At 43.1% G+C, this 60948-nt stretch overlaps 1 long non-coding RNA gene across 2 annotated transcripts; it reads left to right on the top strand.

The window, feature by feature from the left end:
- Positions 1-9772: 9772 nt before the first annotated feature.
- Positions 9773-27250, top strand: LOC115892220. 2 transcript variants are annotated; one of them, XR_004052107.1, is made up of 3 exons: positions 9773-10000; positions 23452-23586; positions 25729-25857. It is a non-coding gene; the product is annotated as an uncharacterized LOC115892220 (long non-coding RNA). The 2 variants fall into 2 exon arrangements; XR_004052108.1 differs by lacking the exon at positions 9773-10000 and adding an exon at positions 25929-27250 and having other exon boundaries at positions 23563-23586; positions 25729-25805.
- The last annotated feature ends 33698 nt before the right edge of the window (positions 27251-60948 follow it).

The following is a 60948-nucleotide window of genomic DNA, read 5'->3' as shown; positions in this document are numbered from 1 at the left end:
CAGATGGTGAGTAGAATAGGGTCTTGAAACAATAATGAATGAGCAAAGGGAGGTGTAAAATATGGATATGCAAGTCACTTTAAAAGTCAGACTCAGTTTTCCTATGATTTTAAAAGATACAATGGATCAAAACCTTCTTAGGGTGGAACAATAATAGATTGAAGTTTCAGTGTTTGTGGGAAATAAGACAAACTTTTTGACGTAGAAATAAGAGTCTGATTAATGCATCTTGGGGGAAGTTGTGATTTAGGGATTATCTTGATTTTGCAGATGAAGAAAATAAAGACTGGAAGATTGAATGAGTAGGATACATAGTGATCAAATCAAGGATCAAACTTTGCTCTCTAAGCTCTACTTTAGGTCTTCTCTATTCAGAAAAAAAAAACAACCTAGTTTCTGAATAACTGGATATAAATTCAGATTTCAAAGAGCCAATGTTTACTAAGAATTAGCCTATTTTAGGGGTTAAGAATGTTTGTGCTTTTTGAGTAATTCAGCTCCCGAGAATGTATGTTGAAGAAATTGTTCTAAATTAGGAAAAGGCTTTGTACACAAAGGTGGCTAAAATGACGTGATTTATAGCAACTGGAAACTTCTAAACAATCTAAATATTTAAGCACAGGATAAATATAAAGCACTGTAGTCAAGTACATGGACTCTGGAACCAAATTGCTTAGATTTTCATCTTAGCTCTTTTACTGACTAGCTCTTTGGGCAAGTTCCTCTGTGCCTCACTTTGTATTGTAAAATGGGAATAGCAATCTTACCTATCTCACAGAGATTTTGTGGAGATTACGTTTTATGTAAAGCACTTAGAATAGTGCTGGGCACTGTGTATTTGCAGTTATTGTTATTGATGGATTCTATATAGCAATTTAAAGTTATAGGTGTGAATAATCCAACAATATTGAAAAACACGTATAATGTAGAATTTGTTGATGGATTGGCTATGGTATCAAGAGATGTGTTTTAAGGATGACTTCAAACATTTTGGTCCAAACAACCACAAAAGTGGAATTGCTTTTTCCTAAGATAGAGAAAATGCTGGGAGCAGCAGATTTGGGAGTGGGTGGGAATCAGGAATTCCATTTTACATGTGTGACATTGAATGTCACAGAGACACAACCAGGTGGACATGTCAAGAAGGCCGCCAGATAAATATGAAGCTCAGGGAAGAAGTCCACACAGGAGATATCAATCACCAGTATATGGATGCTGTTTAAGGTCATGAGGTTAGACAAAATCGCTTGAACAGTGAGTGTTGATAGAGATTACAACAGGTCTGAGGGTTTCCAGTGTTTGAAGTCAGAGAAATGAGGAGTCGGTAAGGAGACTGAGAAGGAGAAGCCAGTGGTATAGGAAGAGAGCTAGAAGTCAGTGGAGACCCAGGAGAGAACAACCATGTCAGATATTGCAAATCAAGGCTTGAGAAACAACTGTCCATTTGGCCTTGGAGGTTATTGGTGACCTTGACAAAACTGTTACAGTGGAGTGAAAGGGGTGAAAGTCTAACTGGAAGGAGTTCAAGGGAGAATGAAAGGAGAGGATTGGAGACAGTGAGGACAGGCTACTTTTGAGGTTTTTGTTTGTTTTTCCCTGACAAGGGAGCAGAGATATGGGGCAATAGCTAAAGGGGCATATGAGGTCAAGGGAGGGGTTTAAGGTGGGAATTATTATAGCTTATTAGCTCTTGGTGGGAATGACCCAGTGTAGGACGTATACAGGTGGAATAAGTGATAACTCAGGTGAGCGGTGACAATTGATGGAAGGAGTGGGCTTTAGGATATAGGTGGAGGAGTCTGGTATTTGACCTGAACAGGGACATTCCATCCATAGTAAGAAGAGGAAGACAGGGTATGAATGCAGGGAGTTAGAAGATAGGGTGAGAGCGTTCACTTTTTTTTTCTCCTGTCTTATCAGTGAGTGCCCCAGATCATTAGCAGAGGGTAATGGTAAAGGAGGAGGTTTGAGGAGGGGAGAAGGTAAGAAGTCATGCTCCTGAGGAATAGGGCAGTGAGTGGACCAGGAGACTTAGTAGGGCTGCTAGACCAAGGCCCCCTCAGTGAGGCTGGGGGGCACAGATTTAAGGTGCTACCATTCAGAAAGGCCATATGTCCTTTGTAGCCCATCTAGCTGCCTGGCTGTAGTTATGCTGTAGACAGAGTTGAATTATTTTGTCAGGCAATGTCTGGGCTCCACTAATTAAATCAAAATCTCTGGGGCTTGGACCCAGCCATAGATACACCCAAAGTGATTGTCACATGCAGCCAGGGTTGAGAACCATGGATTAAAGCAAGAGGGTGAAGGGGAGGTACAGTGAAGAGCCTGAGCTCCAGGAAATACAGCTGTGAAAAATTCAGTGTATGTTTAATTACATAAGTGTGAGCTATAAATTTAATTACTATTGTAATTCAGAGAACAGGAGTCAAGGAGGAGGAACCAACATTGATTGAGTACCTACAATGGGTTAGGAATTGTGTTAAACACTGTATATGCTTAGTCTTGAAACAACTGTTGGAAATAAGAATTTTAACCTCTACTTTAGAGTAAATATGCTGAGACTGATAATGAGGATGTGAGTTGCCCATAGGTCCACAACTAATAAGGAGTAGAGCCAGGATTTGAATCCAGAAGCAATTTACTCTAAGATTATTGCTTAAGATTTTGTGGAAGAGGTGTGACTTCAGTTGTGTGTTAAAGGAGCAGTAGAATTTTTATTTTGGAGATGTAAGAGGGTTTCCTAGCTAGAGGTTAAAAAAAAAAAAAAAAAGTCTGGAGGCAAAAAAGAACATGAGGAATTCAGGGAATATTCAGGGAGAAGGATGCCTCCCAGGGCCAAATGGGTTGAAATAAATGAAAGAATGAATGATCTAACCAACCAACCAAGGAATAAATGAATTAGGAGAGTGTCTGTCCTCAATGGCCAGTTGGCTGGGCAGCTGACAGTGTACTCAGGGCCCAAGGAAGTTGCATTGCAGAATAGCTAAGTGAATGTTCCCTGCATTGTTTATACAATTCATTATTTTTTAAAAAATGATAGCTCTTGGACTCCATTGAGATCAAAGATGGCCCCTGAGTATGAGCTCATTATCATCTGTCACCATGGCTTGGGAGCTTTATGTGTCCACAGAATCTCAGAATCCTATTTCCCCAGCTTTAATCTCAGGGTCGATATCCCAACACAGCACTGCTCATAATAAATAGCTAGTATTAAATGATAAAGTAGGCTACTGTGTTTTATTTTATTTGGCTTTCAGGCCAATCAGTTTTACAGCTGTCTGTCTGAATGCTGAAAAAAAATTCTAGAGACAGCTAAGAATCATAAGAAAAACTACAATATACTGACAAAATGAACCTTTATCTTCCCCACTTCTCCCACAGAAAGAGGCCCTAGGTAGACTGTTGATGATACATCTAATAAGCTGGATGCTTATGGAAATGGTCCTTTTGATTGGTTTGCAGAGTAACTCTATTTTATGCCGCTTTGGCCTGTGGATACAGCTTCTCCTCTGCACCTGTGTGATGTGCTCAGTGACAACATTGGTTTGCTTGCCTTCTCACAGAGATATTTTTTTGCTTTGATAACATGGAAAATCATAATTCCTGAATTAGAGCATGAGAAATAAAATCTGTGCGGTCGCAGTTGATATAAAATCATGGCAAAAAAAAAATGATGTATGAAAAATAAACTAGCATCTGTCCTCATCAGTGCTGCTGATTAGAAAGCTGCATTTCTCCTTTCTTTGCCTAGGTATTCCTTTGGGAAATATATGTGGTTCAAATAAGGTGGCATGTATCTTGCCTGTCCTTGGCCAGAAAACATTCACTTTTGAGTTTTTTTGTTTTCGTTGTTGTTGTTATAGAAAGAAAAGGACTACGAATGACCCAACCAGAAACTATGCAATAAATTTAACATAAAAGGCAACTTCTAAGAATAATTGTTATGCTTGTTTGAGTTTCAGTTTCTGTCCCAAGAAAGTCTTTTTAGTTTAAGTCACTCATTGATGCAGCTTGCACTATTCAGCCATTCACAGAGCAAACTTGTATGAAGTATCTATCATGGGCTAAACAGTGTGCTGGGAACCAAGAAAGATAGTGAGAGAAATAAAATGGACCCTGAGCTCAAAAAGCACTTACATTAATGACTAAGGCTCTTCCAGTAAATACTGTGAAGCAGCAGGCCGGACGCGGTGGTTCACACCTGTAATCCCAGCATTTTGGGAGGCCGAGGTGGGCAGATTGCCTGAGCTCAGGAGTCCGCGACCAGCCTGGGCAACGCGGTGAAACCCCGTCTCTACTAAAATACAAAAAATTAGCCGGGCTTAGCGGCATGTGCCTGTAGTCCCAGCTACTCAGGAGGCCGAGGCAGGAGAATAGCTTGAACCCAGCAGGCAGAGGTTGCAGTGAGCCAAGATTTTGCCATTGCGCTCCAGCCTGGGCGACAGAGTGAGACTCTGTCTCAAAAAAAAAAAAAAAAAAAAAATACTGTGAAGCAAGAAAGGAGCGACATACTCACCGATTGCCTATGCTGCCTCTCACTAGATTTATGACTATCAAAAAGGGCCATTTGGATTGCCTTTATACATGTTGCAGCATATGGTATAAAACTCATTATTGCTATGGAACCAACTAGAATTTTCCAAAGAACCAATGACTCCAAGGACATTTGTGTATGAGATACACATGTTCTGTAGATTATATAAATGAATCACAGACATACTTTAAAAATTATTATTGCTACCCTGAAGCATATTCCATGATTTTTGTTTCCATTATTATTTTTTAATTATTAAAATCCATTTGGTTCCCTTACAGAAGAATGCAGAAAGGCAAAATACATTTAGCTAGAGAGGAAGTGTGAAGGGTAACTGGGAGTGCTAGGACTGGTGTCACCTGAACTGGTAAGGGGTTGACTCCATTGTCATCCCACGGAGGAAATTCCCACAGAGTTAAATGCAGACTCTTGCACCATAGAGGACACAGCGCATTGGCTTCCAGGACACCATATTCTCTTGGTTGCCCCTTCCAAGTCTTTTTTACTGGTTTTTACTCTTCTGCCTGGCTTGTAAATGCTGGAGGGCACTGCCACTTATCCAGTTCTTTTTTCTATCTACCCTCACTCTTTTCATGATCTGATCCAATCATATGGCTCTAAATAACATAATAACATCTATCTGTGGACAACTCCCAAATTTCTATCTATGGCCAAGACCTCTCCCTCTCAAACTCCAAACTCATGTAGAAAAATTCACTTAAACAGCTCACATACATTCCCTCCTGCCCCCAAACAACTCTACCCACAGTCCTTCCCATCTCAGTTGATGGTAACATGTTTCTTTAGATTGCTCTGGTCAAAAATCTTAGACTCCTCTTTCACTTCTCTTTTTCTCACTCTTCATCCAATATGTCAACAAACTGCCTTGTTTCTTTTTAATGTAAAACCAGAATCTGACCACTTCTCGCCACCCCCTGTGCTGTTTCTTGACCTGTGCTACCTTGATCTCTTGCCTGGATTCCTGCATACCCTCTCATTGGTCTTCCAGCCCCTACCCTTCTTCTCCTACATCCATTCTCCACACTGCAGCCAGAGTGATCCTTTTACAATTCATGTCAAATCATGTCACTTCCCTGTTCTGAACTTTGCAATGGCTTCCCATCTTATTAAAGTGATGTCAGCGACCTTCATGATTTACCCCTGTCACCTCTTTACCTCTCCTCCTTCTACTCTTCCCCTCACTCACACCATTCCCATTATATCATCCTCTTGCTTGTCCTTGAACATGCCAGGGATGCTACTGCCTCAGGGCCCTTGTGCTGTTGGTTCCTCTCCCATGTATCTGCACATGGCTTACTTCCTCAGCTCCTTCAAGTCTGTACCCAAATGTCTCCTACATGAGACTTTCCCCAACCATCCTATCTAAATTGTAACCCACCCCACTCCTGGTTGTGACCTTCCCCCTTCCTCTGCTCCATTTTTTCATAGTACTTATCATCTTCTAAAATGCTCCCCCCGCTAGAACCTAAGCTCCATGAGGCAGGGATTGTTGCCTCTTATGTTCAGTGATCTATCCCAAGCACTTGGGACAGCCTGGCAGATAGTAGGTGTTCTGTAAATATTTGGATATAAATAATAATGAATGAATGTATAATATACAGGAGGGAACCTCCGTTTAAGGAATATTTCCATCTGCTGAGTTTGTTTTTTAAGCTTTACTAAGGTATAATTGACATAAAAAATTGCACGTTTAATGCATACATTTGATGAGTTTGGACATATGCATACACTTGTAATACCATCATCACAATCAAATTACTAAACATATCCATAACCTCCAAAGATTTCCTAGTGTTCTTTGTCTGTCTCTGTGTGTGCATGTGTGTGTGTGGTAAGAACACTTAACATGAGATCTATCCTCTTAACATATTTTCAAGTGTGCAATACTGTATTGTTTCTTTCCATTGAATTTGTGTTCATATAGTCCCTAAGAGAGCATGGGAACACTCTTCTGAACAACTACTCTAGGCACACATGTTCAAGTCCAAGTATTCTTTGGTTTTTGGTTTGTTTTGTTTTTTGTTTTTTGAGATGGAGTCTCGCTGTCAGCCAGGCTGGAGTGTACTGGTGCCATGTCGGCTCACTGCAACCTCTGCCTCCCAGGTTCAAGCGATTCTCCTGCCTCGCCCTCCTGAGTAGCTGGATTACAGGCACCTGCCACCTCGCCCGGCTAGGTTTTTTTTTTTTTTTTTTTTTTTTTTTTTTTTTAGTTGAGACGGGGTTTCACCTGTTGGCCAGGTTGGTCTTGCACTCTTGAACTCAGGTGATCCACCTCCCTCAGCCTCCCAGCGTGAGCCACCACGGCTGGCCAAATTCAAGTATTCCAATCACTAACACTTATTGTATGCTTATACGTTGAGCACTGTGGGAAGCAGTCTGCATGCACCATTTAAATTCTCACAACCCAATGAAGTAACTTGGAGTGATGTTACTTCCACTGTATAGACGGGAGTACACCAGTAAACCAGATCAGAAAGGTTAAGTGATTTCCCCAAACCACACAACATACATATGTATATATAAATTTCCTTCTCTCTGTTCCTTCCTTCCTTCCTTCCTTCCTTCCTTCCTTCCTTCCTTCCTTCCTTCCTTCCTTTCCTTCCTTCCTTCCTTCCTTCCTTCCTTCCTTCCTTCCTTCCTTCCTTCCTTCCTTCCTTCCTTCCTTCCTTCCTTCCTTTCTTTCTTTCTTTCTTTCTCTTCTCTCTCTCTCTCTCTCTCTCTCTCTCTCTCTCTCTCTCTCTCTCTCTCCCCCCCCCACTCCCCCGCCTCCCTCCCTCCTGTTCCCTCCCTCTTCCTTTCCTATCCTGTCCTGTCCTGTCCTTTCCTTTCTTTCCAGGGTCTCACTGTATCACCCAGGTTGCAGTGCAGTGGCATGATCATAGCTCATTCGAACTCTTGGGCTCCAGCCATCTTCCTGCCTTAGCCTCCTGAGAAGGTAGGACTACAGATGCGGGCCACCATGCCTGACTAACCTTTTTTTTTTTTTTTTAGAAATGGGAGTCTTGCTATTTCCTTCCTTCCTTCCTTCTTTCCTCCCTGCCTCCCTCCCTCCCTTTCTTTCTGTCTCACTGTGTCACCCAGGCTGGAGTGCAGTGGCGTGATCATAGCTCACTGCAGCCTTGAACTCTTGGGCTTAAGCCATCCTCCTGCCTTAGCCTCCTGAGGAGGTAAGATTACAGGCGTTGGCCACCATGGCTAATCTTTTTTTTTTTTTTTTTTTTTTTAAGAAATGGGGGTCTTGCTGTGTTATTCAGGCTGGTCCCAAACTTCTAGTCTTAAGGCAACCTCTTGTCTTGGCCTCTCGAAGTACTGTGATTGCGTTTCTTTATCACTCTACAATTCTGCCTCCTTTAAGCAAAGACCTATTGTCAGGATTGGTTCTTTGGTATTCCTTTTCCAACAGTTGCCCAAAGCCCTAAAAGAATTCTTACCCAGCTGTTTGAAACAGTGGAAAGACCTCAGAAGTGTGACCAACAAGTCAGGCAAAGCCATAAGAGAGCTGCCAGAATTCAACTGGATGTCATTTTAATAACCCTAAGAATTAATTATCCTAACAGATTGAAAGAATGCAGGATTCTATCAATCAAGTTCAAATGTCTTTGGAGAGAACCAGAAAAAAATATACATATATATACACACACACACATATATGTATACGTATATACACAAATATACATCTATCTATGTATCTATGTATCTATCTATCTATCTATGTATCTATCTATCTATCTATCTATCTATCTATCTATCTATCTATCTATCTACAAAACCTAATTGGGTGAAGTATGCAGTCCAGGGGAGTGGGGTGGGGGTGCTGCAGGCTTCTGTGAAGAGATGAAGAAACTCGGTAAAGTAGAATGTGAACTTGGGGACATGGACTGTGAGACACATCATCTGAAGGGCATTGATAGCGCCACTATAAATAGAACTAAGCATGTTCCAGCAGCATTGCTGGCAGGAAGGCAGTCAGCTTCCCAGACACCACCTCTGGGCGTTACCATGACTCATGGGAATGACAGTTAGCTCTTTTGTGGGTGCAGTGGGTTGAATGGTGGCCCCTAAAAAATTTACCTCCAAATCCCTGGAACTTGTGCATGTTACTTTATTTGGAAAATTGATCTTTGCAGATGTAATGAAGTTAAGAATCTTAATATAAGATTATCCTGGAATACCTGACTGGGCCCTAAATCCAATGACAACTGTCCTTATAAGAAAAGCGGAGACTCGTGAAGGCAAAGGTGCTGTGAACATGAAGCTGGAGATAGCAGTGATGTGGCCACAAGCCAAGGAAGCCCGGGAATGCCAACAGCCACCAAAAGCTGGAAGAGGCAGGGAGGGATTCCCCTCTAGAGACTCCTGAGGGTCATGGCCCTGCTGACAACTTGATTTCGGACTCCCAGCCTCCAAAATGGTGAGCGAATAAATTTCTGTTGTTTGAAGCCACCAGGTTTATGATGATTTGTTACAGCAGCCCAGAGAAACTAATACAGTACAGTGGGTAAGTATCACTCAACCCTAGGCTGATTTCAGTTCAAGTATGGATGTGTAATTTCCTTAAAATTAACCTGTTGTATATTAATACTTTATGTGAGATAGAAGAACATATTTGGTATCTCACATGCATATAATGTTTAAGACATTTGGCCTAATATTAAAATGAACCAATTTTAGATTCCAATTTATAATGTGTGAATAATTGATTTAGATTTAAAGTTATAATTTTACTAAGTTTATATAGATCATTGAAATATTTAAAGGAACTTAAAGTTAACCCTATTCATGAGTTTGATGGATTCTGTGTTAAGTACTCAGAAAGATTATGTTAGTTTAATCAGAAAATTGAAGTAATTTTAAAATAAATGGAATATATTGATTTATAAATTCAGTTTAAAATGCTTGAGGATGTTAAATTAGCTAAGCTTATAAATAGGATCACCTATTATTCAAAGGCCCTTAACACAGTTCTTGAAAATGTGACAGACCATATACAATATACAAGAAACAATAAGATTTTATGCAGAACATAAAAGCTTTGGGAAAAATAGGGCTTCTTAATCTGTAACTTTAACAAATTTAAAAAGCAACATGAACCTCTGAATAGTATTTTCTGCCCTCAAAACCACTCAAGGGCACCAAAAAAGCTCATATTGAATAGAAGCAACATAAAAGAAACTTTCTAATTATTCCATCCTTCAGGAACAGGGCCAAGGGAGGTGGTCAGGAGAAATGAAGCACTGTCCGGACGGTGTGAAGGTGATCTATGCTGTGGTCAGAACAGCAGAAGGCCATGAACTTTGTGGCGAGTGCCTTTGTTCTGAGTCAAAGTGTTCCTTGGCACATGAAGGAACATCAGGTCCAAAGGCTTGTAGTGACTGAACAGATAACGTGAATTCCATCAAAGCTTGACTTCTGCTCATCCCTACCTCTCCTCCCGAAGATAGTACGGTGAGTGTGGCATCCAGGCAAACATCTGATTTTCTGTTTCTTCTGTTCAATTGAGGAACCAACTCTGCTCCTACAGAGATAACCACGGAATGATTATTTTGAAATGGTAACCGTTTCTGGCTTTAGTACTTTAGTTCCCATTTATTGCTGTCTGTATCCTTGGTTTCCTTCTGTGTGGTTGCTGGTCCTAAAATCTCCATTTGCTCCCAAGTTGGTCGATTGGTCAGGCCCTTTCTCCCTTGAATGTGGCCTGTCTGTGTGACTTTAATTTCAACTAACACAATATGCCAAACGTGATAGGATGTCCGTTCTGGGTTGTATTACCCAAGACAGAAGCTTACAGAACTTAAATATTCACCTTGCTGGGAGACCCTGTGCCATATTGTGAGCACAGAGAGGAAAGGTGGCAAGGAATTGAGAGCAGCCAACAGCTGACAGCCAGGAAGAATCTGAGGCCACAAGGTGCTGAATGCTGTCAACAACCACATGAGCTTGGAAGCATATTCTTCCCCAGGCAAGCTGAGGAATGAGAACCCAGCCATGACTGGCACTTGATTGCAGCTTGCTGGTGAGACCCTGACACACAGGACCCAGCTAAACATACCTGGACTCCTAACCCACTGAAACTGTGAGGAAATAAATGCATGTTCTTTTAAGCTGCTGATTAAGTTGTTATGCAGCAATAGATAATTAATACTTAATTATCTAATTAATACATATTAATATTTTGGCAACATACACTATGTTCCTAAGGTACCTTGGAAAATCCTCAGAACTATGTGTTGCAAATGGCAATGCTGTGGTACAATGGAGTCTCCTAAACACTGATAATGGGTGATGCCATCACTTTGCAAAACAATTTGACAAGAGCTAGTACAGGTGAGACTGCTCGTCTCCTGTGACTCCTAGAAATATGCCCTAGGAAAACTCTTGCACATGGTACCAGGTAACAAATTGGAGGCAGCATTGTATTAACAACAAACTGAACACAACCCAAGTGTTCACCAACTGGAGAATGGACAAATCAATTGTGATTCTTCATGAAACAGCTATAGCACTGCAAATGAAGCTCTCTTCATTAGGAGAGGCTTTCCTCTTGAAGCCACTGACCATGTCTTATTCATCTCTGAGTTTTCTCATCTGCAAAATAGGATAATAATTGTGCCTACTGCTTAGGGCTACAAATTAGACACTTTAAGTCATGAGCTTAACACTGTGCCTGACATTTAGTAAGTAAGTGCTCATTAAATGCTACCTTTAAATCTCCAGGACTTCACACAGTACCTGGCACATACTTTATAAATATTAATTGGATAAATGATTAAATGCAAGGATTGATGCAGAAGGCCAGTACATCAACACCTCATGTCAAAAGAAAAAGTGTCCGAAGTTATCATCCCTCAAACATGTAGAAAACAGACCTCCCAGGATGACAGAGCAAACCCAGGCAGAAGCTGGCCTCTTTAAGGGTGTGTCTGCTAGAGGCTGCTTCTTGGTTCTGCCCACTCTGGGCACCAGGTACTGACTGGAATAGATAATAGATATTCCGATTTCGGCCAAATGCAGTGGCTCACACCTGTAATCCCAGCACTTTGGGAGGCCGAGATGGGCAGATCACTTGAGGTCAGGAGTTGGCAACCAGCCTGCCAACATGGTGAAACCCTGTCTCTACTCAAAATACAAAAATTAGCTGGGCGTGATGGTGCATGCCTGTAATCCCAGCTACTAAGGAGGCTCACTTGAACCTTGGAGGGCAGAGGTTGCAGTGAGATGAGATCACCCCATTGCACTCCAGCCTGGGCAACAGAGCAAGACTCCATCTCAAAAGAGAAAGAAAAGAAAAGAAAAGAAAAAGTTATGTGGATTTCACCCAGGGTTCTTTAAATCTGGGGCTTTATGAACCCATACCTTGTGTTAAGAACAATAAACAATGTACATACCTATAGACAATGAAAAATATACAATAATTGGCAGATCCTGATAGGACTTTTTGGTTCCATCGTTTGAAGGATCAGATAATGATAATAACATTCAATGCTGCATTTGCTCTTTCTCTCATTCACTGTGGCTTCATGCATTCTTCCCACAAAGATTTACTGGGGACAATTCTATGCCAGTCACTGGGTTAAGACCTGGAATACCACAGGCTCAACAGGCCTGTTCACTCTCCTCGGGCTTGCTTAAAGACAGATCTGGTCTGAACCTCTTCTGCATGTGCTGACCAGACCATAGCCTCCCTGCTAGCTGTTTGTGCTCTGCTGGAATGTCTTGCTGTTGTTGCTGGGTCCTTATATCCTCTGCAAAGTCTTTATCCTTTGCTTGTGTACTTGCTTCAAGAAGATTCTTTAGGTCTTGAGCCTTGACATCAAGTAAATTTTGAGAAAGGCTTTTCTCCCTCCAGGGAGCTCCTTCCCATGGGGCTGGCAAGTGATTTTGCAACTAATTGCCTCTTTCACCTGGGTGTTCATGTTTTCTTTTCTGATGTTTTCTCTGAGGGATGTGAGCTGGGCAGGTAGGAGGGACTTTCGTGGTTAAAAGGTCTCTTATGGCTTGGAACACGAGCTTAAACTAGATCCCACAATGAATAACACCCCACACTTGCAGACACCGTGAAAGGTAGATAGTGGGTATCTGACCGAGCGTATTTCATCAGCAGCTCCCGAGTATTAGAGTGGGGTGAGTTGATGGCCAACACAGCACAGAGAGAGAGAAGAAAGCCCAGCTACAAACCATTTGACATATCCCCACATGGCCAGGGATGATCAGCTACTGACACTCCAGTCTAATCTACAGCTACTGCTTATTTTTTTCAGCAAAAGCTTTGGATCCACCAAGTGGAATTATAAACTATGAGATTTGCTTTAATGTTTTCTTTTTAAATAAAATAATACAATGAGCAGCCATGAACCTACCACCCAACATAAGAAATAGAATATTATAAATATCACTGAAGCTCTCTCTGAGTTGGGTTGCCAAATTTAGCCAAAAACAAACAACAGTGAGAAAAGATGCCCAACTAACTTTGAGTTTCAGATAAACAATGCATGATTGTTTAGTATAAGTATGTTCCATGCAATATCTGGGACATACTTATACTAAAAAATGTATTCATTGTTTAAATTCAAAGTTACCTGGGCCTCCTGTATGTTATCAGGCAACATTACCTGTGAGACCCTCATGAGTCACAGCCCAGTGGCTCCTTCCTGACAGACAACCATTACCCTAAAGTTGGCTTTATCATTCCTTTGCTGTTGTTGATAGTCTTACACATTTATATGTGTCAATAAAAAAAATATTGTATTCCTTGCTTGTTTTGCAAGCTTATTAAAATATCATATTTCATGAATTTTCCTCTCAACATTTTATATCTGACATTCCATTTCACTGCTCATTCATTTATTTTCACTGCTATAGCTGTTTTATGAAGAATCACATTGATTTGTCCATTCTCTAGTTGGTGAACACTTGGGTTGTGTTCAGTTTATTGTTAATACGGTGCTGCCTCCAACTTGTTACCTGGTGCTCATGTGCAAGAGTTTTCCTAGGGCATATGCCTAGGAGTCATAGGAGACACGCAGTCTCAGCTATACTAGCCCATGTCAAATTGTTTTGCAAAGTGATTGCATCACCCATTATCACGTTTAGGAGCCCTTGTTGTACCACAAACTTGTCAACACTTAAAACTGTCAGGTTTTACATTTGTACCAATCTGGTGGGCATAAAACTATCTCTCACTGTGGTTTCATTTTTCTTTTTCTTGGTTACTTATGAAATTAAGATACATTTTGTATATTGATTTACCATTTATGTTTTCTTTGCTGTGAAAAATCTTTTCATTCCTATTGGCCATTTTCTATTGGGTTGTTTGTATTTTTTTCTTACTAATTTTTAGGAATTCTTTATGGATTCTCAATACTAATCTTTCATTAATTACATGCATGAAAAATATGCCCTCTAGATTTTTGACTGGTCTTTTACTTTCTTTATGGTGTCTTTAGATAAAAATTAGAAATCTTTTATTTGAATTTCTTTAATTTATCAATATTTTCTTTTATGCTTTGTATTTTCTGAGTGTTGTTTAGAAAATACTCTCTCAGCCAAAGTCACAAAAATATTCTTCTATATTGACATTTAAACATGTTAAAGTTTTTCCTTTTACATTTAAGTCTTCATTTTACCTGGACTTCATTTTATAAATGGTATAAGGGAGAAATCCAGTATCATTTTTTTCCAATATGGATAAACTCTTTTTCCCTTACTATGTATTGAACACTTCATTCTCTACCATGCTTTCTACCCCAGTCCCACACCTCAGCCACTATGCAATGCCTCTAGATAAGTCTTCATATATTCATGGATTCATTTTGGGGGTCACTATTCTTTCCTCTGGTCTATTTGTTTATCCCTCTTCCAATACCACATTATCTTATTTACATATATTTATCATGACTCACATGAATTACATAGATTTGCCACAAATTGCAGATCAACCCCTACCTCTACCCCATCTCTCTCTCTCTCTCTCTCACACACACACACACATGCACACACACATACCTTGTTGTTATTCCTCAAAAGCATCTTGACTATTTGTAGGCTTTTACTCTTCCATGTAAATTTCAGAATCAGATAATAAGGTTCACGATAAACAACTGAGATATTGAATGGAATTGCATTGTATTTAGGGAGAATTGGCATATTTATGAAATTGGATCTCTCTACCTAGGAACAGTACATCTCTCCATTACTTTAGGTCTTCTTTAATGTTTTTCAATAACATTCTTCTCCATAAAGGTCTTGCTTTTATTTTATTATAGTGTTATTTCTATTGTAATGGTATCTTTTAAAAATTATATTACTACAATTTTTATGGCTGCTTTATGGAAGTGCAATTGGTTTTTGTATACCCAGCAACCTTGCAACACTTAAACTCTCTTTTTAACTCTAATAATTTAACTATAGATTTTAAAAAATATACTCCATAGGCAATCGTATTATCTGCTAATAATGATTATTTTATTTTTTCTTTCCAATTTGTATACCTTTTTATTTTCCTTTTTAAAATTTTACTGATGAGAATCAGTAGAATAATGTTAAATAGAATGATAATATTGAGCATCCTCAACTTGTTCCTGATTTTAAAGGAAATAGTTGTAGGTGTTATTATTAAGAATGACTGTCTGCCATAAATTTTTGGTTTTGACCTTTATCCTGTTAAAGGAGTTACCTTCTTAATTATAATTTTCAGTGTTTGTATCACAAATTAGGTTGCTTTTTCTCAAATGCTTTTTGCCATATATTAAAATGGTAAAATTGTCAGCCGGGTGTGGTGGTTCACACCTGTAATCCCAGCATTTTGGGAGGCTGAGGCTGGCAGATCACCTGAGGTCAGGAATCTGAGACAAGCCTGGTCAACATGGTGAAATCCTGTCTCTACTAAAAATACAAAAATTAGCTTGATGTGATGGTGCACCTCTGTAATCCCAGCTACTCAGGAGGCTGACGCAGGAGAATCACTTGAGCCCAGGACGCAGAGGTTGCAGTGAGCAGAGATCATGTCACTGCACTCCAGCCTGGGTAACAGAGACAGACTGTCTTAAAAAAAAAAAAAAAAAAAAAAAAGAAATGATAAAATTGTCTTCCTTCTCTAATCTGTTAATATAAGGAATTGCATTAATTAATTTTATAATGTTAACCCAGCTTTGCATTCCTGGGATAAACCCAACTTAGTGTGATGGATTTTTTTTTCATACCCTGCTGTATTTGGTTGATAATGGTTTGCTTAGAATTTTGGCAACTTTGCCTATGAATAAGACTGGCCAACAATTTTCCTTTCTAGTACTATTTAATTTGATTTTAGGATAATGTTATACTGATCTCAGGATGAAAAGGAAGAATTTAAGAATGATGTAAAAGGATGTTAAATCAAGTTTCAATCGAAGTACCAAGATTCAAAAAATATAAACTTCCAAAGTGAAATGTTAGACCAAGATTGCCTTTCCAAAGGAAATATCCAGGAATCATTCCTTCACACTAACAACTTCTTGCCCTCTCAAGCAAATAAATGTCTATAAAGTTGAGTTTAATGGAGATTTGAAGAAGATTTCTTTGGAAAGCATTGCTAGTATTAACTGAGCCAACTGAGAACTGATTCAATTTTTCTCCGCGGAAAGCTCCACATGTGTCCTCTCCACCTAGGCAGGTCAGTGGACTTGTGTCTGGCTCCCATCTAGAACACAGAAGGCAAGAAAAGGATGGGCTAGTTGGTTTGGTGATGGATTGAAAGAAAGATGCTGCTGGGCTTGAATCAGCTTGTAATCTCCAAATTTGCCTGGACAAAGCAGTACGATGGTTTCCTTGGCTCGTATGTGGCTAGATATGCACAAAAAGCCGGGAATTGGGTCATCATAGATGAACTCAGAGTCAGGTCAGTTGGAGAGGTGAACGGGTTTCATTACAGCATGAGCTAGAGCTGGATACTGCTTTCCTTGGCAGTAAGGGGTAGTAAGTAAGCAACTTCCAAAACACAATGCATTCATTCAGATCAAAGAAAATCAGCAGTGGTAGGGTAAGAAAATAGGTTATCCAAAGTACACATGAAAGCATTCCATGAGAGAAAGAATCAGCTTCAAATACCTTGCTGATTCAGAGAGAGCAAGGCACTCTTAAACCAGTATCAGTTAAGTGAGGACTTTCTGCTCTCTTCCTTCCCCATCTCCCAAACCTGAAGAGGATCAGAAACAGCAGTAAATGGATGGGGATGTATGAGTTATTAATTGTCTTTCAGCTCACTCCACCCTTTTATTCCCTGCTTTTTGGTGCTCGGGGAGGAACCCTGGAAATCATTTTTCTGCTTTGCCAGCTATTCTCTGTTGGTGTCTGCCAACTGGGGTGCTAGAGGGAAACTCAAAGGCTAGAGGAGCAGAAGGAATGTGCTCCTCCTGGTTGCTTCCTGTGGACTTCCTTTCTGCTCATAGTTCTTGTGAGTGTCACTCCAGCACTGCACCTTCACTGCATTGGTGGTAGTTCCTTCCATAGCAGCAGCTGATCCAGTTTGCCATTTCTACCAAACTTGCAGGATCAGACTTGTCACATTCACCCCTTTAACCTGAGACATGACTATGTGCTGGCCAGTGCCTCCTCTTCAGAGTCCAGGCCCCAGCCTCCCCAGGCTGCTCTTCTGAGTTGAGACAGTCAGTCATCACCCGTTCCTCAGGGTCAGGGTTTCAGCTCACCAGGATCCTTTGTCTCAGCTTTTAGATTTCAAGAATTCCAATCTCTTCCTTTTATTTCTTCAGCCCTGGGAATGATAGTCATTTCCTCAAATGATTGCTTATGACACCTTAGCATTCTCTTCTTCTCTCTTGTATTACCTGTTTAGTAGCTTTACATCTAGTTAATAATTCTTTATATTAAATTTTTTCCCAAATAACTGGTGTGTTTTCTGTCCCTTGACTAGGGGAGGGTGATTGACAAGGTGAGAGAGAAAAAAGGAAGACGTGTATTTTATGTCTTTTCCCCAAACAGGTGGCCTCCCTGCCACAGCCTTTAGCTGGGGAAAAGAAGGTAGAGTGAAGAGAAGTCTTAACTTTTAAATTGAAAGCCTGGCTTTTCGGGAGTTGAACAATGAGAACACATGGACACAGGAAGGGGAATATCACACACTGGTGCCTCCTGGGGGGTGGAGGGCTAGGGGAGGAATTGCCTTAGGAGAAATACCTAATGTAGATGACAGGTTGATGGGTGCAGCAAACCACTATGGCACATGTATACCTATGTAACAAACCTGCACGTTCTGCACATGTATCCCAGAACTTAAAGTATAATTTACAAAAAAAAAAAGGAAGAAAGCCTGTCTTTTTATGTCAAGTTACTAATTTAAGTCTGGGTTTGTGTCTGAAAGTGAATAAAGGCATTTCCATTACTCAATAACAACTATAAAAGTGAATATTTTATAGTTATTTTATATAGGGCTTGCCTGAGTTTTCATCCAATGACGGGGGAAGGATTGCCTTCAATGAGAAGATTTCAAGGGGCCATAGGAGACAAAACTAATAACTTTCTGGATTATATCCCATGAATCCTGCTTCTTTAACATACTGGTATAATCTTCAGCTGTAATTGAAATGCCTTGTAAAACTCACAAATAAAACTCTCTAAGCTTAGGATTTATCTTGTGGGAAGATTTTTACCGCTGATTATGCAGGCTTTCTATTTCTTTTTTGGTCAGTTTCGGCAAATTATATTTTTCTAGGAATTTGTCCATTTAATGAACATTTTCAAACTTATTGGATAAGGTTTTTCATTTTATATTTCTATTATCTTTTTGATCATTTGTATTCTACTTTCCCTGCTAATATTATTTGTGCCTTATCTCTTTACATATATTTTTAGTTTCCTTATACAGTCTTTCCAGAAGTTAGTCTCTTCAAAGTGTTAATTTTTGGCTTTGTTGATTGTCCTTATTGTATCTGTTATCTAATTTAAGGTTATTTCCTTCTTTTTATTTTCTTTGGGAATTTTCTATTTTCTTTCTACTTTCTTATGTTTGATGCTTAGCTTATTAATTTTAAGTTTAAAGTAGCATTTTTTTCCCAAATAAACATTCAAACCTATACATTTGTATTTATACATACTTAGGAGAACCCATTGCTGTCCTCTACCACAGCTGATTTCTCACCTGCATCACTTGGTCTGAATAAATGCACTGTAAACTGCACATTTTTAGTGTAGTTGTCATACAGTTCTTAGTTTTTTATATTTTGCTGTACAACTTCTTTTTGACCCGTGAGTTAAGTAATACGTTTTCTTTTAATTTTAAAACTCTCTATTTGAAGCATAATATAGAAAATGTAAATATACACATTTAATACAGAAAAGTGTATGTGTTATAAGTGAATAGTTTGAAAAACTTTTATAAACTATACACACCTGTGCATCCACACATTAGAATTTAAACACAGAAGTCGGGCACGGTGGCTCATGCCTGTAATCCCAGCACTTTGGGAGACCGAGGTGGGTGGATCACGAAGTCAGAAGTTGGAGACCAGCCTGGCTAACATGGTGAACCGCGTCCCTACTAAAAATACAAAAGTTAGCCAGACATGGTGGTGCACACTTGTAATCCCAGCTACTCGGGAGGCTGAGGCAGGAGAATCGCTTGAACCCAGGAGGCAGAGGTTGCAGTGAGCTGAGACCATGCTACTGCACTCCAGCCTGGGTGACAGAGAGAGACTCCATCAAAAAAAAAAAAAAAAAAAAAAAAGAGTTTAAACACAGAGACATGAGCACTTTTGTTTTTGTTGAGGTGAAATTTACATTTAAGCCTTCATTTTACCTGGACTTTATTTTATAAATGGTATAAGGGAGAAATCCAGTATCATAGTACATAGCATAAAGCCAACCGTATTAAAATATACAGTTCACACTTTAGTGGCATTTAGTACATTCACAATGTTATGTAACTACCACCTCTATCCAGTTCTAACACATTTTCATCACGCCAAAAGAAAACCCTCTACTCATTAAGCAGTAATTCCCCTCTCCTCCCAGCCCCTTGTAACCACCAGTCTGCTTTCTGTCTCTATGGATTTTTAAGTGATGTGTTTTAAATTTCTAAATGTACGAAGATTTTTAATTATAATTTTAACTTGTTTCTAACTTAATTGTGTTGTGGTCTTATGATACTTATTCTGTGAATTGGTTAAGATTTTATATTTGCTTTATGCCCTAATTCACAATTAGTTTTTGTAAAGGTAACGTGATTTTTCAAAAGAATGTTTATTCCTCAGTGGTTGAGTGCAGTGCTCTACATAAGTCTTTTATATCAAACTTGTTAATCACCTTGTTCAAATCTTTATAACTTTACTGAATGTTTTGGCTGTTCGATCTATCAATTACTAAGAAAGACAAGTTAAAGCTCCCACTCTGATCACAAATTTGTCAATTACTACTTGAAGTACTGTCAGTTTTTGCTTAGTGATAGACTTTTCAGATAACACGGAGGGGTGCTAATCAAAGCAGAAACTTCAGGTGTGCTAAACACTGCAAAAAGACCATCAGCTGTGTCAGTTTCTTTCTGCCATATTAGCCTAGTTTGGTCAAAGTCTTCCCAGAATAAGGAAGCCCCAGTTCTTGCACTCTCTCCCCTTCTCTTTTCCTGCTTCCCATTCCAGAAACGCATATGAGTGAAATCAAAAGAATGGTCTCAGAAGATGCTGAATAAAAATACTCTAGATCCTTGGAATTTCCTTATTTTATTTCAGCAGTGGAGCTGAAAATATCTTTAAATTATTGTTTCACTAATTACCATAGAACTTCATAATTTCCCATTTTCCACAAGGGTCACTGTGCACCAAGGGTGGTGCTGAACTGAGCATAGGCTGAATACTGTTGGCATCTCATGTTTGCTATGCTGCCTCTTCATCAGGCAGTGAATGATAAATTGAGACTCAGTCCACTGGCGGGGAAAGGCTCCTATCATCCCACAGCTGAATTCACTCTGTTTACTGCTACTTTAGCTAGAACAAGAAAGAGAAGCATATGTGGTGAGTTACTGAACTTAGTTCAGCATCTTTATTCCTCATTACTTTCTACATCTAATTCAGTTGCTAATTGAAATAATTATTGTCTTTACCTGGTAGCAAAATTCTATTTTGCTCGTGACAAGCTGACTGATGTGCTTTGAAAAAGCAGCAAAACATCTTTCACCATGCTTGGATTCATTTCCCTTAGCAGATGATTTCAGTAACTTCACATCATTTTTCATCTGGCAAGTCAACAGAAGCTAAGTTTTGAGATAAATAAAGCTTGTTCCTTGGAGTGGAACAATGCCATGGAAGGTGAAACAACTTCATTTTCCATGCAGACAGCAGGCCCGTCTCGTACTTGCAGAGAGGTGCCTGGATTTGCTCAAATCAACTTGTGGTGCTCATACTAATTGGTTGTTTGAAATGGGCTGTCCAGCTGGCAGCTTTCAGGGCCACTGGAATGGCCCTGGGGTTGCTGATTCATTTTTCTCCCCAAGACTGAATGGCCTATTATTTGACCGTGAGGAAGAAGCCAATGTAGTCTGCCCCAACTTGTTGCAAGTGATACCCAAGAAGGGGGCCGGCTCTCCAGGGCCTCTCCTGACCTTTGGAAGAGTCATATGCACCTTAGCATAATAAATGCCTGGGGAACCGGTGCTGCATCTGGAACCATGGAGCCTGGAGGTCAGAGAAGTTCACGAGGTTTCCTGGGCCAGTGTATAGTGGGAAGCAGAGATCCAGTGATTAGCTGGGGTGTGTGAACCAGTCAGACAGTGTAGTCTACAGTCCTTTGGGCTCATTACCCACCTCATGAACCTATGTCTTGCCCATTTTCCTGATGTGGTGGCAAAGACAAGGATTGTGGGGCAGATTATCACTTGCTGAGTATTGTGATGATTAACACTTTAATACTTATAGAGCCCTTCTAACATTGAGTTAATCTAGATCTATTTATTGAATATCTATGACATACTAGAAATAGTGCTGGATTCTTTGAAGGATATAAACATACAAATCTAACAAGATCCCTGTCTTCAAAGTCCTAACAGTCTAATTAGGCGGCCAAGATATAAACGCAAAACATGAAAGAATAATACCAAAGTAATTAACATTAAAAACTGCCAAATTCATTTCTCACACTAGATAAATTTCTCTCTATCCTCAGAGGTATAAATAACCTGAATCTTTGGCAGAACTATCCTGTTAATCATAATGAACATAGACAATATTATTGAGAACTTACTATATAGGTAGGGCACTTTTAAGCACTTTACTCATTATTTTATTCAATCTTCAGAAAAATTAAAATGTAGCAGAAATCTCAAAGAGTGAGGCATGATCCAGGTTTAAAACCAGACTTTACAATAGACACCCCTCTTTTGAATGTCAGCCTTGGCCTACCTTGTGCCCAAGCCTGAAGTTGATTCTTTCCTGTGCTGTAACATGTTGCTTACTGCATTTCAGAAGTTGATCCAGGATGTCATATTATGATACTGGTCCATAAGTGTACAAATAGGACTGGGTACTGGGATGTGCAGAGGTGTGTTCATGATGGTAAGAGTGCACTGTAGCAGTTAAGGGCAGGAGGTGGGAATAAACTCCTGTTTGTAGGCAAGGTTTGTGGAGAAAGCTTTTCAATAGAGTTCAAAAGGTCTGTTTACAGATTAGGAACTAAGGTAGAGACTGAACATTTCACCCTGTAAACTTCCGACCAAGTATCTCAAGATTAGCTGTCTAGTTAGCCCATTTGTTGGCTGAAGGAGCACCATGGTTATAATATGGCTGGTATGAGACTGTGATCTTAGAGGGCAACTCTTCAGAGTTCTCAGGAGGCTTCCTTAGGGTAGTGGAATAATGAGCAAAGAAGATGTGAAGCTGACTATGTCACTCTTTTGCTTCAAACTCTTGTAGGGTAAGGTCTTATAAATTAAGAGCCTGGCACTCAAGGCTCTCCTCAGCTTCGGGCTTCAGACCCTCTTCAGTGCCATCAACCCCCACAGGCACTGGTAGCACTGACTGCTGGCTACCTGCTCCATCCATCAGCTCAGTATGTGTGCTGACCACCTACTGTGCACCAAGCACTGTGCTCCCTTGGAGGCTCGTGCCACGGTGTCCCATGCCCACCACTCTCCAGTCCTGGGGAACCTGCCACATGTCTGCCAAGGCCAACCTCAGGCTTCCTTCCTTTCCAGGAGGCCTAGGCTGAGTTCCAGCCCCCTCTGTACTTCCATTTGTTGGAATAATGCCTCTGGGTATGACTTACTCCCTAGTCTGCTCCTTAAGAGTGGAAACATGTCTTTTTCATTTTGGATCCCCAGCACCTGGCATAGGGCTTGGCACATAGTAGGTGTTCAATAGATATTTGTTGAACTGAGCTGAAGAGGAAAGTTTGGTTGGGGTCATAGGAGAGGGTCATGTATGCAAGGTCCCCTGGGAGACGTGGGGGTGGGGTAAGATGGGGCAGGATAAGTGTTAAGTGACTTAAGTGTTTGTTCCCTGGGGAGGAGGGAGAGACACAGATTACCTGGCTTCCCTTTTCCGGTCAGAAGAAACTTGGCTTCCTGTGGGCTCATGTCCATGCGCACCAGAGACATGTCCTACTGGAGAGGGTGTGTGTGGACTCAGGCCCAGCCCCTCCCTCCCACATCGAGGGGAGAGTAAAAGTGAGACCTGCGTCTACCAAAGATAAGGATGTGGACATAGGACAGAGGGAGGTTTGAGTCACAACCCAAGATGCTATGGCTGGTCGTGTGACGAATTGGTTAGTGATCGTTGTCAGGAAGCCCCGTGTGAAAACTGGAGGGGTAAACACCCCCCAAAACCGGGTGGCCCACTATCTGCCAGTAGCTAGCACTAACAATCACAATGAGAATGATAGAACACTGCCTCCTCTTCTAAGTGCTTTATGTATACATTTAACAGGAATTGCAAGGGAAGAATTGGTCCACGTCTATGAAAGGAGGCCTCTGAAACATGCTGACTTCACAGAGGAGAAGGAATGAGCTCAATTTCAGGCACCTTCTCGGGGGCGGTCAAGAGCAGAATGAAGGAGAACAGGTATGGCCCTAGGTTGGCCTTAAAGAATTAGAGAAGTCGCTGGTGCCTCGCCCCCAACCTGGCCCGACAGCAGAGCCTCCGCTAGGGGGAGCCGTGGAGATCTGATTTCCTCTATGCGGCCTTTGCTCCTGTATACTCCAGGGAGCTCCCGGCAGGCACCTGTGGAATGGCCCCGCCGAGCCGTCGCCCCTGGAATCTGCCATTCAGGATTATGCTCCCTGCTGGGAGAAATATAAATACGGATGGAGCATGGCATCTTTAAACATGACACAAGAGTACAGGAACAACCAAGTCCAAATGATAATATTTTGAAACGCCACAGGGAGCCTCTGCTGCTGTTCAGTTAGAATTGCTTCTCTTTCATGTGATTAAGGAAGCCCTTGTGGGTTTTTTCTTTTCCTTAGAGACATACCATGGTTTCTCCCCTCCCACTACAGCACTGAAAGATTTTTAAGGTTTCTAAGTGCACTCCATTTACATTTCCTACTCATTCTCTAAATGAAAGGCAAGCTAAAACACATTAATGAGCTTCCTGATCACTGCAACCCTTGAGAAATTAATTAATGACAATGCAGCCACACTTAACATTCCTCCTCCTTTCTGAGTTTGGAGAGCGGGAGGAGCTGCGCTTTAATCCACGCCCAACCAAGAGCCACTATGTGTCTTTAGCCAAGGAGTTGATTTGCCAGGACACATTTCAGATTGCCTTGCCTAGAGAAAAGCCATTCCCTGAATAATTAAGTGGCAGCATGTTTTTCATCGTCTGGAATTTTTTTACCCTAAATTAGGTGGTTTAAGCTGGCAGATGTTGGCTATGTCTTGTTTCTTTTCTCTTTTTAAAGGAAGCAAGTGTCAAGCACCAGCATTTACCTGGCCCTTCCCTAATAATAATAATAGTCAACACTTGAATGTTGCTTGTCAGGGACTGTTCCACCTGCTCTGTGTGTCCTTTTTCCCTCTCTCTGTGTGTCCATATTATTAAATCTCACAATAACCCTGGGGAAGGTGGTATTATTATCCCCTGTTTACAAAGAGTGAAGAAGAGGAACAAGACATATCCGAGGATCTACCAGCTAAAACTACCTAATTTGGGACTTTAAAAAATTCCTAAGCCATGAAAAAAGATGCTGTCACTAAAGATCATACAGTGAGAAAGTGGCAGAGCCACGATCTGAACTCAAAAGGATTGGCTCAGAATCCATGCCTTAGCCAGTGATTTACATCTACAGCCACCCATATGTACATTTGTATCTTGAGTTGTTTTTCTTTTTTAATCTGTGTTGATTTTATTATTTATTTTCTATTGTATATATTTAAGGTATACAACATGATATTTTGATATACATAGTGAAACGATTATTACAGGTAAGCAAATTAACATGTTCATCACCTTCCCTACCTTCTCTAGTTACCCCGTTTTTAGTAAGAGCACCTAAAATCTAGTCTCTTCACAACTTTTCAATATACAACACGGTATTATTAATTATAGTCCTCCTGCTGTATGTTGGATTTTTACATTTATCCTTCCCACATAGCTTTGTACCTTTTGACAAACTCCCCATTTCTTTCCCCTCCCCATCCTTGGTAACCACTGTTCTCCTCTGTTTCTGTGTATTAGATTTTTTGTTAGATTCCACATACAAGTGAGATCATGCAGTTATTTTCTTTCTGTATCTGGCTTACTTTTTAGCGTAAAGTACTCCAGGTTCATTCATGTTGTAGCAAATAGCAGAATGTCCTTTTTAAAGGCTGAATAGTATTCCATTGTAGGTATATTGTAATACATACATATGTACATATATATATATATCACAGTTTATTTATCCATTCATTCATCAATGGGCACTTAGGTTGTTTCCACATCTTGGCTATCGTGAATAGTGCTGTGTTTACTGAGATGTTTCCCACTCATCTTCATTCCAGGTGCCTTCAGTGCTACTTCTGCCTGCAGAGATGCCCTCCAATCACTGTACTTTGCCTCCAGTAGGCTGGCTGAGGACAGAGAATAGTCAACATACACAACCACTGTTAGAGCATGGGTAAATCCCAGAGTGATTTTACAGCATGCGGACATTTCACATCCAGCAGATAGGCACTGGGCTTTGCACCTTGCATTTCATCTTGTTTCCTCCTCTCTTCTAGGGAGAGATGAAGGAGATCCTTTGCAAGAAGCATATTCTCATGGGAGGTGTCATCGCAGCTGAAAACAGTGGACGGAGGTTAGCGAGACTGCTCCTATTGTTACAATGAGGACCCTGAGGCTTGGAGGACTGCTGGCTTATTTGCTCAGGATTGTGCAGTTTGGTTACTTTGTCTTCTTGTTTTTTTTTTTTTTTTACCAGACTCTGCAAATGTGTAAACTGACTGATTCCAAACTGCTGCTCTTTCTTCTGCACCACACTGTGCCCATGTGGTTCTGGGGATGAAGCATGCACCGAGGTGGCTACCCTTGGAGAGTCCTTTCTGGTCTCAGAGCTGACATAAGAATGAAGCAGCCTTACAAGTGTGAGTTCCCGGTGCCAGGGCCTTGAAAGAATTGCACAACTTTTTGGCAGCCCCAAGAAGCCCTGAAATAAAGCTGGGGACCCAAGCAGACTTCGTGGGCATCCTGGTGGCAACAGCATTCACCACATAAAACAATGAAGCCACAAAGACTCAGGAAGCCACCCAGAGGAGCAGCTTTGGCTGGACAATGTTTCCAAGCAAGAGAGAGAAAACAGTCACAAAAGAAAGTGGGTTTTCGTGATGAGCAAAGCTTCTTTCAGGCAAACTAGATCTTGAAAGTATCCTTTCCTCCACATGAAGTGCTGTGAGCCTGTGAGCACTCTCCCACTACAGCAGCGGGAAGCAGTAGGTCTTGGAGGAGGTTGGGAACAGGGGGTTTTGGACACAGACTAGATGCAGGCTCAAGTCTCAGCTCTGCCATTTCCTAACTCTGTGACAGGGGTGTCCAATCTTTTGGCTTCCCTGGGCCACCTTGGAAGAAGAAGAATTGTTTAGGGCCACACATAACATATACTAACGATAGCTGATGAGCTAAAAAAAACAAAATCGCAAAATAATCTCATAATGTCTTAAAGTTTACGAATTTGTGTTGGGCTGCATTCAAAGTCATCCTGGGCTGCTGGTTAGACAAACTTGCTCTGAGGCAGACTAGGTTATCTGTCAGCCTCTGTTTCATCATCTATAAAATGGAAACTGTTGGATTTATGTCACAGGACTGTTATAACAGTTAAATGAGGCCATGTTTGTATGCAGCATAAGAGGCGTGCAAAGTGCTTGATACATAGTAAGCACTTAATAGATAGCAGCTGCTTTTTAGACCTCATGGTGCTCCCTGCCGGATTCTTCCTTCTGCTAAACACTGGACGAGCGGCTCCCTCTGAGATGCTCTGCCCCAGGTAGCCCCAAGGCTTGCACCCTCTGAAGTCAGGACTCTCTGGTCAAAGGTTGGCTCTCCAGAGACTGCCCCTGACCGCCTGACCCAGAGCAGCTCCCATCCTTCTACCCCACTCTGCATGTTGGTGTCTCTCACTATGGGAAGCTGTGCTGTAGATTACTGTGTTTATTTGTTTATTGTCTATCTCCTTCCCCTAGAACAGCAGTCACCATTCTTTTTGGCACCAGTAACTGGTTTTGTGGCAGACAATTTTTCTATGGACCCAGTGGGGTTGGGGAGGGATGGTTTGAGGATGATTCAAACAAATTACACTTATTGTGCACTTTATTTCTATTATTATTACATTGTAATATATAATGAAATAATTATACAACTCACCATAATGTAGAATCAGTGGGAGCCCTGAGTTTTTTTTTCCTGCAACTAGATGGTTCCATGTGGGGGTGTTGGGAGACTGACAGATCATCAGGCATTAGATTCTCATAAGGAGTGCACAACCTAGATTGCTCGCAGGCGCAGATCACAATAAGGTTTGCGCTTCTATGAGAATCTAATGCTATCACTGGTCTGACAGGAGATGGAGCTCAGGTGGTAATGTGAGCAATGAGGAACAGCTATAAACACACATGAAGGTTTGTTTGCTCACCCACCGCTCACCTCCTGCTATGTGGCCTGGTTCCTAACAGGCCATGGGCCAGGGATCCCTGCCCTAGAACATTAGCCCCATAATGATAGCAACTGTGTTGTGTTCACTACTGGATCCTTGGTGACTAACACAAGTGTCTGGCCTAGGGGAGCCAAGTAAATCGTTATTGAACACATGTGAATACTTGGCATCCCTCCTATATAGATTGTGAGTCCTTACAATGGCACAGTGTAAAACTGTTCATCAGTTACAGAAGCTCTTGCAGATCTGGGAAGGCCTTGGGCTTCAGAGCCACCAGCGTAGTGACCCAGGTGGCTTGGTCACTTGGTGCTGAGCTGTGCTCCATAAGCCCTACAGCCCTGAAGGGCAAAGCAATCACTGCATCAGGCTGGAGGCGGTCTGAAATGGCTCAGCAGTTTTCTTTGTTAGGAAAGTTATAGCCTGAAGTGAATACACGCAGGCGCTCCCCACCCTGTGTGCTTCCCAGACTTTGCCTCTTCACCCTCCCTCCAAGATTCCTTATTAGGTAATGCCCCTTTCTCAAGGACAAAAAGCAGGTCTTAAAACTAACCTGTGACAGCGGATAGTTTACAACTTTTAAATTTGGAAATTATTATTATTATTATTATTATTATTTGAGATGGAGTCTTGCTCTGTCACCCAGGCTAGACGCAGTGGCGCAATCTTGGCTCACTGCAACCTCTGCCTCCTGGGTTCAAGCGATTCTCCTGCCTCAGCCTCCCAAGTAGCTGGGAGTACAGGCACCCACTACCACGCCCAACTAATTTTTTTTAATTTATATTTTTAGTAGATACGGGGTTTCACCATGTTGGTCAGGCCGGTCTTAAACTCCTGACCTCAAGTGATCTATCCGCCTCAGCCTCCCAAAGTGCTGGCGTTACAGTTGTGAGCCACCACACCTGGCTTTGGAAATTATGTTTAAATGCACCACATAGCTTATCTTATGATTTTCAATAAGACAAAGCAAAAGTGAGATTTGCCCCGGCCCTACCTGGCTGCCATCGTGGCGGTGCACCAGCCTGTGCTCCCATGTCACAGCCCCATGGACGGCACCTGGTAGATGGAGACGAGGCAGCTCCACGGACAAACAGCTGCCTCTCTACTGCTGCTGCCTGGTGAAGGCCAGAGTGACTGAGGGTCAGTGAGTGCTAAACACCCTGGCACTGCCCTGCCAAAGCTCCTGGTCTCACACACTCCGTTAAGATCCAGATCAAGGGTGAAGAAAATAAAGAGTTTGATCTGAGCTGCAGCATAAGCACCTGAGAGCCACCAGTGGCGATGAATTTACAGGCCCTTCTGAAGGGCATGGAGTTTCTCCAAAATGGAAGCCTTGGATATTGCAAGTACTTCCAGAGGTTGCAATAGGCACATGTGTGGCTTCCCAAAGCCCTCACAGATCAGAGAAATTGAGCAAGAGATAAAAATCCATAAAATAAAATAACAAATAGCAGAAAACAAAGAAAGCATGTTCTATGACCTCTGGCATGGCCCAGCAATTGCCATAATTCAAGTTAGAAGTTTGTTTATATCTACCATGAGCAATGAAATCAGCAAGGCAAGCTGAACTGCCTTTGGTCCTCGGCTGTCAATTAGTATCTATGCTGTAGGAATCCTAGGCAGCAATGCCATGTCATTTCCATGTTAATATATGAGATATATAAAAGGTAACTCTGGCAGTAACTCTGCTGGAAAAGGCTCATGAAAGGATGCAATTATTAAGAGCTATAAAACCTGAATCATGGATTTGGGCGTAGAGAGAACCACAATGGCCATGATGGCGTGGCAGGGTAGGCCTGCGAATGTGCAGTAAAAGCATTTTCCCTTAGCCATCCCACATAAAATCACACATCTGTGGTCTCACTAGACAAACCTAGCAAGATTTCCTGGGCAATATTCAGGTCTCTGGCTGTGGATGGATGGTTTCTTCTTTTTCTTTTGTTCTCCTTTTTTCTCCCGAACTTGGAGGGTTTCCTAGATAAACATAGCTCTTATTGAAGCAAACCTCTATTTGGGGTTTCCTGGGCAGGGTTGTGCCCCAGAAGGAGTGGCCTCTGTCCAGGCAGTTATACCCTCCCATGCACAAATATAGCTCCCACTGTGGACAAGTAAGGTACTGACAATCTCTTGTCCTACCCATCTCCTGGGAGCTTGGATAACTTGACCCACCCCCCAGATGCTGGTCCAACCAGATGGGCAGGCAGACAACACAATGCCTGGCACGCAGATCTAAGAGTACACATAAGAACTGCGTGTTAACTTTTACCCCCAAAACAACTCCAGATGTTAGGTGTTGGGAGGCTTCCCTGGCCCCTCACCCACAGTTCAACGCTCTGCCCGTGTAGGAAATGACTGCTTCCTACTCTGTGCTCCCATGGAGCCTAATACTTAAGTCTACCATAGCACCTGCATCATTTTGTACTTTTCATATCTGAAGGCCCCTTGAGGATCCACAGGAGACGCCGAGTCTCGCACAGTGCCGGGAGTATAGTAGATACTGAATAATGCTTGTTGAATGAATGAACATTCATGTATTTGTCTGAGGACCTTCCTCCTGAGGGTGGTAAGGAGTTATGCACAGGAAACAACCTCTGCCTTGTCAATAAAATGCAGAGAACTGCATGATGGATCTGAACATGAAATGTGGCCGGATGGGTAAAGAAGCTTGACGTGACAGCTTGGGTCAGGAATCCTTACAAAAATTACCGTATCCAATCCCAAAGGCCAGGATGCCTTGAGTAGCTGGGATTCAGCTTAGCCTAAACAATGGAATGTGCTTTCTTCTCTTGCAGGGTCCTTCATGGAGTCCTTGGAAACAGAAACTTAGTCCCTGGTCTCAGCTGGTTTATAGCAAGTTCCCATTTGACAGTGATTTAAGGCCCCTCAGGACCCAAATCATGTTCAGTTTCTAACCTCTTGGCAATAATCATGGTGTGGAAATACACACAGCTCATGTGCTGCAGACGTCCGGCCTCTTGAGGTTTCCTTACTAAAGGAATGTGTGGTGATAGCAGCAAAGAAAGGAGCAACCTCCCAGAAGAAAGCCCAGGCAACTTGGAGTGTAACTACTGGGTTCTTTTTATTATCAGACATCTTGGTGCATCAGAACCAGGAGCTGTAAAGGGTGATACTTCGTTAACTCAAAGAGCCAGACGGGAGCAGGGTGGACCCTTGTGTGAACCAAGCATTTCTCCCGCTGGGAGGTGGAACTATGGAGAGGATGGAAAGGGCTTGCCCTGAGGCACTGACTGGAAGGTGAACTGCATGCTCCTCCACTGCTATGAAACTTGGCTTAGGTCACTCCTCACTCCTGAGTTGCCTGCCAGGCAGGGGAGGTGCATGTGTTGATGGAGAAATCCCATCATCACCAAGAGCCAGGCACAGGCCTTTTCTGTGGAGGGTTTATAGCCTGCCTGCAGAGCTTAAGGAATTCCTCCCTAGCAGCAAGTCAACTGCACCCCCTTTACCTGGGAGTTTGGCAGTGTTGATGCTTTTTAAAAGAGCAGATTTTATCTCATTGTAAACAAAAGAGGCATTCAGGCTCCAGGGCCGTCTCCTCCCTGGCAGCATCCTCCCAGGCCTGGTGAGAACGCTCCCTGCAGACCCTCAGGGCAGGCCACACTGCCTCTCAGATGGAGAAGAAGACGGATGGACTGCCGCGGGCAAGCCTTCTCTGTGGGAACTTAAAGCCCAGCATCTGCTCGGGGCAGAAGCCCCAGGGTGCCCCATGAGAAAGCCGTCAGGGCCCTTGGTGTGCAGTCAGGGGAAGCTGATGGGCTGGGCAGCGGCTGCCAGTCAGGGAACACAGAATGTTCCTTCACAGTACAGCGAGTCCATCTGGGCAGGAGCCCTCCACAGCCGGCCTCTCTGGGAATGTGCCTTTGCTGTTTGGAAGGCCAAGAGCCATCATCGTTCATTCAGACGCCCCCTGTGAGGCCAAGGAGGCTGGTCCATTGTTCCTGCCTCTCCATTCCCTCCGACCTCCCACTCACAGCCTAGGGCACACCTCTCCTCCTGCTGCTACCTGTCAGTTGTGCAAGGCAGACCTCTTAGAAGTCTCTCTTGGAACTGCCCAGAAGAAGATAGGCATGTTTTAATGGGTATGTAGGCATCTGGTGTGTTTACTGATGTTTCCTGGTCAATCTCTTGTCAAAGGTTGAGGCTTTCTGTGTCTCAGAAAGGGAGAAACACAGGTGTGGGTATACACGTTGCCGCGAGAGCAGGCAGAAAGCTGCTGCCAGCCCATCAGTTTCATCCTCATCATCAGAAAGCATCTTCAAAGCACCTGATTGCCCATCACACCAAATAAAGAGGAAGACTTGAGTGGGAGGCCGTTGAACTTGAAAGGGGGAGGTGTGGATTCCTATCCCTGCTCTGCTGCTAAGCAGATCTGTGCCATTTCATTTGGCATGTCTTCCCTTGCTCCAATTCCACAGTGCTATCCCAAATACAGCCCTTGCCCTCTGCATTCCCCAGCCTCTGCCCACGGCAGACATGGCTAATCAATCATGTTCCCATGATGCCTTAAAGCATGGCCTCAGAGACATTAACACAGAGCTCCCAACAGCCACTGCTCACTGATTTGAAGGGCCCTCAAGATCCTCAAGATTAAACCTATTTGCTATCACTTCCCTAAAGGAATTTATCACCTGGGAATGAAATTCTATACCAAAAACAGTCCAGGTCACTGGAAAACAAAAGGTTACAAATCAAGAAAGCAATAAGCCCACCTGAACAATCTGTACTGAACAGGTAAGTCATACTTTGGCAAAGACAGATATCCTCGCTTAATCATTTTACTTGGACAGATCCAAGGTTAGAGAAAGTGAAAAACACCCTAAATCAGAAATGCCCTTTCTTTCACATATGGAGTTCTGGGAGGAAACGTACCTTACTCCTGCCCCCTTCACTTCCTAGATGAGGAGGGGGGAGGCCTCAGTGGTTGTGACTTCCCAGGCCCCTCAGTTTGGTGGTGACCTCGTCAAACAAGAGCTCAGGGTTTTTGGTCCCCAGCCCAGTGCTCCTTCCACCCACTGACACCCATTGTCTTGCTAGGCAAGGCAAAAACTCCATACTGCTATTTAAAGTACAGGCAATTAATGGTTTTCAATAGTGATTGTGATGAAAATTAATGAACTATGAACCAAAGGTCCCTCATTGAGACCATAAAAACAAATGCCCAAACACTGCGTGATTGAACAAGAGTGTCAGAGTTCCTTCATGTTATTGTAACTTCACCACTCCCTTTGGTTATCTGGAGAGTCACTGAACCTGTTTTCGAACCTTGGTTTTCTTGCCTGTACAATGGGCATCAACCGTGCTGTCTGTGCTTGCCTCACCAGGACACAGAAACCAAAAGCAAATGACGTGGAACTTCCGGATCCAGATTAACAGTAGTCTTCCCATGAGCGGAGTGACGTGATATCCACTATTAGGTAGTCAGCTGCAATTCTGGGATCACTGGCAACTTTTGACAAATCCCAGCATATGTGGGGTAAGTACTCCACAGCTCAGATGATTCCAACTCTGAGGGTCATGCAGGCTTCAGAAGTTGTTTTTATTTAGATGGGAGTGTCGGGGGAGGAACCTAGAAAGACCTTCCATCGGATGAAGGATTTCTTCAGATCAGCAGGACACCCAAGGGGTCCCCTGCCTCTTTTCGCTTCAGATATCTGGAGGAGGGTTCTGACAGCAGGGCTGAGGCCCAGGATGAAAGTGCTGCATGCATGCCTAATGACTGTTAACCAGGGAGCAGCTGAAAGCATTAAGGATCAGTGTGCAACAAATCAGCATACAGAGAGTAACCCAAACACATCTCTTCTGGGTGGCATTTATCGGGGCACCTTGCTGGGTGTTCTTGACATCAGGAACCTGGCTTTGTAACCACATGACCAACGCACTAAGGCCTTTGCCATAAGGAATGGCAGTGTGTTCACATAGCATATCTTTCTAGGACATGAATTAAACATGTGTTCCTCCCAGGTCTGGCAGTTTGCCACAGTCCTGCAAAGGGCTGAAATGGCTTTGTTCTCTTGCTCCAGCTGAGGTGGGACCTGAACTCAAAAGGGAGAAAAAGGCCTCTGAGTTTACCACTAGGTGGCGCAAGAGCTCTACCGGTGAGACTGGCTGGTCCAAGGCCCTCGGAAACTGTGCAAAGGAATTTGAAGCTTCCAAGGATTTCAAAGCAGCATAGGGCCTTCGAGGTCATCTAGTTCAACCCTATCATTTTAAAGTCAGGAAAGTAGAGCTCAGAGAGATGAAAGATCTTGCCTGGTGTAAACAACTGGTTAAATGCAAAACTCTAGTACTTTAGCCAAGACTAGAAACCAGTCTCCTCCTCCCAATCTCATTCCATCAAGCCACCAGGTTTTCCCCTCTTGAGGCATATTTGTCTTGGATTCTTAACTGCAACTGAAGCAGGAGTTGGGTTTGGTGTTGAGAATTAAACACAGAAAGGGAGCGAAGTTGCCAGGACTACTTCCCAGCAGTGTGGACAGGGCCTCTCAGATGACACACAGGCATGGGCCACAAGGTACAGAGAATCCTCCTGTGGCCCTGTCCATCTGGGCTTAGTCTCTGGGGATGCTGTTGTCTTGCCCTGAGATTTACTTGGTCAGATCACGAGGGTCAAAAAAGGTTGGGGATCCGGCCAGGAAATCTTGATTCCAGCTCCACTCTGGCCACCACTGGCCAAACGCAAGTTGCTCATGTCCCTAAGCCTTGGTTCTTTGGTTTATTAAAGCAACAGGCAAAGAGAGGGTGAACCCCGCCATCAGGTTTCCCCGCCAAAGGCCATGGGGATCCAAAAAGTGAACCTGCAGTTATCTTTGTTCTATTTCATTTTTCTAAATTTGTTATTATTTTATATATGTTCTACCATGTTCCATAAAAGAATTAAGTACAACTGAAATCTACAGAAATTTCATAAAGACCAAGAAATGTCTGAGGATAATGATGATTCTTTCAACAAAATCTATCTAAAAATATTTATTGGATGCCAAGTTTGTTTTTATAGACAAGTCTACTTTATCAGACACTCCATCAACCAGAAATCACATTTATCAGGCACATCTTCATGTTTTCTGTCAAATAGTAATTCATATTTATAATAAATGAGGCATTTACACTAGTGGAGAGGTTAAGAGTACAGAATCTGCCCTGATTTGAATCTGCCCTGGTCTAAGCTTTTTGTCTGTCAGTTCTGAGTTGTGTAATGTTAGGCAGTCGGGTACCCTCACTAATCTCCACAATTTTCATCCTAAAATTGAACTATATTTTGATTCCAAATTATCTTATAATGATAAATCATGCCACATAGTACCCAGATCTTATTTTCTAATATATTCTTCAATAGAAGAAACCAGGGCTCCTTTGGGTAAGGACTGAGACAGAAAATATCCAAGATGAGCCTGGAGACTGTGGTGGTACCAGAAAGTAAGGAAGTACCCCCAAAAGATGATGGCATCTCAGACGAGCATGGGAACTTACCTGAAAGAGCCTCAAGCGGCCAGAACAGGAACAATTCATGCAGCAAAATAAATAACCATAGCATTGGATTATAATTTATAGAGTAAAATTAATATCTATGAATCAGTAATTATATAAATAAATAATAGAATAAAATAAACAGCAGAGGAAAGACAAATCTTCCTTTCTGAAGAATTACAATTCAAAAATAAGGAATGAGAAACATATAAAATCACCTTTAGAATACCATAAGCAAGATCCACAGATGGATGCTAATATTAGTGGGCAGAAATTTGAAGGGAAATAGAATATTTGAAGAGACTCAAAGTATCTCCCCTAAGACACTTACTAATTACAAAGGGAAAAAGTAATGACTTTACCGTGGGAAAACCAGCACACTGGGTCTGCTGTTGACCCACTGCTCAGGGTCAACATCACTGTAATAAGACATATTGCCCTCATGTACCCCTGCCACGATGAGCTGACAAGAGTGCACCACTTTCATGGCATTCCTGCCAAAAATGCATGATCTCAATCTAATCATGAGGAAACATCAGACAAACCCAATCTGAGAGACATTCTACAGAAATACCTGAACAGTACTCTTCAAAAGTGTCAATGTCATAAAAGACTAGGAAAGACTAAGGATGTCACAGATTGGAGAAGACAGGAGATATGGAAGGAAAATGCAGTGTGGGATCCTGGATTAGACCTTGGGGGAGAAAAAGACATTCATTTTTCTGGAGGAAGGGATAGCAAGAGAAAAAGACCACGGAGTCAGGATGTGGACCCTTCAACCTCTGGCAGGAGGGAGCCCAGATCAGCCAGCCTCCGCTACCCCCATGCTGCATGAATATCATCACTTTTAACATATGCCACAATGGGAAAGAAGTTGAACAGCACCCAGGCTGAGAACCAGATGACAGAAAACTATCCGCTCCCCCTCCTGCTTCCATCTTGCAGATTGGCGAAGGGCCAAGAGTAGCCTCTGAAATCAGTGACTCCCACCAGGCCAGAGCTGGTATGTTCTGGGCATAGCTCCCATCTTGTGGGCTCCAATTTTTCAGAGATGGTTTAAGTACAGGATAATAGGGAAAACCCTAGAATAAAACATACCGAAGTTTAAATTTCACTCCCAGCTATGATCTTGGGCAACTTACTTAACCTCTCTGATCTTTGGTTTCCTCACCTATAAAAAGGGAATTAATAATGGCACCTCATAGAGATGTTGGTTGGAAGGATTAAACAAGGCACAATAAAGGCTCAGTTAACAGGTTGTTTGCCTCTTTCTACATTAGCATCTTTGATGGTGTTGGCAAATTAACAGCAGGTGACCCTGGAGGCGTTAGACTTCTGTTTAAGTTAAGAGTACAGCCTCATTGGGTGGAGCTGCTCAGTCTGTCTGGTTGAAGAGCATCACTAACAATGCCACAAATGGCCAATCCATACAGAGAATAAATAATAAACATTAAAAGCAAAACACTGTAAGGAAGAAATCAAACCCAAACAGATCAAAGTCACAACTTAGATGGGTCTTGGTGGTGAAACAGGGCAAGCAGAGTGAAGATGGGGTAAGCATATGCCTGTTGTTTCTATGTAATATTTATTCTCCCCGGCTTCCTTAGTAATGAACTACAGTTATGTATGGTGACGCTACACCCAGCAGAGATACTACGTCTCCTACCTTCACTTGCGTATAGTTCCCATAGACTAAATTTGGGCCAATGAAATATAAATGGATGTTGTTGAGTGGGACTTCCAGGAAGGCTCTTTAAAGAGGGAAAAATAGTTAAAATATGATCTTTTTCTCTTCCTTCCCCTCCCTCTGTTTTTTTGCTCCCTATCTGTAAGGTAGGTTTAATGACTGGAGTTATTGTAGCCATATTAGAGACATGAGACTGGCTTGAGGATGGAAATCATATGCTAAAAGAGAGAGATCGAAGCACTTGAGTTCCTGATGACACTGCAGAACTGCCAAACCTATGCTATCTACCTCCACGCTATATACTTACTACACATTTTTTCAGTCTGTTATTAGCAGCCAATAGAAATTCCTAACTGATACAGGAGTATGGAAAGATATGACAGAGTGAATTGATGACTGACCCTGATCATCACGGTGTAAATCTCTTTATCTTGAACTGTAAAATTTCTATGCATAAGGAAGAAAGAAACCTTGGAGGTAAGAATGGACTGAAAACACACACACATATACACACACACAAATACACACATACACTCACACCCACACATACACATATACACACACACAAATATACACACACATACACACACATGCACACACATACACACATACACACACACAGACACACACATATACACACATATGCACACACACACACACACACCCCATGGCTCATTTGCAGAGATGAGGGATATCAGGCTACACAGGAAAAAAACAAGTGCTATTGCCTGAGCTAATTGATCAGTAGCTTCAAAGCATGTTATGAGTATTTGCGTTGATCCTCAATCCTTGATTCAACATCTATCCCCGAATTTAGCAACTTCTTTTGCAAATGAGAGAATAACTATAGTCACTCAGAAATTGGATTATCTAGTCTAGCAGAAACCTCAACAGAAGTTGGTTATTGGCAACAATTTTTTTTGTGTGTGACCCTCATAGTGTAATGAAAACATCATCACTTTTTCTTTGCAGTAAGCAATTTTCTTAAAGCTCCTCCGTGCAAGTCATCTGCTTCGTCTTGGAAAAAGAAAGTCACATTATATAAAAGACTTACAGCATATTTAGACATTTCATCAAAATAATAGACAACTGGCTCATGCTGGGCTGGGAGAACACTGGATTGTATTCTTTGCCCAGGTAGGAATCTCCCTGCATAGCCTATAAAACATCATTGGTTAGGGTTTCAAGGTCAGAAGTACCAGATTCCCATAAAAGTCTGGCTTTGCTTTTCATCATGTGTGTGTGTTATATAGAGCAAGAGGCTACCAGGCCTGACGCTAGGTAAGAAGGGATTCTGCAGTGGCTCTAGGGTTAGTTCACTTGTCTGTCCCACCCATTCATCCATTCATCCAGTCACCCCCCAGAACACCAACGGAGGGCACTCTATGAGCTAGGCAGAGTTCATCGATGCATAAGACTCAGTGTCTGGTCTTGAGAAATTCCTGTTCTGTAAACCCAAACAAGGATATGACTATTCAGCAAGTGCAGTGGAACCTGTGAGACTTCACCTCATTTTTCAGCACAAGCATAAATTGATGAGCTAGTGAGGTTGAAAAGTAGGATGTTAACCAGCAAATAATACTATAATCCCAGCACTTTGGAAGGCTGAGACAGGAGAATCACTTGAGCCCAGGAGTTCAAGACCAGCCTGAGCAACATAGTGAGGCTCTACCTCTACAAAAATATACAATAGCCGGGTGTGGTGAAGCATGCCTGTGGTCCCAGCTACTCAGAAGACTGAGGAGGGAGGATCACTTGAGCCCAAGAGTTCAAGGCCATAGTGAGCTTTGATCTTACTACTATACTCCAATCTGGGTGACAGAGCAAAAACCCTGTCTGTAAAAAATAAAATAGGCCAGGCGCAGTGGCTCAAGCCTGTAATCCCAACACTTTGGGAGGCTGAGGTGGGTGGATCACGAGATCAGGAGTTCAAGACCAACCTTGCCAAGATGCTGAAATCCCATCTCTACTAAAAATACAAAAAAAATAGCCGGACATGGTGGCTGGCACCTGTAATCCCAGCTACTAGGGAGGCTGAGGCAGAGAATTGCTTGAACCTGGGAGGCAGAGGTTACAGTGAGAGGAGATCACACCACTGCACTCCAGCCTAGGTGACAGAGTGAGACTCTGTTTAAAAAAAAAAAAAAAAAAAAAAGATAAAATAAAATAAAATAGACAATTATGAGCCTGGGAGGTCAAGGCTTCAGTGAACTATATTGTGCCACTGCACTCCAACTTGGGTGACAGAACAAGACCTGTCTCAAAAGAAAAAAAGCAAATAACAGTATATCTTAGTTTTCCCCAGGTATTAATAATAAGAATTATAGGTTATTGTTTATTGAAATAATTGCTTTGTACCAGGCACTTGATATGCACGATCTGAGTTCTTCTTTCTTCTGAGATCAGAATTTGTATTGGTTAGAATGCATTAAGACTCAAGAATCTGAACACTCAGGCGACAGTGACCTAAATCGTAGAGTCATTTAATCTTCTCCCCTAACAAAGAGGTGAGCAGTTCCAAGGTAGTTTAGCAGCCAGGACACGAGTTGGGCATCTCTACATTCTCTTGGCTTTGTCTTCATGGTGACGTGGTTATGGAAGCCCCAAATATCACATTATCTCTTGACACCCTCCAAAGCGGGAGAGAGAAAAGTAAGAGAAAGAGGAATCTCCTCCTATGCCTCTGATTATGGAGGAAAAAATTTCCCCAGGGTCCCCAGCAGATGTCCACTTTCAGCCCATTGGTAGAACTGGGTGGCATGGCTACCCCTAGCTGCAAGGGAGAAGACACACCAAAGAGTGTGTGTCTGCTGCATTCAAGGCAAGGAAGAGGCTTTGGGCACAGCTGCTGGGTAGGCAACCACTCGCCTTCTGCTGCGTTTATATTGTTATCTCCCTTTTACAGACAAGGAGGCTGAGACATGGAGAGGTTCTATTTCTATTTCCCCAAGTCACATACTTGAAAATGGCAGAATTAGGATTACCCTTCATGGAAGTCTGACTTGAGCCCAGATTCAGTCACCACCATATACTTTTCTCATCTGCTGTACAGGGCTACATCAAGTTTAACAGCTTGCCCATTAATTGTACTTCCCTGCTCTTTCCATTAACCTGAGATTGAGGTCCCAATGTTGTAAATTCTTTCTATAAGGCAAAGAGGCACGTTCCATGTCTCTATAGCATAGTGAGGTAACTGAAGCGACCATTGAAATAATAAAATCCCTAGGAAGGGAATGATTTAGCAGAGCAATAATAGAGGGATGAATGTGGGCCAGGCGATGCAGTGAAATAGTAAGTTCATCACAGTCACTGGAAAACCACCATTCAGACAAGGCCAGCTGATGCATGTCTGCTGTTCAGCACCACTTTTGCCGCAGAAATGAAGGTGAAGGTGAAGGGCATGTCTCAACCACCCAACAAACCTAGCACATAATGGACCTTGAGCACAGTACAATTTTAGTGATTTCTCTTTGTGATTATTAATGCTGTTTTCGTTGGAAAGTGTGTTTTAATTTCTGACAGGGTATGCCAGGACTCAAGCATGCCTTGTGTCACAGTGATTCAAGGACTGCTTCTAGCAAGTGGATGAGGAAGAGAGGACAGGGGAAATAGTTTATTAACTCTCTACATCTACCAAGCCCTAGGAGAAAGCCAACTTGAGGCACAGCCGGGAAGAGTTATGCCTTGGGGGCCCTAACTCATGGGTATGTGCAGAGGGGGTCTACACTCCTGGTGAACTGTCCATCTAGAAGGTGGCAGAAGTGTGAGGCTGTCTCAGGAGTTGCAGTATTTGAGGCAGATGGGATCAGTGGATGAAGTGGCAAGCTCAAGTAAATGCCAGCCACACCATCCATCTGGTAAAGAAATGCCAGCCATGCCATCCCTGGTCCCATCTGACTCACCTTCACTGTGGCTGTGGAGCTCCAGCCCTGGGACAGCCTAATGCTTCTGACACCCTGGCTGCTGAGACTGTAGGAAGATGCGGTGGGCAGAATCATGGTCCCCAAAGACGTCCATGTTCTAAACCCTGGATCCGGTGAATATGTTACCTTACGTAACAAAAGAGGCTTTACTGATGCGATTGAGGATTTTAAGATACAGAAATTGTCCCGGTGGGCTCCGTATAATCACAGGGGTCTTTATAAAAGCAAAAGGGAGGCCGGAAGGTCAGAGAGAGGTATGAAGATGCTACATGACTGACTTTGAAGATGGAGGAAGGAGCCATGAGCCAAGGAATGTAGGTGGTGTCTAGGAGCTGGAAAAGTCAAGGTAATGAGTTGTCTCTTAGAGCCTCCCGAATGGACGAAACCCTGCCAGCAACCTTGACTTTAGCCAAATGAGACCCATTTTGGACTTCTGACCTCCAGAACTGTGAGAGAATAATTGTGCTTTGTTTTAAGCCACACAGTGTATGGAAGTTTGTTACAGCAGCATAGAAAACTAATTCAAGGGGCCAAGGGGGAGGCAGGCGCCCCGTTGATGCCCACAGACAAGGCTGAGATGGTCAGGGGATATGCACACAGGGAGGGGGGGTGTCTGGGTGAGGACACAGCCCCAGCTGCCCTGCACCCTCCCTCATCCCCTTATGCTGCAGGCTAGAGTTGCAAACTCTCCTCACCTCTCCGTACGCCTTCCCAAGGTACATGGAGACCCCTGTTTGCAACTAATCACCTACCAGCAGTCTCTGTGCTGGAAATACACTACATAACTTGTTTCAGGGCTAAAGTTCTAACAGCCGGTTCCTCAATTTCAGAGTTCCTGCCTATGTTGTGTTCCTGCCCATACTACATTGTTCCGAAGTGCTTTCCTTCCTCTAGTTTTTTTTTTTTTTTGAGACAGAGTCTTGCTCTTTCTCCCGGGCTGGAGTGCAGTGGCCGGATCTCAGCTCACTGCAAGCTCCGCCTCCCGGGTTTTACGCCATTCTCCTCCCTCAGCCTCCGGAGTAGCTGGGACTACAGGCGCCCGCCATCTCGCCCGGCTAGTTTTTTGTATTTTTAGTAGAGACTGAGTTTCACCGTGTTAGCCAGGATGGTCTCGATCTCCTGACCTCGTGATCCGCCCGTCTCGGCCTCCCAAAGTGCTGGGATTACAGGCTTGAGCCACCGCGCCCGGCTTGCTCTAGTTTTAAATGATCCGGCTGATGGGACTGCTTTCTCTCGCTTCCCTGGGAGGCTTGGTTCATTACGTCCATTAGCACTTCCCCATTTCTCCCCAGCAGGAGATTTTTAAAAGCATCAATTCAAATGGCAGCTGCCTCCCCTCCAGCAGAGCATTGGCATCCAAGCTCTGTTCTGTTCCCTCCCTTGTCCCTTGGCAGTGGAGATATCCCAGGCAGCCCCTCACACTGGGAGGCATGTTGCTGGTTAGAGAAATCTGTGTGCCCCTGGGCTTTACAAGGATTGCATTCCTTTGCAGTGGTTATTCCCTGATTGGGAAGATAATCACTTTCAGAGCCTATGGAGAAAGTGGAAAAAAAAAAAAAAAAAAAACCAAAGGGAATAAAACCTGCTTTTAGCCTCAACTAAAAAGAAGGAGGTTTCCTTCTTTTACCTGAGTTGACTTTGATCACAGGACACTGTGTGGCCGCCTGACTTGCATTAGAAAGAAACCTCATTAGGAGTTGCCTGTACAGAGTCAAGAGACCTGGCTTGAGCTTCAGGCACGAATTTCTCTGTTGTGGGCACCCAAATAAGGATGGGAAGAGGTATATTTAGTCTTTTGCAAGAGCATTTTGCTCTCCAAATAGCTGTATGAAAATCAGACCGTGCTTCATTGTTAAGCATCCAGAACATATTATTAATGGAATGTAGAGACAGCATTAGGCAGGATTAGTTATGCAGACAATCAGCAGCATTCGGGGCTCAGAGCATTGAAAACAAAAATTCCAAATAATTATACCTTAATCATTCCAAATATCAATGGAAGGTATTAATACAGCTGCTTTTTAAAAGATTTTATCTTTGCTTATTATTTACCAGAGCTATGCATGATAGGAACTTTTATACAAGTGCAAGCCTGCAAGCATATATAGGCCAAATGTGGATGAAGTCAATGAGGACAACACACAGATGAATAACTGTAGCAACCAGCAGCATATTATACTGACAGAAAAAAAATCATAAACAAGCTGGGCACAGTGGTTCACATGTGTAATCCAGTGTTTTGGGAGGCCAAGGGAGGAAGATTGCTTGAGGCCAGGAGTTCAAGACCAGCCTTGGCAACATAGTAAGACCCTGTCCCTACAAAACATTTTTTTAAAAATTAGCCGGGCACAGTGGCGTGCACCTGTGGTCCTAGCTACTCAGGAGGCTGAAGTGGGAGGATTGCTTGAGTCCAGGAGTTCAAGGTGCAGTGAGCTATGATCTTACCATTGTACTCCAGCCTGGGTGACAGCAAAAACTCTGTCTCTAAAAAATAAAATGAACCAAAATAAAATAGACAATTAGATTATATTAACAACCACAAAAAATTTGTGTCCTTTGGAAGTATTCAGTGAAAGGATGGAAAATGGCATGCATGTTGTCATTCCCTCCTGTGACTGCAATAGACATCATGAATCAATCACCATGCTTTTCCTGGTATACCAAAATGTTGCATTAAAATCCTACTTTGCACTGTGCTCCAGCTAGCTGTTATCAATTGACAGGGTTTGGCATGCAAGATAAAACTCTGGTCTGCAAATTACAGTAATCTATTAGCAATTTCATTCAAAAGCACTTCATGATCTGAGGATTTGCCTCACAAGGATGCCTGCATGTCTAAGACAATGTGCTAGGTCCTGGAAGAAAAGAAACACAATGGATGTTTTGTTGAGCTAAGTGGAACAAATGCGAGTGTAAGTTAGGGGTAATCTTATCAAGAAAGATAATATTTGAGTTGGACCTATAAGAAGAAGAGGGAGTACAGCCCTTCAGGAAATGGGCAAGACCATGAGAAACAGTCAACAGGATGAAAGTACACTTTTGGGGCTCTCGCCCGTAATCCCAGAACTTTGGGAGGCTGAGGCGGGCGGATCACTTGAGGTCTGGAGTTTGAGATCAGCCTGGCCAACATGGTGAATCCCCGTCTCTACTAAAAATACAAAAAAATTAGCTGTGCTTGGTGGCACATATCTGTAATCCCAGCTACTTGAGAGGCGGAGCCAGGAGAATAGCTTGAACCCAGGAGGCAGAAGTTGCAGTGAGCCCCGATCATGCCACTGCACTCCAGCCTGGGCAACAGAGCAAGCCTCTGTCTCAAGGAAACAACAAACAAAAAACCCCACTACACTTCTGAGATATTCTGGGATGCAAAAGGATGAGATGGGGCATGAGGCTAGAAAGATAGGCTGAAGTCGTTGTGTGGGGTGCCCTGAATGCTGTGCTGGGACTTGCCTATGGCAAATGGAGAGCCAGTGATTTATTGTTGAAGAGCAACCCAAAGCTATCCACGTTTTAGAACAGCAACTCTGTCAGCAGCTTGCAGGGGGGTTTGCACAAAGGGGCCTTGAGAAAGGAAGACGTAATTCCTTCATCTGCCCTTCCTCCTGCTGACATTGCAGAGTTGCTTGGTCAGTTCATTTCTGGGCTGCTAATCTAAATTGTTTGAGGTGCCTTTTCTGAGTTGTAAGAATCCCTCTTCTGCTTCTGCTTCCCAAAAGTCAGGGGATGTTGAGCCCTCCAGTGACCTGGCCCACTCTAGACCGAGCACTAGATTGCAAGCTCCCTGAGGGCAGGGACCAGATCTTCTGTCATTCTAGTACCAGCCCATGCCTGCCACACAGCAGGCACCCACAGAAGTTTGTTGAGCTAGTAAGTGTAGGGTTTCTGATGACAGGCAGACCAAACCGTCATGCCAGAGCACAGGCTTCATGAACCTATGGGGTTTGGGCCTACTGTGCACTCATTATAATGACCCTGTCTTAGATAAAAGGTTTGCTGCCTAATTTTCCCCTAAAGGCTCTGTTAGCTCAGACTCACGAAGTGTCCTAGCTGGAAGCAAATGGATGGTGGGGAAAACTGAAGCCCTATGTTACCCATCTTGTGAGCAGCAGAGTCAGAATTAATACTGGGTCTTCTGGACTTGAGTGCCCTCCACCCTCTACAAAAGCTCACAGCTGCCCATTCTATTCGTTGAGTGCGTGATCTGTGAAATAGTTGAATTAATGGAGGTGGCAACTCTGTATAGATTACTGACTTCAAAGAGGTAACATTTTTCAAAGAAAATCAATTTTACACTACAATGGCATGGAACATGAATTTTAGGGAGTGCTGGTTCTTCAGAAGGCATCTGGCAATCTTATGGTGTTTACAGAAAGCCCAGTTGATATCACTGTATCTGGCAAATGGAATTAATACAGGTTGCTACTGGACCAGCATAGTTAGTAGACAGAACTGACTGAGGTAACAGCTATAAAACCTACCACAGGGCCAGGTGCGGTGGCTCACACCTGTAATATCAGCAGTTTGGGAGGCCAAGGCGGGTGGATCACAAGGTCAGGAGATCGAGACCATCCTGGGTAACACGGTGAAACCCCGTCTCTACTAAAAATACAAAAAATTAGGCGGGCATGGTGGCGGGGACCTGTAGTCCCAGCTACTCGGGAGGCTGAGTCGGGAGAATGGTGTGATGCTGGGAGACGGAGCTTGCAGTGAGCCGAGATTGTACCACTGCACTCCAACCTGGGCAACGAAGCAAGACTCTGTCTCAAAAAAAATAAAAAATAAAAAAAAATAAAACCTACCACAGGGTTGGCCCACACTTAAGTCTCAAAAGTGGTCATTTTGTTGTTCTTGTTGTTGGTGGTGGTATTTCCAGATGCTGCAGCTGAAGCCTAAGATGTTACCAATTCATCCCCTAGAAAATCCCAGAGAAACTGTGGGAAGGGCTGGACCAATGGTTTTAGGAAACAGCCACCATTCATTAAGTCCCAGCTCAAAGCCAGGGACAGTGCCCGAAACTTCCATATGTTATTTATTCCTCTCGAAACCAACAAGGCAGGTGTTGTCCCTCAGGTGGACTTCCTGATGCTGCTAGTACCTCAGAGCCTGGTTGTCAGTTACATGCTAGTGTTGCAAAATTGCATTTTGTGTTTATTTATTCATCTTTGCATTATGCACACTGTTTAAAAGCATACATTGTTTGCATTAATGGATTTCCTTTCTGTGGAAAGGGTTAATAACAATTACTATTTCATAGTGTGGTCATAAGGATTACATGACTTCATGCATATAAAATACTCAGAACAGTGCCTTCCACAGGGCATCCACTCTAGTTTCTTTATAAATTGCAACTACTGTGATGATGATGATTGATATTGCTTTGGTTTATTTTTCCTTCTTACTAGCATACTCTTCAGCCCTGAGACTCATAAGAAAAATGTTACATGTTTGCTTCCTTTTCCAAATGAAGCTAATTTTTTTCTAATAATAAAAGCAATACACTAAAAACAGAAAATAGAGACTAGTGATAAATAATATTAAACATGATTAATACCTTGAATAGATTATTTTATTAAATTAATATAACTTATTTTTAGGGCAGTTTTAGGTTTACACAAAATTAAAGCATAAGATATAGAAAATTCCCAAATACCCACTGCACCATACATGCACAGCCTCTCCATTATCAACATCCTCCCCAGAAGGGTGCATGTGTTACAATCAGTGAACCTACATTGAGACATCATTATCACCCAGAGTCTATAGCCTACATTGCAGTTCACTCTTGGTGCTGTACATTCTATAGACAATTTTAGCTCCTTTTTATATACTTATATGCACACACACACACACACAACCATGTGTTCCCCAAACACATTTTAAGCAATCAAGAAATTAACCCAGAAAACAGTCATTCATTTAACCACCAATTCACTTATCCAACAGAAATTACCAAGAATTGATGATGTGCCCAGCACCGCCTGGCCTGAATAAGTGGTGAGCAAGGCTGTGCTGCCTTCTTGGGGCTTAGGGGTGCTCTTCACAGCTTGAAGTGAGTGACTTTGAGAACGTGCAGGATTTCTGGAGGAAAAACAAACCTGACCTCCAGGACAGACCTGGAGTCTCCTTCACTGGACTGTTTTCCTCAAGAACCACGAAGCCATTCTGACCCTGCTCCTCTCCCTTCTGCACACACACCGGCCTCAGCCCTCCCTTCCACGCCTGCACATGTACACATTGGTTAAGGGGGTGGGCCATCCATTGCTCCAATAGACTTTGCAAGAAGCTTTTTGGATTGTGTGAAAATAAATATCTTAATTTTCTAGGGAAACATGATTTTTTTTTTTTTCAGGGAAAAGCTGATTAAGTATTCACTGATTAAATATGAGAAAAAGCATTATTTATGGTTGACAATTAATCAGACTTAATCCATCTGGTGGCCAAGACCAGCCCTCGTACTCAGCCATGTTCAGGGAACAATTGGGGCACTTTGAGCCACAAGGACTGCCGGCAAGCTCTGCCCAGATTGCTGGGGAAGGAGTAGTGGGTGTGTATTATTTATGTTCCCCTTTCAAAACAAACCCATCAAAAGAACAAAGCCTCCCTTCTGCTGGCAGCGTCGGCAGCTCTGACATATGGCGCTCCCCGGTTCTTGCTGCCGAGGAGTGGGCGTCGGGGCTGCGTGAAGGTACTGCCTGCAGCCATCTGCTGGGTGCCAGTTCTTTCCACTCCGAGCTGCATTCTAATTGTGAAACAGGGCCACGGGAAGGAGGTGGAGAGGGTGCTGGGATACAAGATACAGTTCTGTGACAGAGGAAATGTGCCTGTCCAGATTGTCATTTCTTATGCACATGGTCCAAGTCCATTCCCCAGGAGGAGCGTGAGATCCTGTGTGTGAGAAAAAAGGTGAAGGGCAGAGGTATGGAGCGAAGGGGGGACCAGGGAACACGGGGCGGAGACTCTAAAGGGAAGCTATTTATAGGTCCTGACCACAGTTTATCGCCAAATGAGATTTTGATATTTCTAGCCTCTCTTGAAGATGCCTGTGAAAATAGTCACAAAGAAAGCACCCACAGTGGGTGCTAACTGTGTCTTCAGGAGCTATTTGGGTCACAGAATGAATGTTTAGTAAAATGTGATATGACTATAATCCTTTTTTACTCGGGGGTTTCTAAATGGAAGACAGGGAGAATCCAGGCATGGCTTGTAGCATTAGTTTGGCTTTTATGTGTGCAGTAAACTTTGCTCTGTGTCCCTGTAACCTGACAAATAGGGTAGGAGGCAGTGGCAGAAGTCACACAGCACTGAGCTGGGATGTGTGTGTGTGTGTGTGTGTGTGTGTGTAATGCCTTGAAGCAATTAAACATACCATGTGTGATTCTTCATGTCACACACTGCATGCTGTTATCCACAGATGACTCGCCCGTGTCTAGACACCCTGCCTCAGGAAAGGTGCAAACACATATACATACACATCTGTGAAACCAACTGGAAACATATTTGTCCTTGGGAAGAATGAGATCCTCCAAAGACTGTTGTTCTGACTTGAGCCGTGGAATTTATGACATTAAGCTATCATTAACTGGGTTATGCCAGGGTTTTCTTCTGTTTATTTTTCTTTCTAAGACCCAGGAATCACACTGACATTACTAAAACCATCACCTCACACCTGGGAGAGTCACAAGACCAGTCATTTTCTTCTTGCCCCCGGCATGCCTGGAGACCAAAGTCTTTCAAGGGTTGCTAATCCCTCAGCAAAGGCAGAACAGGTGGAGATGGCATTTCTCTAAGCTAAGGATTTTTTCCCCCCAGACTTAGAGGGAAAAATATAGGAGAAAAAAAATTGAGAAAACTATGAACACTTTTGTTTCCAAGGGCATTTCTCTTTTAGGGTAAAAATAACATAATGGTCTCTGGTCTGTGCATCTACCATCAAGAGACGATGGCCTCACCTCTACCGTCTTCCCTGGTGGAACCCCTAAGAATGGCCCAGAGCTCACTGGGTGGCATTGACCCAAGGGGAGGTCTGGGTGCCTTTGAAATGTGCCCTGTTTCTGCTATTTACGTAGTGAAGCGCATGGAGTTGTCTTTCTCCCTAGCCAGTGAATAAAATCTGAAAGTATAAAATTTAATTTGTAAGACTGAGAAGTACGAAATCCAATATTTGTATATCCCAGCAAGCTTACCTAACACTAGATCAAGGACGATTTCCAGAGACTGTCAGTATCTAGGATGCTCTACCCTGGCCACAGTAAAGCAGTTTTAATATCGAGTCATTTTCATTAAGCCTTCATGAGTAAAAGAAGTGTGCTTCAGCTCCCAGAACCTCAGAGTTGGGAAACAGCAACTCCTTAGAATAGGGGTTGGCAAAGTTTTTCTGTAAAGGAGCAGATAGTTGACATTTTAGGCTTTGTGGGTGGAGGCAAAATTGAGCAACTATTCTCACTGAAAGGCTTTTTTAAATTTTACAATTTCAGTTTAAAATGTAAAAACTATTCTTAGCTCTCAGGCTGTACAAAATTTGCAGCAGTCTGGATTTGACCAGCAGTTGGACATTCAAAGTCCCTCTGCAGCGTTCTCATAGGTAGCTGTCTGTACTTAGCTTACATTCCTCTAAGCCACAGAAAGCTCACCACCTCCCAAGGTCACTAAATCTGCTTTAAAGGAGGCTAAAATGGCTAGAAAACACTTTTTTATATTGAATTAGAATTTGCCTACTCCATCTTATAACTGAAGAATTACTTTAAGAACTGATTTAAATCATTTTAAGAACTGATTCAAATTACTAGAAATAGTTATTGATGGAAAACATTCTCTATTCCCTATTCTCCTGCCTAGCAGCCATGTTGTAAAGTTGTCTTCGTGCGTTGCAGTCATTATGAAAATAAATGATTGCACTGTGCTGTAATGCAAAGAAGCCCTCGAGACCATTGGAGTTTACAAAGCTATTTGCCTTTGTACTAAATGTCTCTACACTGCAATGCTCCACAAATTCTTTTCTTTCCCTCCCTTCCTTCCTTCCTTCCTTCCTTCCTTCCTTCCTTCCTTCCTTCCTTCCTTCCTTCCTTCCTTCCTTCTTCCTTCCTTCCTTCCCTCCCTCCTTTCTTTCTTTCTCTCTCTCCCCTCCCTCCCTCCCTCCCTCCCTCCCTCCCTCCCTCCCTCCCTTCCTTCCTTCCTTCCTTCCTTCCTTCCTTCCTTCCTTCCTTCCTTCCTTCCTTCCATTTTTCTACCTGATTACTTATTACAGGGATGTTATCGTGTCTCTTCTTGTTGTCTGTGTGCCTACTGAAACAGTTACTGAAACTCCTCCAAATTAAATGTTTCTAATCTTCCCCGGGCTAAAAGTAGTTCTCCATGGGAAAAGATCCCAGGAGCCCTGGGGCCTTTGGTATTTGACTTGAGAACTTTCATCAATAAAGTATCCAAACCACTTGGAGACTCCTGCTCTCTCTCTCTCTCTCTCTCACCCCCTTAATACTAGATAGGCTTTTGAGGAAATGTGAAAGTTTTCTAAAAGTCATTATTGCCATCTGTGAAGTTTGCTGACTATAACTTCCTCGAGGACAAGTGACTTTCTTTCTGAACTTCACAGCCTTAGATCCTAGTCCAGTGCTTCACGTACAGTAGAAGTTCAATAAATGGTTCTGAAAGACTGAAGGAATAAGAGGTTTGAGGGTCGTGCTAGGTTGATTTGTTTCAGCATATCTCAATTTTTCGTGGAGGTTTATTGTGTTTGTTTTATTAACACTAACCTTAGGGCTATTAAATAATATCACTTAGAAACCAAAAGAAATTAACCCTCAGGGGTATAATTTGATATAAATAGAGGTAGGCAATTTCCAGTATGCTCTCTATTTCTACAGACCCAACATGTGCTCTCGTGAAACCTGGATCTGTGGGATTTATGTAAATGTGAACAGGCTGCACCAGGCTCACAGACTGGCTGTGTAGAAGTGGTCTCTGTTTGTCGTTCAGATGTTGGGAGGTAACAGTGAGCTTTAACTAATTACACCTCAAATCACCCCCAGGAGGTAGGTAATGATTATAGATGTACTTGGCTGAAGTAACTCAGAATGTCTTAATAATCACTTAATAGAATCTTATCATGAGAAGCAAATTGCATTAAATGGGCAAATGAAGTTGACTGTGAGAAGCAGAGTTAGGAAATAAAATGCTATGGGGGGTTTTATATGGGAAAAATCCAATTAACACCTTTTTAAAAGAGTTGGCCCCATGGCTTTTTTCATATCTCTCACAGTGCCTATCACAGGGTTATGCCCTGAATAAAGACTTTCTCAATGGATGCTAAAGAACTTATAGGTAAAAATGAAGGGTGTGAAAAGATACATTGTAGGGGGAGGAAGTGGGAGGTGCACCTGGAAGCCAACATTACAATTCTACTTAGAAGCAAATGGCAAAATAATTTCATTGTGAAGCTACCGTGCAAGCTTTGCAATGATGTCTTGAGCAAAATGGCCATCGTCATGTAATAAACACAAAATGCCAACCAGATAGATATATACACATGAATGTGCTCTCGACTTACCCAAATTTGGGAAACCCTAGGGCTGAAAGGGCCAAGCCCAGGTGTTAAGGCAGCAAGATGACAAGAAGCTTGGCCAAAAGAGTTTGCAGGTGGAAGACACACTAGGAATTTTGTGTCCCACCCAAAGATAAGGAGACATCATGGAAGCTGCTGGAGACTTTTGTGACACTGGGTGGGGTAAAGGAATGGGTGGATTTTCCTTGGGTGAAATGATTTTGGGAGCATGGGGTCACTGTCAAAGCTGTGTTTTTCAAGAAAACCAAAGGGCTGGCAAGAACATGAAGAAAATCCAGACTGTCCGTTCGTGATGCACAGATCCAACAGGCAGGGCCCAGGGGATGGGGTGTAGGGAGGTCAGTGGAAGGTGCTGGGGGATGGGAGGAGGTCAGATTCTGGGACCGGCCAAAGCAGCACTGACCAAAAAGTCGTGTGCCTGAGACTCAAACTGGACCAAAGTCGAAAGAACAGTCAAGACTGCGCTCCAGAAACAGCCCAAGATAATTACATCGTTAAGTGGAATTTTATGCCTAAATTGAATACATGTATGTGTACAGACGTATATGTACACATCTATATTTATAAATGTGTATGTGTATCTCTCACACACACACACAACTTTCACTTTCACACTTTCACACTTTCACAGTTCCCTGTCATATGACCTTTTTTCTTACATAAGGGACATGCATCAGATAAAACAGGGAACACATATTTATTATTTTTAAAAAATAAGATGAGCGAGTGGGGGAGTGGAGTGGAAGCACATGCCTCTGGCAAAATGGGCACCAGGGCTTCTGTCTTCGCTGGGAGAAATTGCCTCCATTTTTATATGAAGGACCAAATGGACCCTAAAGCAAATAATAATGTTTAGGAGAGTGCTGGGATCTATTTTTTCTTGCAATGTAAAGATACTTTGCCCCAGCTTTCCTCCTGGGTTGGCTCTATAAATATTAGGAGCCTTTCTGTAACCATTGTTTGTCTGCACTTCCTTTACTTAACACCTCCATTTGCTGCCATTTGCCTACCGCGCGGCGATGGTGTGGGGCATTGGCGGCGTCACCAAATCACCCTCATTTCCCCGGCCCTGGGACTGAAGCGGGCCCTGGCCATTATCGCCTAATGGCGTGTTCTGCTGCTGCGGCTCTTCTCAAATCCGCGATGGACAGGCCTCGGGATGCATTTTAGCGTCATTGTAATTGAGCGCGGAACGCTCTGGCTTTTTTAGACCTGTTTTCCGGTCTTGTAAGGGTGACTGACGAGAGAAAGCAAGCAGGTGCGATGGGCAGTGAGGGGTCACCTTTTCACACGAGGACAGCAGCAGCAGAAAACGATTCGCTGGGGGACCGAGGAAATGAGAAGCTAGGGCAGGCTTTTCAGCATCACCTAAAGACTTGAGTTGTCAAATGCAGCGCCCCTGCCAACGCTGATTCAGTCCAGAGCGGCTCTGCCGTACTAACCTAATGGGCTTCCAAAACCTCCTCAGGGGTGCTCAGATGTGAATCAACGACTTCCAGAATGCATGCTGTCTCTCAGCGGCACAGATTCCTGCTGGCCCCCTGGGGAATTTTAATAACATGTCATTTAACAAATTAGAAGGTGAAGCAAATTAAATACAGTAAATCAAACCTTGAAAAACAAAGTAGAAGCAAGCAGGCCTTTTCAAAGCAGGCAGATTTGAAAAATGTAAGGTTTCCAAATGGTTAGCCAAAAAAGGGAAAAGTTACCATAGCAACTCCTAAAGTCTGTCTAGCTAGTGGCCACAGGTTTTCAAGTGTCCTGCTCTGTAGTGGGAGATATTTGAGGGCAGTTTCTAGATTTCTTTTTAATTAAGGAAATGAATAAACAAGCTTAGTGGATTAGTATCCACCTTAAAATTCAAGGATCAGCCTTCCAATGCTTGAGATTTCTGACAAGGAACAGCTGCTGTGGGTAATGCAGACCGACCACTTGGTGTCGCTGTTGTTCCGCTGCTGGGTTCTGCAGCTCTGTCCCTCGCTGGTGAAATGTCCTCCCTTTCAAGCAGATGCTTTCTGTGAGCCGCCCTAACATGCAATTATTCAAAATGTATTTATAGTGTCTACCATGTGCCAGAAACCATGCGAGTCTCTAGGGATAGGCTGGTGAACAGTTTGTGGAGTTCACAGTCTAGCAAGAGAGACAACCAAACAAATGAAATAATTACACGTTGTGATTAGATCTATGAAGGAAAAGATCAGACTCCTAGGATGGAGACTAAGGTGGCAATAGCTTTTTTGCAAAGTCGTCAGGGAAGACCTTTCTGACGATTTATTAGGCTGAGACCTGAAGGATAAGAAGGGCCGTGGACCTGGAAGGGATAGGTGAAGAGTGTACCAAGAAGAGAGACAGGGAAGCTCACCAGGGCTGCTGCACAGTGAGAGGAAAAGCTGTGGCCAGGGATGCGCAGGTAGGGACCGGGTCATGCAGAAACCTTTAGGCCAAGGTCACGCTTCTGTTCAAATGTTATTCCTGGCCAAAGGAAGGGTCTTGAAGATGATTCGATTATTATTATTTATTTAAATAATTTCCTTTTCACACCGTATTGCGATTCCCACTGTGTCACCTGTTGCTTTAGATATATGTGAACACTTAGAAAATGCATATTCAATATTACAACAATTTAATTTTTTAACACAGCTAGTATTTTCCTAATACAAACTATAGGATACAAAGATTAACAAAATCTCTGCTGGTGGGGCAGAGCTTAAGAAGTCTGAGAGGCCGGGCTTGCTGGCTCACGCCTGTAATCCCAGCACTTTGGGAGGCCAAGGCGGGTGGATCACGAGGTCAGGAGTTCAAGACCAGCTTGGCCAGCATGATGAAACCCCATCATCTCTACTAAAAATACAAAAATTAGCCAGGCGTGGTGGCGGGCACCTGTAATCCCAGCTACTCGGCAGGCTGAGGCAGAGAGTTGCTTGAACCTGGGAGTCGGAGGTTGCAGTGAGCCGAGATCATGCCACTGTGCTCCAGCCTGGGCAACAGGGCAAGACTCCGTCTAAAAAAAAAAAAAGAAGAAGTCTGAGAGAAGCAGACAAAAAGCATACGGTGAGAGAGCACTGGACTGTGACATGAGTTGGGAGACACGGGTCACGGCCCCCCTTACAGTGCTTTTCACACTGTGGTCATTACCCCCTCACTTGTCTTCTTCTTCACTAGACTTGGGATCTAGAGGCAGGGACTGCCCTACCCATCTTAGTAACCACCACGATTAGCACAGGAACACAGTAGGTTCTCAATAAGTGCTGGATGGGAGGATGGATGCACGGGAAAAGGGGCAGGCACAGGGTAAGAGGTGGCTCATGCTTGTAATTCCAGCACTTTTGGAGGCTGAGGTGGGAGGGTCACTTGAGGCCGGGAGTTTGAGACCAACCTGGGCAACATAGACTCTTCTCGAAAAAAAGAAGGAGGAGAAAGAAGGAGAAGAAGGAGGGAGAAGGAGAAGAGTAAGAAGAAGGTAAGATATGTGGAAATACCAATGCTGATAAGTGAGCCTCCTGTGGAATCCTAGTGACAGCATCTCAAAGACAAATCATTCTCAAGTTCCAAGAACAGGTGGCCCTTCATATCCATGGGCTCCACATCCATGAATTTAACCAACCTCGGGTCAAAAATATTTTTAAGAGTGAAATAAAAACCATACAACAATAAAAAATAATACAAATAAAAAACCAATACAGTATAACCACTATTTATATAGCATTTATATTATATGTAGTATACGGTAATCTAGAGATGATTTAAAGTATATGGAAGGATATGCACAGGTTATATGCAAATATGATACCATTTTATTTTGTTTTTATATATTTAGGGTTTATAAATGCCATTTTGTTACATGAATGCGTTGTGTAGTGCTGAAGTCTGGGTTTTTAGCGACATTGTACCCATTAAGTAAATCCTCATCCTTCATGTCCTCCCACCCTCCCACCCCTCTAAGTCTTCAATATCTAATATTCCCCTCTCTGTATCCATGTGCACACATTATTTTACTGACCATTTTATATAAGGGACTTGATTATCTGAGGATTTAGGTGTCTGCAAGGTGGTGATGGGGAGGAAGGTGGTTCCTGGAACCAATTCTCCATTGATACAGCGGGATAATGTAATAAGACAAAGCATTTCTCTAGCCTCTTTGTGTATGTCCTAAATGTTGATTGAGCACCTCGTATGTGCAAGGCATGTGCTAGACACAGGGATACAAAAATGAGTAGGACCTCCTCACAGTCCTGATGCTACTAACAGGCAATAAAGGAAAAAAGGTGAAAGCATAGTTTAGAAAGTGTTATGTACTCAAGGTGAGTAATAAATTATATGCTCTAGGGGTTAAGAAGAAAGAGGACTTTCAACTGTAAGGGTCAAGGAAAGTAGACCCTTACAGGACCCGTCAAGGAAAGTGATGGTGACATTTGCATTTTCTCTCAAAGGATGGGAGATTTCCTCCTGGATGACAGAGCTCTATGAGCCTCCCCTCCAAGCTAAGAGAGGTGGCTTGTTCCTGAACACCACGCTAAAGGAGAAGGAATTCAAAGCCATCTCCCATCCCTTCTCCTCATTTTGTGAGCCGCCATAGTGCATCCAGACAGCCCTGCATCCCAGATCAGGAGCTGCAGGCCACCCCTGATGAGCACCAAACCTTCCAAGCAGTCTTTGTGGCTTCCTGTTAGAGTCTTTAGTTTGGGGTCACTCTTTTTTTTTTTTTTTTTTTTTTGAGACGGAGTTTCACTCTGTCTCCCAGGCTAGAGTGCAGTGGCGCCATCTCGGGTCTCTGCAAGCTCCGCCTTCCGGGTTCACGCCATTCTCCTGCCTCAGCCTCCCGAGTAGCTGGGACTACAGGCGCCAGCCACCACATGCCCGGCTAATTTTTTGTATTTTTAGTAGAGACGGGGTTTCACCATGTTAGCCAGGATGGTCTCCATCTCCTGACCTTGTGATCTGCCCGCCTGGGCCTCCCAAAGTGCTGGGATTACAGGCGTGAGCCACCGCGCCCGGCCAGTCTTCATTTTTCTACTGCAGTTTTTTTCCAACTACAGATCACAGTCCATTAGTGGGTCAGGTAATCAATATAGTGAATATGACCAGCATTTTTAAAAAATGGACTAGAATAGAATGGAAACAATTAAGATGCATTGCATAGTAAGGGAAAGCTTTTACAGGTTAAGCATTATGTGTGCAATAGTGGCAGCCCTGCTGGGTGAACCTTCTCTGAGAGGCTTCAGGGGACAAACTTCCTTGCCAGAGTATTGGTGCCATACTCCCATGGCAATTCCAAGCTTTGATAGAATTGAAGAGAAAGCTCTTAATTTAAACTTGGATATCCTCTAAGGTCCATGAATATGTAAATGCATGCCATAATTCCGTGGAATACATTTTTGTGCTAAACATAAACATTTTTTGAAAGCAGATGTCTTTTTTGGAGTGGCACTAACACATTCTCTATTCTCCATCCCATTATGCGTGTGTGCACACGTCCTCCCACGACTGGCCAAAGGAAGTTTATGTCAACACTCTGAGTAATATGTCTCATCAGGCAGGAAAATACAAGTCAAAGTGCCACGGAATGTTTGTGCCAGGGAGTCACCCAGAGCCTCACAAAGCTGTGGAGACTTTTAAAGTCCCTCCAGGTCATTTTGTTAGGGTTGTTTGCAAATATGTGCTTCTGCCACTCACAGGTTTTAGTTTGATTCAATAAACCACTGTTTTCTACTTCCCTCGTGTCTCATAGAAACCTTTGCATTATTGATGGAATGTAAGGCATGCCTCAGATTTTCACTTCCAAAGGTAGATTGTGAAACCGTGGAAGCATGATTAAATTTGATAGAACCGAGTAATGCCCAGTTGTCATTTCTGGATTAATTCTTTCATTCAATGAACATTTACAAGCACCCAGTAAGTGCAAAGAATGTTGGTAGCTGCTGGGGATGCAATGATAGACAAGCATAGTCTCTGCTGTCAGTAAGTTCAAATTGCACTGAGCATTCAGCAAGTCATTGTGACATTTTTGCTTTTGGGGATGGAATTATGGAGAATAATACATTTGGGGAAAAAAATGAACCTCAACCCTTTCTAAACAAATAAAGACATTTTAATGATTGTATCACAGCAGCAGTGCAGGTGATCTGTGGCTGTTATAGGGTGGTTGCCCTCCTTTACACAAGAGCCAAACCAATCTAAAGAATTAAGCAAAAGCACACATATGCTGTCTGAACATGTTAGGAGAACTTGGAATGCAGGTGAGGCTCAGGCAAGCGTGTGCAGAAATGGCTTCAAGTCCCTCTTCTCCCTATAGTTCTCATGTTGTTCACACAAATTGCAGGCAACCTGCGGCCAGTAAGATTCTAAAGGGAAGGAGTCAACATTCATCTTGCCGCTTTCAGTATCAGCTGTCATGAAGTGGCAACTAACAAGCTGGTAAGTGCATTCAGGTTAACAATCACTCACTTCTTCACATTTTCACATTTCTTAGAAATTTTGCTGATTCTGGCCGGGCGCGATGGCTCACACCTGTAATCCCAGCACTTTGGGAGGCTGAAGCAGGCGGATCATGAGGTCAGGAGATCAAGATCATTCTGGCTAACATGACGAAACCCTGTCTCTACTAAAAAATACAAAAAAAAAAAAAAATTAGCCGGGCGTAGTGGCGGGCATCTGTAGTCCCAGCTACTCAGGAGGCTGAGGCAGAAGAACAGTGTGAACCCGGGTGGCGGAGCTTGCAGTGAACCGAGATCGCGCCACTGCACTCCAGCCTGGGGACAGAGCAAGACTCCATCTCAAAAAAAAAAGGAAAGAAATTTTGCTGATTCCAGATATACCAGTGATAATTTTCTAATGCTGTAGTTCCTGTTTGACAGCCTTCCCTGGAGAAGGGGAGAGTGTGAACTCATGTAGCTAGACGGAGTGGCCCACAAGGATGTGGTCATGTCCAGGGCTTCAAGGCTGGGAAGATCCATAGATGCCAGCCTGTGTCAACCTATCTTGAAGACTGTGACCCCATCGCCAACCAAAGCTTCCTCTTTTCCAAGACCCCTGAATCTTTCTATGGAAGATTCAAAGAACAGTTTATTTTAAACACTGGGATCTTAGCAAATGCTGGCATCACTGAGCTTGGTCATAAAAAAAATCCCTGATCCAACTGCTCACTGTCCCCAGAGTTCTCAGGAGCAGAGCCGACCTGGAGATGACCCACTCTGGCGTCACTGCCTTAAGTCTCTGTTGGGATCAGTCCAGATGCGTATCCATGGGGTGTATTAGAAGCCCACTGTTCCCAGAAGATAAGGCGACCTGACACCATCCTGCATTGAACCAATAGGATAGGAAAGGTGATTGTGAGAGGTGACGAAGTCTGCGTTCTCCTGCCTCATGTAAGTAAAGACTTGCTTGTCTGTAATGAGTAGGATTGCCAATGTAAATATTCCAGAGTGAAACTATAGATTACCAAGTAGAGCCGATCTGCCTGACAATGCTTTATCCATGACTGTGACCAACTCACAAAATTTCCATTACACTTATGGAAAGTATAATGTCCGATTTTACTATCAGTAAAGTCCAAACATTTTTGTTACAAAATTTAATCTGATGAAAAGCTGGATTTTGCAGTGTGTGGTGGGAGTTAACATGTGGGTGTTCACTTTAACTCTTCTTTGAAATTCAGCCTTTAAAATCTATCATTGGAATTTAAGATGTTAATATGTTATCAAAGGACCCAGTGGCTATGGGAAAGGGTGGGGCCAGGACAGCACTGAGATTTCAGGCATTGGTGGTAGTTAGGGCACTTCCTGAAGGCTTGCTTAGCTTTTACCACTAGCTGTGAAAGGAGGGGTGTTTTCTGTGTAAGCGCTGTGAGCACACTCTCATCTTTTTCTCTCCTCTTCACATTGTCAGCACTGTATAGACAAAAAGGATCTGCAGCCTTTGTTTCAGAGGCTGTAGTCAAGGGTCCTTCCCCATAGGTCCAGGTGCCTACAGATAGCAGCTACTGACGGTATCAGTGCTCCCTAGAGCAGGCTGCAGGGGGCGACAGGGGGTACCACCTACCTGAATCGGACTCACTAGAGTTGCACATCTGACCAGCAGATTCCAGATTCCGCTTCAGACTTGCTGACTGGAATCTGGGGAAAGGGGCAGTTCAAGGGTGGGGCCAGCGGGTGCCTGCCTTCTGGTGCCTAATGCTCACCCCCAGTGATTCTTATTCCAAAAGACATTTCAACAACACTGCCTGGTGCGAACGGCAACCCTGAGTGCACATCTGAATCATTTGGGGAACTTTGAAAAACACCTCTCACAGACCAATTCCTGGGGCTGGGCACAGTGGCTGACGCCTGTAATCCCAGCACTTTGGGAGGCCAAGGCTGGGGAATCACCTGAGGTCAGGAGTTCGAAACCAGCCTAGCCAACATGATGAAACTCCGTCTCTACTAAAAGTACAAAAATTAGCTGGGCATGGTGGTGGGCACCAGCTACTTGGGAGGCTGAGGCAGGGGAATCGCTTGGACTCAGGAGGTGGAGGTTGCAGACAGCCGAGATCACGCCATTGTACTCTGGCCTGGGTGACAGGAATGAGACTCCATCCAAAAAAAAAAAATTCCTTTAGTCACATTTGAATAGACTAGCTCTCCTCCAGGTGATTCTAATTTGCAGCCATGGCTGAGAACTAAGCAACTCATTAAAACAAACTTAATAACAGTTTTCCAGGTCCCTTAGGGAATAAGTCTGTGTGGCATCTTAAGGTCCTGTGCTAGGACCTCTCCTGTGCCCTGAGGCAGGCCCTGCGCTCCTTTTGGGTGTTAAGTGGAGCCAAACCAGGGATTATAGGATATAACCATAAGATTCCTTTGTGTCACTTCTTACTTGGTCTGGCTAGGACTTTCCCAGCTCCTGTGGGCTTTCTTACATGTGACAGAGGAAACCTGACAAGACTCTTAACTTCATATGCCTGTAGAGCGAGGGCACCAGTGAGCATTAAGGACCTGGGAAGATGTGTAAACTCAGCCTAGATAATGACATTGGGATACAGAATTTACTTTTTTTTAGAGAGAGATAGAAACAAGGTCTCGTGCTATCATCTAGGTTGGAGTGCCGTGGCACAATTGTAGCTGGCTGCAGCCTTGACATCCTGGGCTCAAGCAGTCCTCCCACCTCAGCCTCCAGAGTAGCTGGGACCACAGGCATGAACCACCATGGCCTGCTAATTTTTTTTTAATTAATTTTTTATTTTTTTTGTAGAGATGAGGTCTCACTATGTAGCCCTGGCTGGTCTGACTCCTGGCCTCAAGCCATCCTCCCATCTCGGCCTCCCAAAGTGCTAGGATTACATGCGTGAACTATCTCTCCCTGCCCAGGATTTACTTTTAATTGACATAATTTTTTTCTTCTGCCTTTCCTGCCTGGAGTAAAGTAGAAATAAATGGTTTTCATATAAGGAAAAGGAAAACAATTTGATCTTAAAAGAAAGTAATCGGCCGGGTGCAGTGGCTCATGCCTGTAATCCCAGCACTTTGGGAGGCGGAGGCAGGATGATCACGAGGTCAGGAGATCGAGACCATCCTGGCTAACACGGTGAAACCCCGTCTCTACTAAAAAATACAAAAAATTAGCCAGGCATGGTGGTAGGCGCCTGTAGTCCCAGCTACTCGGGAGGCCGAG

This window comes from Rhinopithecus roxellana, chromosome 12 (assembly GCF_007565055.1).
Source record: "Rhinopithecus roxellana isolate Shanxi Qingling chromosome 12, ASM756505v1, whole genome shotgun sequence".
NCBI lineage: Eukaryota > Metazoa > Chordata > Mammalia > Primates > Cercopithecidae > Rhinopithecus > Rhinopithecus roxellana.
Note: the sequence above shows the minus strand (reverse complement) of the source record. Positions and strands in the feature narration are given on the sequence as shown.